The following is a 71876-nucleotide window of genomic DNA, read 5'->3' on the forward strand; positions in this document are numbered from 1 at the left end:
CCAATATCTCAGGGGCTGCCACAAAGAATAGAATAGAATAGAATAGAATAGAATAGAATAGAATAGAATAGAATAGAATAGAATAGAATAGAATAGAATAGAATAGAATAGAATAGAATTTTTTATTGGCCAAGTGTGATTGGACACACAAGGAATTTGTCTTGGTGCATAGGCTCTCAGTGTACATAAAAGAAAAGATACGTTCGTCAAGAATCACAGACGAAGGAGTCAAGCTCTCCAAAGGACCTGAATGCAGGACAAGAAGAAATGGATGGAAACTCATCAAGGGGAGAAGCAACCAAGAACTAAGGAGAAATTTCCTGACAGTGAGAACAATTAACCAGTAGAAGGACTTGCCTCTAGACTCAAGGATGTGGATACTCCAACACTGGAGGATTTTAAGAAGGTATTGGACAAGACTTATCTGGAATGGTATAGGGCCGTGATGGTGAACCTATGGCACACGTGCCACAGTTGGCACACATAGCCATATCAATGGGCACGCCAGCTCAGCTCTAGACTCCTAGAGGGGCTCTGGAGGCTTGGGACAGCAAAAAAGGTCACTTCCTGTCCAACCGGGAGTTGGGAAATGGGCCGTTTCAGGCCTCCGGAGGGCCTCCGAAGGAGTGGGGAAGGCTGTTTTTGCCCTCCCCAGATGCATAGAGAGGATCTGGAGCCAGTTGAGAAAGAAAAACAGGCCTACCGGGCCATCGCGTGCCAGGAGTGGGGGGGGGACGGGTGGCACATAGAATTATGGGTGTGGGCACGCGCATGGGCAAATCTCCCCTGACTCCCCCGGCACGTGATGGCAAAAAGGTTAGCCATCACAAGTCTAGGCAGTTGACTAGAAGACTTCCAAGGTCCCTTCCAACTCTGTTATTCTTAAGCAGTCCTTAATGAACCTTACTCATTGGTTCTTCATACATCTGGAAGATCAGTGTGTGTTATGATGCCAGGGGAATGTATTCAGATGTGTTTTAATTGTTGTTGTTGTTGTTGTTGTCATTGTTAAGCTTTTGTTTTACTTTCAACAGGGCTTCTAAGTGACTAGTCCGAATTGGCAAGTGTATTGCCTGTTTTACTGGTAGTCAGATGGTAGCAGAATACTTGGCTGTGAGTCCTTTAATTACTCACAGCTTATTTAGACTCCATGACTTCAGTTGGATTCCGGTTAAAGGGTGACAAGAGATAAAAAATGGTTGTGGGGATCGGAGAAGAGAAATCATTTCACATCGGAGACGAATTTCACTCCTTTCTCGTTCTAGAATTACATCCGCTCCTTCTCCCTTCCTGACGCGCTTCTGTTTGGATGGGATGGGATACTGTATTTTTCATAATGATGACCCTGGAAACGGACATTTTAAAGAGCACTCATCCAGCAGGGCAGGCAACAGTACAGGTGCCTTTGGGTAAAGAAGGTGCTCCCAAGAACCAGAGCAGACCAAGCTCCCGATCCGAATTTTGACAGAGCAAAATGAGAAGAAAATGAGGGAATAGAAGGGGAACCCATCCAATTTTCAGGTGACACTAAGCTGCCAGGAACAGCCAACACCCCAGAAGACTAACTCAGGATCCAAAATGATTTTGACAGACTTGAACAATGGGCCCTCTCCAACAACATGAAATTTAATGGGGAGAAAAGCAAGGTTTTACACTTGGGCAGGAAAAACCAAAGGTACAATCCTTGATTGTATAAAGAGAGGGAGAGGGAGGGAGGGAGAGAGAGGGAGGGAGGGAGGGAGGGGGAGGAAAGGAGAGGGAAAGGGAAAGGGAGAGCGAGAGGGAGAGCGAGAGAGCGAAACAGCGAGACAGAGGGAGGAAGAGAGGAAGAGGGAAGGAAAGGGAGAGGGAGAGAGAGAGGGAGGGAGATGGAGAGAGAGGGGGAAAGGGAGAGCGAGAGAGAGAGAGGGAGGGAGAGAGAGGGAAAGGGAGAGAGAGAGAGCAAGAGAGAGGGAGGGAGAGAAGGAGGAAGAGAGGGAGAGAGAGGGAAAGGGAGAGGGAGGGAGGGGGAGGGAGAGGGAAAGGGAGAGGGAGAGCGAGAGAGCGAAACAGCGAGACAGAGGGAGGAAGAGAGGAAGAGGGAAGGAAAGGGACAGGGAGAGAGAGGGAGGGAGGGAGAGGGAGAGAGAGGGGGAAAGGGAGAGCGAGAGAGAGAGAGAGGGAGGGAGAGAGAGGGAAAGGGAGAGAGAGGGAGGGAAAGGGAGAGTGACAGAGAGAGAGAGGGAAAGGGAGAGAGAGAGAGCAAGAGAGAGGGAGAGAGAGAAGGAGGAAGAGAGGGAGAGAGAGGGAAAGGGAGAGGGAGAGAGAGGGAGGGAGGGAGAGACAGGGGAAAGAGACAAAGAATCTCTCTCTCTCTCTCTCTCTCTTCCTTCCTCCCTCCCTCCCTCCCTCCCTATCTCTGTGTGTTTGCCTGTGCGCGCGCATGCTCCTGCACTCCATTTCTTTTGGCCTGCCAGTTGTCGTTTCTAAACAATGAAACTGCTCTTTTGAGTACCGACTCAAAAGTGAGATGCTAAGAAGTTATTTAAGGTTATGCAGCTAGCCTCTGGAAAAAACGATGTCTGTTAAGTTTCACAGGTCCCGGGACGATGCGTTCGTACCCAATTTTTATTGCATCCGTAAATAAATGTGCGCGTTAAAGGTACATAGTGGTAGCACCCCGTAATTGTTGGAAAGACAAACGCCACTAACTGCTAGGAAATGCAAATTTCAGGGTGCAGCCTTTAAGATGTGGTCGGAATAGGTGCGGTAAAGAGGCATTGAATCACTTCTTGTTTTGTGATTACTTATTGGGGGGGGGGGGGAAGTGCCACATTCCACCCCTTTCTGGCACATTTCATTCGTTGTAATTAGTCGAGCCACAGAATTATAGAAGATGTGTTAAGACTTGTTGGAAGAAAAATCTGGTCCGGTTCCAAGCTGGGAGAAAGACGCTGGAAATAAAACGGAGGCTGGCTGCAGGATAGAAGGCAGGGGTGAAATCCAGCAGGTTCTGACAGGTTCTGGAGAACCGGTAGCGGAAATTTTGAGCAGTTCAGAGAACCAGCAAATACCACCTCTGGCTGGCTCCAGAGTGGTGAGGGAATGGGGATTTTGCAGTATCCTTCCCAAGAAGTGGGGAGGGAATGGAGATTTTGCAATATCCTTCCCTTGGAGTGGGGAGGGAATGGGGATTTTGCAGTATTCTTCCCCTGGAGTGGGGAGGGAATGGGGATTTTGCAGTATCCTTCCCCTGGAGTGGGGAGGGAATGGGGATTTTGCAGTATCCTTCCCCTGGAGTGGGGTGGGAATGGGGATTTTGCAGTATCTTCCCCTGCCATGCCCACCAAGCCATGCCCACAGATCTGGTAGTAAAAAAAAAAATGATTTCACCACTGAGGCAAATAAAATAAAATAAAATAAAATAAAATAAAATAAAATAAAATAAAATAAAATAAAATAAAATAAAATCCTTATTTAAACTTAGCTAAATGAAGCATTATCTTTAGGTTGAGTTTGAAGCGAGGTTGCCTGCCTTCTGTCTGGAAAACCTACTGTTTGTTTGGTTTTTTTAAACTGATATTTTGAAATGATCGTATTTTGCTTCACCCGGGTAAATTAGAAAAAAAGGTTGGCAAACGTTCATGTTCCTTGGGGATGACTTTCTAATTTGTGGACTTTTCTGTCACATTCCTTGGCTCCTGAGGCCTACTTGTATACAGGTAGTCCTTGACTTAGAACAGTTTGTTTAGTGACTGTTTGGAGTTACCATGGCATGGAAAAAGTGATTTATGACCGTTTTCCACCCTTACGACCATTGCAGCATCCTCCTAAATTCAGACGCACGGCAACTGACTCATATTTATGACGGTTGTACTGTCCTGGCGTCTTGTGATTCCCCTGTGTGATCTTTGGATGATAAGCGAAGTCACGGAGAGGGCTTGCAACTTGGGCGTCCTCCTGGATTCACGGCTGTCTTTAGAAGAGCATTTGACGGCCGTGACCGGGAGGGTTTTTCATCAGGTTCGCCTGATTCGCCAGCTGCGTCCCTTTCTGGATCGGGACTCCTTACACACAGTCACTCATGCCCTCGTCATTTCCCGCCTGGACTATTGCAACGCTCTCTACATGGGGCTCCCCTTGAGGAGCACCCGGAGGTTCCAACTGGCGCAGAATGCGGTTGTGCGGGTGGTTATGGGAGCGACATGGCGCTCCCATGTAACACCTCTCCTGCGCGAGCTGCACTGGCTCCCGGTGGTCTGCTGGGTGCGCTTCAAGGTTTTGGTTACCACCTTTAGAGCGCTCCATGGCTTAGGACCTGGCTACTTACAGGATCGCCTACTACCATAAATAGCCTCCCACCGGCCGGTACGCTCTCATAGAGAGGGGCTCCTCTGGGTGCCGTCGGCCAAACAGTGTCGATTGGCGGCCCCCCGGGGGAGGGCCTTCTCTGTGGGGGCACCTACTATCTGGAACGAGCTACCCCCAGAGATCCGGAGGATCCCGGATCTGCACACTTTCCGCCACGCTCTAAAGACCTTCCTATTCCAGCAAGCTGGCCTGGCCTAACCTTTTCCCCCTTTTCTTTTAAATTGAAAATTTTAAATCTGTTTTTAAATAATCTCGGGCTAAATTGTTTAATCTGGTTTTATTTCTGCTTTTAAATTTTGTATTTATGTATTTTATTTTGTGCCTGTTCACCGCCCTGAGTCCTTCGGGAGTAGGGCGGCATATAAATCTAATAAAACAAACAAACAATGGGGGACGCCAGATTCATTTAACAAACACTAACTTAAAAGAACTGCAGTGAATCATTTAACCACTGTGGATAAGATAGGTTGTAAAATGGGGCAAGACTCACTTAATGCATGTCTCACTTAGCAGCAGAAATTGTAGGCTCAATCATGGTTGTAAATTGAGGATTAACTCTATGGAGTTGCTATATATGCTCCCTGCTACAGAGACATAGATGCCACAGAAAATTTAAAAATCAACTAAATAAGACCCAATTGGAAAATAAGCCCTAGCATGATTTTTCAGGATGCTCGTAATATAAGCCCTACCCCCAAAATAAGCCCCAGTTAAGTTCGTCAGCAGACGGAGGCATTTAGTACTGTATTCCCCCCAAAACAAGACCTAACCGGAAAATAAGCCATCATGCAAAAATTAATATAAGACCTGGTCTTATTTTGGGGGAAACACGGTAGTAGCTAATGTTGCTTGATGAGAAAAAGTTTCTTACGTTTTCTCATCTCTTTTCTGCCTTCCTTCTTCCTTCCCCACATATGACTGCCTGCTTAGTTTTCTAACTCAGATCTCTTAACATCTTGACTTGTGTTTCCTTCCCTCGTTGTTCTCCATGCATTCCATAAAGTTTTGCACAAATACAATGCACGTTTGGCAGCTGACAGGGAGAATTTCATCCACATCAAAGGGCTAAAGAGCGTACGGTCCGTTTCTTCCAAGCAGCACAGGTGCAGCGTGAGAAGATACCACCTGCCAGCACCTCCGTGGAGGGCGATTCATTTGTCCCTGGTTTTGGAACAGAATGTTAAAACCTTTCTAAAAAAGAAAGAAAAACAAATTTTAAATTTTGTATTGGTATGTGTTTTAGTTCCGGCTGTGCACCGCCCTGAGTCCACTAGGAGGAGGGCGGGATATAAATTGAATAAAATAAATGCAATAGAGGAATGGGGTAGGTGTAGATTTTTGCTACCGGTTCTCTGAACCACCTGCCGCCATCGCAGCCCAAGAGGAAAGCCATTAGCCACAATAATTGCCCAACACCCTTTCAGAACATTCATTACACAACCCTACCCCCTCCAGCAGCATTTCAGGACCTGTATAAAAATCCTGGCACTGATCTAGGTAGTAAGTTGTTCAGCTGCCCAGAATCACATGTGGTTGGTTGTTCTATTTCATCAATAAATAAATTTCTTTCCAATCAGCCTCCATCTTATCTTCAGTGCCTTTTTCCCGGCTTGGAACTGAACTAGATGGATTTTTCTTCTAACATTTTCTATCAATATTTCATTCATACATTCATTCATTCATTCATGCTAAAACATACAAAGAACAGTTGCAGGAATTGGGTATATCTAGAGCAGGGGTTCCCAACCTTTTCTATGCCCCGCACCCCTAGAATGCTTCTGATATATTCGCACACCCCTTAGTAAATAATTATATGCATATAATTATAATAGAATAGAATAGAATAGAATAGAATAGAATAGAATAGAATAGAATAGAATAGAACATTGGCCAAGTGTGATTGGACACACAAGGAATTTGTCTTGGTGCATACGCTCTCAGTGTACATAAAAGGAAAGATACATTCATCAAGAATCATAAGGTACAACACTTAATGATAATCATAGGGAAACAGTCAATATAAATCTTAAGGATACCAGCAACAAAATTACAGTCATACAGTCATAAGTGGGAGGAGATGGGTGATAGGAACGATGAGAAGATTAATAGTAGTGCATGATAGAACACTGCTCTTCCGGGTTTTGGCGCTCCCATGCGTGCGAAGACCAGCTGACTGGCACATGTGTGTGCACAGGAATGTGGAAGAGGAGCCAGCGAGGCCACACATTCCTCACAGGATGGTTCTGCATGCCGCTTCCGGCACTCGTTCCATAGGTTCGCCAACACGGGTTTCCTGCCTGAGCAAGGGGTTGGACTAGAAGACCTCCAAGGTCCCTTCCAGCTCTGTTCTGATTGATTGAGTGAATGATTGATTGAAATGGTTTAGGGCAGTGGGTCTCAACCTTCCTAATGCTGCGACCCTTTAATACAGTTCCTCATGTTGTGGTGACCCCCAACCATAAAATTATTCCTAAAATCATTGAAAATATGAGTTTTCGGATGGTCTTAGGCGGCCCCTGTGAAAGGGTCGTTCGACCCCCAAAGGGGTCCTGACCCACAGGTTGAGAACCACTGGTTTAGGGTCTCCTGTTTGAGCAGGGGGTTTGACTAGAAGACCTCCAAGGTCCCTTCCAGCTCCATTCTGATTGATTGAAAGAAATGATTTAGGGTCTCCTGCTTGAGCAAGGGGTTGGACTAGAAGACCTCCAAGATCCATTCCAACTCTGCTATTCAAGTTTTCATTTGAAAGTGAAAGTGAAAGCGAAAGTAAAAGGAGTGAGAGAAGAAAGAGCAAGGATCCATCTGCTGCAATCAATGGGCTGACTGGAGCTTTGCACCTTCAGCTTAATTGAGGGTCTCCAGCACAAATGAGACCACCACCACCTTCCACACACACACATAATTGACCCTCCCGGGCATGGGAGACACCATTGGATTTTTGTCGTAAGCAGAACAGGGAAATGTTGCCAGGTGTCCACTATTTGAGCGTACAGTCCGCTTTTTTCACCTTATGTTCACTATTTTTTTTCACAAAATAGTGGACATTTTTTTTTATTCAAAAGCTTTATGATGAAATTAAAATGTAATTTAATATTTTACATATTATATTTGATGTTTTGAATTTTAAGTAAAGTTTTGAAGTGATTATTTTAATACGTGTTAAAATGTTTGTAAGAAAATATATAATTGAATTGTAAATTTTTTTAAAAATTTTTTTACTACTTAACCCCCCCCCCCCCGCTTGTCCGCTATTTTTTGGAAGCAGACCTGGCAACCCAGGGACCCTCCCCACCCCCCGGACCCTTGGCTCAGGACACGCCTTCTAAAAGAGAGAGCCGGATTTGGGGAGCCGCAATTCAGTGACCGCAGCGGGGCCGAGGACACCCCTGCCCCACCCCGACCCAGCCAGAGAAAGACCCTCTCCCCCCACCCCACACACACACTTCGCGCGCAGCCCGGAACCCTCGCGCGGGGGGCGGAGCTTCCCCGCCGGACGAGTCTTGGGGACGGACCCGGCCCGCTCTTTCCCTCTTCCCCCGCCCCCCGCGCGCGGCGCTTCCGGTGGCCTCCGCGGCCTCCTTCCGGCCGCCATTTTAGCTGCTCGCTCGCTGGGTGAGGGCTGAGGGGAGACCCAGTTACACCGCAGGCCGGCCGAGGCGGGAAACTGCCCCGAAAAAGGAGGAGGAGGAGGAGGAGGAAAAGGAGGCCGGCCCTGCTTGGGGACGCTGGTTTCGTTCGGAGAGGCCGAGCTGGAGCTCCAGAGGCGGCTCAGCCACGGCTAAATTGGGGATGGGGGGGGAGGAGAAGGAGGAAAGAAGGCCTCTCTCCCCCTCTCCCTCCTGGGCTCGCTTTTGGCCCGCCTTTATACGATCATATCAGTCATAATATCTATCTTTCACTGCCAAGAGAAGAGACTATAGAAGAGAATGGAGATCAGAAGAGAATGAGTAGAATAGAATGATAATTAGAATGAAAAATAGAAGAGAATGATGAATAATTAGAACATAAAAGAATGAGGATTAGAAGAGCATAGAATAGAATAAATTAGAAAATAGAAGAGAATGAAGACTAGAATAGGAATAATTAGAATAAAATATAGAAGAGAAAAGGCTAGAATGAAAAATAGAAGACTGGAGAGGAGAATGAAGGTTAGAATATAAAAATTAATTAGAATAAAATATAGAATAGAATGAAGATTAGAATAGTAGAGTAGAATAATAATTGCAATGAAGACTAGAATAGAATAATAAATAGAATGAGAAATAGAATATAGAAGAGAATGAGTAGAAGAGTAGACTAGAACGACAATTAGAATGAAAAATAGAATATAGAATGAGTAGAATAGAATAGAATGATAATTAGAATGAAAAATAGAAGAGAATGGAGATTAGAATAGAATAGAATATAAAAGAATGAGGATTAGAACATAGAGTAGAATAAAATTAGACTAGAAGAGAATGAAGACTAGAATAGGAATAATTAGAATAAAATATAGGAGAATGAAGATTAGAATAGTAGAGTAGAATAGAATGAAAAATAGAAGAGAGTAGAGGAGAATGAAGGTTAGAATATAAAAATAATTAGAATAAAATAGAAGAGAATGAAGATTAGAATAGAGTAAAATAATTAAAATAGAATGAAGACTAGAATAGAATATAGAATAGAATGAAAAATAGAAGGGTGAAGAAGAGAATGAAGATTAGAATATAAAAATTAGAATAAAATATAGAAGTGAAGATTAGAATAGAGTAGAATAATTAGAATGAAAAATAGAGTGTAGAGAATGAAGATTAGAATATAAAAATAATTAGAATAAAATAAGAGAATGAAGATTAGAATAGTGTAGAATAATAATTAGAATGAAGAAGAGAAGAGAATAATTAGAATGAAGAAGAGAAGAGTGTAGAGAGAATGAAGATTAGAATAGTAGAGTAGAATAGAATAATTAGAATAGAATACAGTCAAAAATAATTAGGATAAAACAATATAGAAGAGAATGAAGATTAGAATAGAGTGTAGAGAAGAAGAATATAATAGAATATTGTCACAATGTATGCTGATCGCCATATATTAAAATGAAATTTTGTGTGTACAGCTACAAAAGTTGGTCTCGACATGCTGGAAGGGTTGCTATGCTGGCAAAGTATTTGAAGACTCCTTTCTATCAGAAGATGAGTCACAGTTTTAACTTGCACACTTAAAGTCCTGAATGTAGTAAGACCACAAAATATATATTTTTTTCTGTAGGGATTTGTAAATCAGGTAGTGAGGGCATTGATGTGGCATCCTTTCACAGCCTCCGTTGAAGGAATCAGTAATTAACGACTGTTTGGTATATTGCTCGAACTTGTTGAAAAGGAAGTTACCCTGTTAGTTTGTGTGAATAGAGCAAGATGAGAATGATTCTGGCTTCAGATATCTTTAAATTTTGGGGTGCGGTGGCTTCCCTGAAAGCAAAGAGTTTCTTTTTAAAAAAAAATACTTTGAAAGAGTGAGGCAATTGTGATAATGTACTATCTGGGTCTTTACCCTGGCCTTTGACGAGGGAAGTCCTCTTTAATTATTGTGTTTGCTATATTTCCTACATACATACTCCCATTAAATTTTGTTATAAGGTTCTTGGATTGTTAGGAGTCATCCAGAGTTGCTGAGAGCCTGGCAGCATGCAACTAATAAATTATTGACTGTTCACAACAATGTGAAATCACAGCTGCCAGTTCTTTAGTGTTGGCCTTTATAAACATTGACTTCTTCCAAATAGAATTTTTTATTGGCCAAGAGTGATTGGACACACAAGGGATTTGTCTGGGTGCATATGCTCTCAGTATACATAAAAGAAAAGATATGTTCATCAAGAATCATAAGGTACACCACTTAATGATAGTCATAGGGTACAAATAAGCAATCAGGAAAAAATATCAATATAAATCGTAAGGATCCAAGGAACAAAGTTACAGTCATAAAGTCATAAGTGGAAGGAGATGGGTAGTGGGAACGATGAGAAGATTAGTGCAGACTTAGTAAATAGTTTGACTGTGTTGAGGGAATTATTTGTTTAGCAGAGTGATGGCGTTCGGGAAAAAACTGTCCTTGTGTCTAGTTGTTCTGGTGTGCAGTGCTCTATAGCCTCGTTTTGAGGGTAAGAGTTGAAACAGTTTATGTCCAGGATGCGAGGGGTCTGTAGATATTTTCACAACCCTCTTTTTGATTCGTGCAGTAGACAGGTCCTCCATGGAGGGCAGGTTGGTAGCCTTTGTTTTTTTTGCAGTTCTAATGATCCTCTGAAGTCTCTGTCTGTGTTGTTGGGTTGCAGAACCAAACCAGACAGTTATGGAGGTGCACATGACAGACTCAATAATTCCTCTGTAAGAACTGGATCAGCAGCTCCTTGGGCAGTTTGAGCTTTCTGAGAATCTAGTGTATCATAATGTATCTGTGTAGTATATGTGTGGATCTAAGCAGTGTGGTCTTTTGCAATTGACAGATGGAAATCCCCCCCCCCCCAATTCCAATTCACTGTGAAATAGTTTGGAAGTAACCAGCATAAATAGCAAAAATGATCACCTTTAATTCATAACCCTGTGATATTCAAACTCCGTTCCCTGGGGCTCTGTAAAGATCATCCTTGACAGTTTCTGTGTACGTTGTATGAAATGTATTATAACCCTAATTATAACATTTTGCTCAAATAAAATATATTACATGAAATACACTGTTTCTGCGCTGATTTTTCACATTGAAAAGCATTCCTCTGGTGTCTCAAAATGTGAAAACTGCCACTGTAATCCAGAGGAGACACTTTGTTTTTTATATATGACTTTACACGTTCTTGTAAATAAGGGAACAAATGAAAATGGCTCAGACATAAATATTGGTACCTCTTCAGCAGTTAACAGACATTATGAATATTAGTGACCTTCCAAGCAGAAGAGTATTGCAACTGTCTTGAATCTCATTAGTCACTCAGCCTGTTGGAATAGAGAAAAATACTCCCGTAGATATTTTTTTCATTGTCTGTAGCACAGTGAATATGGAAAAGAGAAAGAAAGTCAGAGAATTGTCTGAGGAGGAAAGGAAGAAGGTAATAGCCAAGCATGACGATAGTAAAGGCTACAAAACCATCACCAAAGAGCTTGATTTTCCGATTGCCCCAGTTGTTAAAATACGTGACCATGGGGATATTGCAACGGTCATGAGTCATTTTTCCAGTGCCGTCGTCACTTTGAACGGTCACTAAATGAACTCAATTCAAATACCTGTATTTGAAAAGAGGAAAAATAGGAGAAACACCAGTCGAGGAGAGTCCAAAGCCATCACATGATTTGCATGGCTTACTTAGGGGTCCTGAATTCGCCAGGGTGCTTCCAAAACCACGTTTTGTAGTTTATACAGAATTTAACAAGAGTTGGAAGGGACCTTGGAGGTCTTCTAGTCCAACCCCTTGCTCAAGCAGGAGACTGTATCTGTCAAGTGGATGTCCAGTCTCTTCTTAGAAACTTCCAGTGTTGGAGCACCCGCAACTTCTGGAGGCAGTGATTAATTGTTCTCACTGACATAAAATTCCTCCTTTATTTCTAAGGTTGAATTTCTCCTTGATCAGTTGCTGCTTTTCTTGCCTTCAGGTAGAGAATTAAATGTTGGCCTCTTGTTTTATACACTGTTCAAGGGTAATTCACTTCCTGAGGGTCTGGTCCATCTACACATCCTTGGAGACAACATTTTTTTCCTTTGTCAGGAAATGCAGTAAAAGGGGAAGTCCTATAATAGGGAAATGTTTCCAAAGAAATGCATTGCTTTCTTTTTTCTTCAGCTGCTCCATGTCCTCATTCAGTTGCCATCTAAACATTGCGGGCTACACACCACCGATAGCACAAGATGAATAACAAGACGCCTAAATGAATTTCAGGCACATTCGTAGAGCTTTGATGCGATCCTGAGCAGCACCATATTGTGCTGGCATTTTTCTGGGTGAGCTAGATTCCCCAGGAGGAATTAAAAAAACCTCTCTCATCTCATGAGGTAAAGGAGTGGTGGCATTGGCGCACTACAGTAGTGGGCAAAATTGTGGAAAACTTGGGAAAAGTGTATATTCTAAAACTAGCTAATAACACCACCTTTTTTTGGAGTAGTGCCATAAAATTATATATCAATGGAAAGATAATTTAATCAAGAATGTCATGCAATAACTTTCATGAAGGATTTGCTATTAGAATAGCAGTTACAGTATAAGGAAGAAAAGTGAAAAACCACACCTAGAGTACTGCATCCAGTTTTGGTCACCACACTATAAAAAAGATGTTGAGACTAGAAAAAGTGCAGAGAAGAGCAACCAGGATGATGAGGGGACTGGAGGCTAAAACCTACGAAGAACGGTTGCAGGAACTGGGCATGGCTGGTCTAGTGAAGAGAAGGACCAGGGGAGACAGGATAGCAGTCTTCCAATATTTGAGGGGCTGCCACAGAGAGGAGGAAGGGGGTCAAGCTATTTTCCAAAGCACCTGAAGGCCAGACAAGGAATCATGGATGGAAACTGACCGAGGAGAGATTCAACTTAGAAATGAGGAGGAACTTCCTGACAGTGAGAACAATCAACCAATGGAACAGAAGTTGTGGGAGCTTCATCACTGGAGACTTTCAAGAAGAGATTGGACTGCCATTTATCAGAAATGGTGTAGGGTCTCCTACTTGGGTGGGGGGGTTGGACTAGATGACCTATAAGGTCCCTTCCGACTCTGTTAATCTGTTAAATCTGAACACGTAGAAAAAACAAGATACAAAAATGATCACCATAGAAAAAAATGAGATATACAAAAATGATCATGTCAGTTCATACTTCGTTGGGTAACCTTTAGCATGAATGACGGCCTTACAACGTCTTCCCATGGAGGGAACCAAGTCTTTTAGTTCTGCAGCTGTTCTCATGTGAAACCAAGATGGAATGATGGCTTCTATGAACTGGGTTTTATTGCTGGGTCGCTTCTAACTAACAAGTTTTTTTAGTCTAAAGACTTCTTTAATACAGTGGTCTAAAGCACCCTGTTATTAAGACCAGCTGCCTGCAATTACTGCAGGTTCGAATCTCCCCAGGCTCAAGGTTGACTCAGCCTTCCATCCTTTCTAAGGTAGGTAAATTGAGGACCCAGTTTGTGGGGGCGATAAGCTGACTTTGTATAAATATACAAAAGGATGAAGGCTATTGCTTAGCGCATTGTAAGCCGCCCTGAGTCTCCGGAGAAGGGCGGCATATAAATAAATAATAATAAAAAAAAGTCGGCTCCATAGATTTTCCATTGGGTGAAGAAGGTCTGGGCTATTCCCAGGCCATTCCAGCAATGGAATAGGATTCTCTTGAAACTACAAAAAAAAAAGTGGTACTATTAGCCATCAAACCTCCAAAATACACTTTTCCCAAAAGGTTTCCACAAGTTTGGCCACTACTGTAAATGAGCAGGTGGCCTGGAGAGGTGCTTCCCGACGCTGCCTCTCATAATCCTATGCGTCACAATAAACACTCGTGCATACTCTCCAATAGAAGCTTAGCTCCTTCTGCTCCTGAAAGGGGATTTAAGGAGTAATTTAAGAAAAAAAAACAAACCCTTCATTGAGTTGACAGGGAAAAAGGAGCAAGGGCGGGAGGAGAGGGGAAAAAGGAACCCAAAGCAGCCCGGAACCTTCGCGTGAGGTGAGGGTGGGGGTGGAAGTTCCCCATCCGGACGCGTTTTGGGGACGGACCCGGTCCGCTTCTTTTTTTTTTCCCCTCCCTCCCTTTCTCTCTCTTTCTCTCACACACGCAACCGCGCGCGGCGCTTCCGGTGGCGCCCGAGGCTTCCTTCCGGCCGCCATTTTAGCTGCTCGCTCGCTCTCCGGCTGGCAGGGTCGGCGTCCCCCGCCGCCATGTCCAAGCGCCACCGCCTCGACCTGGGCGACGACTACGCCTCCAGCAAGAAGCGCGCCGCCTCCGACGGGTGAGCTGGGGGGGGGCGGCGGGACCGAGGTGGGGGGGGGAAGACGGAGCGCCGCCTCTCGCGCGTGACCGCGTTTGTTTGTGTGCGCGGGGGGGGAGGGGAGGAGGGGGAAGCAGCGTCAGGGCCTCCTACGGACGGTGGGGGAGGGGCGGGGGAGGGGGCTGCCAAGGGGCTTTTGAGGCCTCCCCAGTGGAGGAGGAGGAAGAGGAAGGAGGGAGGAGGACGGGGAGGGGAGGGCCTTCTGGTCAAGGCTTCCCAGGCGGCGCACGTGGCTCCCCCGCGAGGATCCCGGCCCTTTTGAGTCTCCTTCCTTGGGTTTGAGAGGTCTTCTATAGGCCCCGATGGGAGCAAGTTTATCCTTCATGATGCCCTCGTAATGCCTTTATAATGTCTTTATATATTGTCTTCATATTGTTTTTAAAATGTCCTTATATAGTGGCTTTATGGTGTCTTTATAGTGCCTTTATATTTATAGTGCCTTTATACTTATAGTGCCTTTATATAGTGTCTTTGCAATGCCTTTATAATGTCTTTATAGTGTGTTTATAATGTCCTTACATAGTGGCTTTGTAATGCCCTTATAATGTCTTTATAGTGCCTTTATATTGTTTTTAAAATATCCTTATATAATGGCTTTGTAATGTCTTTATAGTGCCTTTATATAGTGTCTTTGCAATGCCTTTATAATGTCTTTATAGTGTCTTTATAATGTCCTTATATAGTGTCTTTTTAATGCCCTTGTAATGTCTTTATAATGTCCATATATAATGTCTTTGTAATGCCCTTGTAAGGCCCTTACAGTGCCTTTATATTGTCTTTATAATGTCCTTATATATTGTCTTTATAATGTCCTTATATAGCGGCTTTGTAATGTCTTTACAGTGCCTTTATACTGTCTTTATAGTGCCTTTATATAGTATCTTTGCAATGCCTTTATAATGTCCTTATAGTATATTTATAATGTCCTTATATAGTGTCTTTGTAATGCCCTTATAATGTCTTTATAGTGCCTTTATATCAGAGGTCTCCAAACTTGGGAACTTTAAGACTTGTGGACTGCAACTCCCAGAATTCTGGGAGTTGAAGTCCACAAGTCTTAAAGTTCCCAAGTTTTGGAGACCCCTGCTTTATATAGTGTCTTTGTAATGCCTTTATAATGTCTTCATGATGCCCTTATAATACCCTTATTGTGCCTTTATAATGTCCTTATAATAGCAACAGTTATATAGCGCTTCATAGTGCTTTATGGAAGGAAGAAAGGAAGGCAGGCATGTACTCATGCAGAGTTACAGTGGGTATGGAAGGAAGGAAGGAAAGAAAGAATGAGGGAAGAAGGGCATGAACTCATGCAGAGTTACAGTGGGTATGGAAGGAAGGAAGGAGAAATGATAGGGTAGGGAGGAGGAGGAAGAGGAAGGAGGGAGGAGGACGGGGAGGGGAGGGCCTTCTGGTCAAGGCTTCCCAGGCGGCGCACGTGGCTCCCCCGCGAGGATCCCGGCCCTTTTGAGTCTCCTTCCTTGGGTTTGAGAGGTCTTCTATAGGCCCCGATGGGAGCAAGTTTATCCTTCATGATGCCCTTGTAATGCCTTTATAATGTCTTTATATATTGTGTTCATATTGTTTTTAAAATGTCCTTATATAGTGGCTTTGTAATGTCTTTATAGTGCCTTTATATTTATAGTGTCTTTGCAATGCCTTTATAATGTCTTTATAGTGCCTTTATATCAGGCGTCTCCAAACTTGGAAACTTTAAGACTTGTGGACTTCGCTGGCTGGGGAATTCTGGGAGTTGAAGTCCACAAGTCTTAAAGTTCCCAAGTTTTGGAGACCCCTGCTTAATATAGTGTCTTTGTAATGCCTTTATAATGTCTTCATGATGCCCTTATAATACGTTTATTGTGCTTTATAATGCCCTTATAATAGCAAAGCACTTACAATTATATAGCGCTTCATAGTGCTTTATGGAAGGAAGGAAGGAACTCATGCAGAGTTACAGTGGGTATGGAAGGAAGGAAGGAAGGAAAGAAAGAATGAGGGAAGAACGGCATGAACTCATGCAGAGTTACAGTGGGTATGGAAGGAAGGAAGGAGAAATGATAGGGTAGGGAGAGAGGAGGAAAAAGAAGGGGAAGGAAGGGAGGAAAATAGCAATAGCATTTAGACTTCTATAGCTTCATGGTGCTTTTGCAGCCCTTTCTAAGCAAGTTTACTGAGTTGGCATCTTGTCCCCAACAATCTGGGTCCTCATTTTACCCACCTTGGAAGGACGGAAGGTTGAGTCAACCTTGAGCCGGTCATTGAACTCCTGGCAGTGCAGTGAGTTGGTCTACACTACTGCATTCTAACCACTGCGCCACCAGGGCTCTTACATACTTAGAATGCCCTTATAATGTCTTTATAAGGCTTTGGTTTGCCAGAGATGCAGAAATCCACGGCCCACAGCATGGACTGGCTTGGTAAAACCAGCCTTGGAATATTGCATCCAGATTTGGCCTCACCATATTATACAAAAGATGTTGAGACTCTGGAAAGAGTGCAGAGAAGAGTAGCAAGGATGATTATTGGGCTGGAGGCTAATACAAAGAACGGTTGCCAGATTTGGGTTTGGCCAGTCTACAGAAAAGAAGCACCAGGGGTGACATGATAGCAGTATTTGAGGGGCTGCCATAAAGAAGAGGGGGTCAAGCTATTCTCCAAAGCACCTGAAGGCAGGACAAGAAGCAATGGGTGGAAACTCATCAAGGAGAGAGAAGCAACCTGGAAATAAGAAATTTCCCAACATTGAGAAGTTTTTAAGAAGAGTTTGGACAGCCATATGTCTGAAATTGTATAGAGCAGGGGGTTGGTCTAGACGACCTCCAAGGTCCCTTCTAATTCTGTTATTCTGTTAGTCTTTAAAAACATTCTTTTGGGTAGGGGGTTAGTAGACCAGATGGAGAGAATTGATGCAGCAAAACCTTCGTGATCCTTGCAAAGGCTCTTGCTGGAGAGGATTAGAAGCTGTTGCTGTCTGAATCCAGTTTGTTTGGGGGGGGGGCACCACTTCCGCTATTGCTTTGTGTGAATAACTGGGGTGAGTTAATTCTAGTTTGAAAGAGAGAGGGAGTTGTGATGATATAACATTTGGATGAATGTCTGTGGAGATCCTCAGTCAACCAGGTCATAGTTATCCCAAAGATGCTTTTTTTCCAAAAGGCAACTGGACTTCCTTGTGGTTGTTTTTTTTCCTTTGAAAATGTTTGCCTTTTTGTTTCCAATTGAAGCTTCTTGAATGAGAAGTGGAATGTTTTCAAATGAAGAAAAAAAACCAAAGTCAAGTTTCGTTTTGGAAAAGGTACTATTTGACTTCATCACCTGCCATCTCATTTTATTGAAAGTTTTTTATTGTTGGAAACCACCCAGAGTCAACAAGAGTCAAGCAGCATACAAGTTCAATAAATTACTATTAACTACTATAAACCAAGGCCTACAAATTTGTACCAGTACATACCTGGTCATGCAAAGCTTCCTTCACATAAGGTTGATTGGCTTTCCATTGCGAACTGTCTTTCTTAAGGACTGTATACCATTAAATGTGGTAAACTCTAGAGTCGCATTGTGGTGGGATGGGCACCAAAAATAAATAAATAAACTCTGGACCTTGTTTGCAGCCATTGAGAGCTGTTTTCACCTTCCCAACTTTTTTCATTTAAAAGTTACTTTGTCCGGTGACAGTGATTTCCATACATGCTATTAGAGGGGTTTTTAAAAATGAGTTTCTCTGCCCTCCCTTCAATCTTCAATTATCTTAAAATTCTTTTATCAGCTGACCATTTTGGTGGATTTTTTTTTCTGCATTGCTCCTGGACACGTGATAAGCATTGCTGGGTAAATCTGCTTTAAAAGTGATTGCGCTTTGGTTATAGGAAAATACAGGCAGTCCTCAACTTATGGCCATAGTTGAACCTGAAATTAATGTTGCTAAGCGAGGCATTTGTTAAGTGAGTTTTGCCCCATTTTACGACCTTTCTTGACACAGTTGTTAAGTGAATCATGGCAGTTAAGTTAGAGTTATTAAGTGACACTGGTTTCCCCCCATTGACTTTGCGGTCACAAAAGGGGATCACATGATCCCAGGACACTGCAACCGTCATAAATGCAAGTCAGTTGCCAGCTGTCTGAATTTTTAATCACGTGACCCTGGGGAACGCTGCAACAACAGTTCTAAGTGTGAAAAATGGTCATCAGTCACATTTTTCATTGCTGTTGCAACCTTGAATGAACTGTTGTAAGTCGAGGACGAGCTGCAAAAGGAAAAAGTAGCTAGTATCCAGAGATTTGAATTCCCATGGTTTAAAGTTACAATTTGGTGATAACAATAAGATAACATTAATTTGGTCAAAGTTACTTTTGAAAATGTCAGGATAGTCCTGTTCCACAAGTGACTATAACATTCAGGCCCATTAAATCACTTGAAAGTCAGGTTTCCGAATTTTATTTTGTGTTCCAGGGAGTTGTGCTGCAGGGAGTTTTGTGTTTCAACACATTTCCACTTGCAGAGCTAGTTAAATTTCAGATCCTCAAAAAAGATTAGTTGTCAAGGAGCAGCTTGAGAAGTTTATGGCATCCATGATAACTTGTTGTCTTCTGCTTTTTATTCCTTCATACATTTGCAAAGAAAAGCGTAAATAATTTGTAATATTGGCAAATGTCAGCAGGATTTGTTCTGTTATTTCAGGGCCAATTTTCTAACTATTGGAATTCCCCAATGATATTCATTCATTATTTTTTCTTTTTTAAATGGAGAACATAAAAGCTGGTACTTGATTAAAACTTCAGTACTTTCAAAGGATAATGGCATCCTGTGCAGTACAAAACAGCTTTTGTTCTTGCATCAATTGTTATAATTTTGGTTTTAATTAGATTTAATTTTTATTCTTAACACTATTTAATTTAATTATTTTGCCTTTTGCATTCTTAAAGTTAATTTTTGTTAAGATGGATGTATCTTTTCCCAGTGCTGTAATGCACATTTTTAAAACATTCATCTGAAAACTCAGGTGAGGAAAATTAATGAATGTGTATCCTACCACTCTTAGGATATCTTCTTTGGATAGTGATTAGTGTAATATGCAGGTTTAATAAGAACCCTGACCTCATAAAACTATTGGGCATGGATGCTTGTACTAACACCAGAATTTGGGCAGCTTAATATTTTCTTCTTTATATGGTCCTTTTTTCCTGTCAAGAATTTCAAAAGCTGCTTGCTTTAAATTCTAGTGTGGCAGTCAATACAGATTTTGCGTGGTCATTTAATAATTTTAAAAATTAAGTCACTGAGGCATGAGCCACCCCATCCCCCGCTCCCAATATAACAAGTACAACCAGCATTTTAATTAAGGTAGAATATTACTCCCTTTCTGAAATTAGAGGCAACAATTGTGGATTGACTTTGCCCTTGGATTAACTTTTTTTTTTTTTGTAGGAGAAAAACTCCCTGCCCCAGAATCAAAAGATGAAGCAACACATTTTGTTATTTCTATTAACGGCCCTCAGTTACGCAATCAATTGTGATATTTGATGCTGGTGACGATACCGCCTTGTTTAGCAGTTCGTATCAGGATACATAAAGACGAGGGTTGTTCTGGGAATTAAACACTCTGAACCTGCCTGATACCAGAGGTTTAGTGTTGGGAGCAACTGGTTTTGCATTCTGTCCATTCTAGTTCTTGAACACCATAAGCGCTGAAAACATTGTCTATGGAGCTTCTCAGTCATCCAGATCACGCTTGTCCCAAAGGTGCTTTTTCAGGAGGCAACTGGACTTCCATGTTTTCCTTTGAAGACCTTTCGCTTCTCATCCCAGAAGCTTCTTCAGCTCTGACTGGATGGTGGGGAACGGAAGGATTGATACTCCTTGCAGACAGCTGGTCATTTGAGGCCACCTGCAAGTGGCCTCAAGAACTCTCTAAAAAGGATGCAAATGACCAGCTGTCTGCAAGGAATATAAATCCTTCCATTCCCCACCGTCCAGTCAGAGGTGAAGAAGCTTCTGGGATGAGAAGTGAAACGTCTTCAAAGAAAAACAAGGAAGTCCAGTTGCCTCCTGAAAAAAAAACATCTTTGGATTTGTTGATTTCTTCTCTAGTGTTTGAATTAGGCAGGGAACTGATACAGCTCATTCACTCCAAATGTTTACAGCTCATTCTAACATGCTTTTAAATACTATTCTATCATGGCCTGTTACTTTCTTATGGTTTAAAATTAAGCCTGTATTTGTAGAGTTCTGGGCATTTAAACTAGTGGTGATGAAATGGAAATAGGAAAAATTATATACCTAGCTTTTTAAAATTAAAACTCTTAAATGTTTTCCTCTTTGTGGTTGTGAATTCCATGCACATCCTTTCTTGTTTCAACTGTTTTTACTACTGAATGTAGTTTTATAGTCTTGAACCCACAAAATAAATTTTGCACATGCAGTTACATACCCTTTCTGGTTAGGGAAATAGTATTACCGTTATTATTCTATAATATTTTAGAGGTTAATCACTTCAGTTTTATCTACTTTTTGTTGTGCCCCATATTTATGTTTATACCAACACTTAAGGCAGATTACAATATTACTTTTATTGGTTCACCAATGACAATAAGATCATCAAGAGCCTTGGTGGCGCAGCAGATTAAAGTGCTGTTAAGTAACACCAGCTGCCTGCAATAACTGCAAGTTCGAATGTCACCAGGTTCAAGGTTGACTCAGCCTTCCATCCTTTCGAGGTAGGTAAAATGAGGACCCGGATTGTGGGGGCAATAAGCTGACTTTGTATTAAAAAAAAGAACACCGCTTAGGGGGGCCAAAAGCCCTACTAAGCAGGTATATACAAAAGTATGAAGGCTATTGCTTAATGCATTGTAAGCCACCCTGAGTCTCTGGAGAAGGGCGGCATATAAATGGAACCAATCAATCAATCAACACTAAGTGGGATTTTTTTTTTTATTTCAGAGGGGAAGTTTGGTTAAAGAAATCCCAATTAATTAAATCTCCATTAATTTAAATGTGAATAAAAATCAGAAGATGAACATATTCTTCAGTGCTTTATTTATACCTGTATGGCCACAAATCTGTGCAACGAAGCGGCATGGTGACCGTCATAAAATGAATCCTATTCTATTAAAGTACAAAAGCCAAGTTGAGGTTCCTATAAAAAATATCAGTTCTTCTCCTATAGCTTATATGTGCAATGGTAGAGCTTGCACAATTTAGCATTCTTGCTCCAAAGTATGATTGTTTAAAACTGTGTATTAATAATAAATCTTCAAATTACATATTAATATAAATACTTACAGAAAAGGAGGAAGATACATAAGCAATCTCCCTGTTTGAAAATAGGTTACATTTTTGGTCTGTTATATACAGTGATATTTTCACCATTGGAATTAATGGGAACATCTGTCAAATATGTTGTTCATGTTTGATATTTTGGACAGATTTATGTTCCTGGGGTACTTGGAAAATATCCCATCAATCTTCCCTTGTCAGAGCCAGCAGAAACATTACTTTCTCTATCATTTCCCCTGTTGTTTCATTTTACACAATTCAACTTGGGCTGGGAAAAAAATGCTGAAAGCATTTCTGGTGTGAGAAAAGCCACCAAGGAAGTACATTTGGGGAAAAAAGGAAGCTGCAGGACAGAAATATTTCCCCTGAGCAACATCTGTGTAGGATACTCAACGTATGTTTATTGTATATAATTGCATTTGCCTAGTTCCAGTAATGGTTGAATTTGCAGTTTGTTGAGGCTGATACTATGATTGCCTTGCCTTGGTTTGGCTTTGTATATTAAGTAAATTTAAACAGACCACAGACCTCATGGTCTGTGAACATAGCTTGTGATTTAAATGTGTAGAAGCATAGTTACCATCATTGCTTAAGCCAACACACTAGGATCTTCAGTATTTGTTTTGCAATCACCAAGTTTAACAAGGTTTGGTAAAGTTATATGTTGCATATAGAGGGAGAGTGACATAAAAAAATAATATTAATAGTAAAGTTGTTCCGTGTTCCATCAGTTGGATGCAGAAGTTAGTGCCTGCATGACCCAAGCTCTTCGCTTATGATTCCAGCCAATGCAAACATGGTGGCCAACTGATGATATTCTGTTAGAATAGCTTGTTTGGTTTGCATGCTCTTGCTAAATAAATCTCTGAATCAAAAAATTGGAAAGGTGATTTCAGTTGGAGGATCTCTTGACCCATAGGTCATTAACTAGAAGGTATACAGAAATAAATCGAGATTATATATAGCTAGTAGGAGTGGATAGTTGCATTGTCATCAGTTTGCCTTCTAGTAACTTGGAGTTTTGTGTTTCGCAGACATCCTGTGCAACTGTGTACAACATGTTCTCAAAATATCAAACTATTTAAAATAGCTAATACTGAGTGGAGGGAAAAAGCCCAAGAATATGTAGTTTTCCAATAAGTATATGGGAAAGTTACATCTCAGTCTTTCGTCAGCTTGTCTTCATTTAAAATTTGAACGCTTGATCGCCCATGGATCTATATTAGTTTGAAATCATGTATAACCCTAGGACTCGCATTTTGCTTTAGTATGTAGAAGAATGAAACATTAAAACAAAGGCAAACACACCAACCAAGCAAAATTACCACAATCAGTTTAAAGAGCAGAATGAATCCCGTAGTTGAGTGAAGCAAACCCTTTTCACCTTGTGTGAAATTGGGTAAGGACGCCCAGTCTTTCCATGCTTACGGTATGATCGCTGAGAAAAACTCCCTACTGTGCATTTCCTCTCATTTGACTTCCTGGGAAATCACCCTCTTAATCAGAGGTTCTCCTATAAGTTGCAGTCAAAAGTCCTTCAAGAACGTGCAGCTATCCAGATAGTTGCTGGGTAGTCCAGATGTGTCGAGCTTCAACCTCTGAGAGGTTTGACCTAGGAAGTCGTCCGAAGCGGTAGGGCCTATAAGAGAAGAGACCACTCTCAAAACAATCTCGCTGCAAGACCTAGTGAGATGGTTTGATAGTGTCTCTCTTGGAGGCCCAACCGCTTCAGATGGCTTCCTAGGTCAAACCTCTCAGAGGTTGAAGCTCGAAACATCTGGAATCAGGAAATATCCGAATCAGATATTTGCTGGTGCCACAAGATTTTTCCATAATCTGATTCTTCCGTAAGAAACAGGTATTTGCTGAATCTCATAAGAGTTTCAAAGGGCAAGGACATGGTGAAGACTTAAAGCAGTTCATTTAGTGACAGTTTGAAGTTACAACATCACTGAAAAAAGGGACTTAATGGTAATTTTTGACATGTGACCAAAATTGGCAACTGGTTCATATTTATGACGGTCGCAGTGTCCTGGGGTCATGGGATCTCCTTTTGCGACCTTCTAACAAGCAAAGTCGACGGGGAAGCCAGATCCACTTAACACCTGGGTAATTTACAATTGCAGTGATTTTCTTTTTTTTTTTTATTGAAAAAGTTTTTCAAATACAAATTTTCCCCCTTTTTTCCCCCCTCCTCCCTAACCCCCCTCACCCCCCGCTTCCCCTTTGACTTCTTCATAATAAAACCCAAATTCATAACAGATTATATCATACTTTGCTATCCACTTACTCCATCTCCATATACTGACCCTTTCTTTCTAATAAAATTATCATATCCCCCTTATACTATGCTGTAATATGCATTTCAAAGTGACATTCTATTATAACAATATCTAGTAACTCCTGATTTAACATAATGATATTATTATATCTCCCAATTTAACAATTTCCGCTCGTGATCTACCTTTTACTACCCCCCATACGATATAACATTTCAAAGCATACTTCCACTCTAAAACTTCAATAAATCCTAATTTAACACTTATTCAATTCAACTACCCATTTCCTTCCCCCACTTCATTACATACATTCACATCTAAACATAATATCCCTTTTCTTTAAACTAAACAATCCGTAACCTATCCTATCTCCACCCACTTTCCTACAAAATTACCATAATTATTCTTAATATCTTTATTCTTCTGCCCACTCCCCTAGAAGAATATTCCCTTATGTAAATAAAATCCTAAAAGAAAAAAAAACTTTTTGCTTGTAATCCATATAACATCTTCTGTAATATCCTTCAACTGGATGATAAATTCCATCACCCATGTTAGGGTAACATCGCATCCTTATTCCAACAGTATTTTCAGAATCTTCAATTACCATCTGCCCCCATCAGTAACAAACATCTTCATATTGGAAGAAAGAAACAAAAAAAGCCCCCAACAACCACCCGAGTGACTTTATAATTATATTCCGTATAATGTTTATGGAGGTGTCTTTTATCCAGATTATTAATTCCAACCATCGTAATAGGGTAACAACCAGATCTGCGTGCCCCAATCCAGTAAATCTCTTGCCATATAACTCGACATACACGTAATATATTTATCCGGAAATCCAAAAATCAAACAAGATGTTTCCAACCATTCAATTTAAGGCCTTTTTCACATCCCAAAATAATTCAGCACAATTGCAGTGATTTTCTTAACAACTGTGGCAGGCAAAGTCGTAAAACAGGGAGGGAAAACTCAACTTTGCAAGTGTCTCACTTAGCAACATAAATTTTGGGCTCAATTACGGTTGTAAGTGAAGAAATTGCAGCTACAGTTGTAACTGCGGCTCAAATTGTACCTTAAGACTGGTGTGATCTCCGCTCTAAATAGATGGAAATGTTATTGATAGTGATGGAACTGTTGGGTATAACTGGTATTTAGCATTTTGTAGCACTCCACCTATTATCCTGTGTCAATCCGTAACGTGACAAATTGGGCAAGAGGGAAATGAATTTCTGGGAAAATTCCTGGGTTCTTAGATAATTACCTTTGTTTTTTTTTTCTTCCTTTAATTCACTTTTGGTTTTTTTAAACAGCACGGAGCTTTCGTTTCTTTGAAAACTGTTTGTTTTTCTCCTGAAAATCATTTAGGAAGGATCGGGATCGTGACCGGGATCGTGATGATCGCTCCAAAGACCGGGACAGGGATCGAGACAGAGATAGAGAACGGGAAAGAGATAAGGAGAAGGATTTGCGCCCTTCGCCCAACTCGGCTCTCCTCACCGGAGTCGGGCTCCCCCCTTTGAAACCCACCGTATTTCCACAGAGTATCAACCCATTCACAAACCTGCCACACACACCTCGCTATTACGAAATCTTAAAGAAACGCCTGCAGCTCCCGGTGTGGGAATACAAAGATAGATTTACTGACATCCTCATCAGAAATCAATCCTTCGTGCTGGTTGGCGAGACGGGTTCTGGTAAAACCACACAGGTGAGTTTCGCTTCAGCCGTTCTTTTGCGCGGATTCGCACGTGGCGCATTTGCACAAAGTTTGAATGTCTCCGTGAAATTATTCCACCTGCTATTAGCAAAATTTCAGGGTCCTCAAAAGAAATCCATGGTGCGCTGACACATCACAAGACTTAGCCTTTTTGAGCAAGATCTGTTAAATGAACCTTTTAGTGGTTTAATGACTAGAAAATGATGCAGTGAGCTTTTGCTATCTCTCTCCCAACCTCCACTCCTCCCATCCCATCCCCTCACCCTCCAACTCTGGCATTTTGTCTGCATCTTCAGGGTCTGCTCCATTTTCATGAAAGGTTCAGTGAGATTTGAATTGCTCAACATAAACCTCTGTTAATCTATAAATATCTGCTGCTCTGGTTTTCTTGCAAAACTTAGACTGACGACATAGATGAAGACAAAGTGGGTTTGTTTTTTTTTGACGCGTACTGACTGGCTTAAAGCAAAAAATAAAACAGAATGCCATTACTCACATTCTTAAATCTAATTCCCTGAAAACACTAAATGTTGAATTGAATTCTTTATTATTATTTTTTTGGGTATAAAACTCTTGGATAAAGTCCTCAGAGCAGAATTAACGTTGCTGATAACGTTGCCCTGAAAAATCTCCGTATAAGAGATACGGGCATTCTGGGATTTTCAAAAGCAAAAGTAAAACACGGTGAATATTGTTCAGGGACAGATTATTATAGGCATGAAATATTGAAGTGCCTTTGCTAGTAGTACATATCTGACTGGTACCTCCTCATGACATCCGTTTTACTATCCTCAATCCCGCAGGTGTCAGAGGGATTGCTAAGTGCCATGTTTGGACCTTCCCTTAATGACTTTTTTTTTTTTGCATTATATGAAAAAAAAATCCTCTTTGGGAAAGGAAAGATTACAGCACAGTGAGTGGTGCGGTGGCGTAGAGCTAGGGCTCTCGCCTCACAATCAGGAAGCTGTGAGTTCGATCCTAAGTAGGGGCAGATATTTCTCTCTCTGGGCACAATGAGAATACATCTGCTGAACAAAACTCCGCACTGGCAACAGGAAGGGCATCCGGCCAGTAAACACTCAGCTCCAAACAGTTGCCTATGCTCCACCCCGCAAGGGATTATGGGGTCAGTAAAAAACAAACAAAAAAAGATTGCAGCACAGTAACATATCATTCCAAATGACAGTGAATTACTTGTATTTCCTTTAAGCCTAAAACAGGTTATCCTTGATTTAACTTGATTTAAGAGCCTTGGTGGCGCAGCGGACTAAAGTGCTGTTAAGTAGCACTTAGCTGCCAGCTGCCTGCAATTACTGCGAGTTCGAATCTCATCAGGCTCAAGGTTGACTCAGCCTTCCATCCTTCCGAGGTAGGTAAAATGAGGACCCGGATTGTGGGGGCAATAAGCTGACTTTGTATAAATATACAAAAGGATGAAGGCTATTGCTTAGCGCATTGTAAGCCGCCCTGAGTCTCCGGAGAAGGGTGGCATATAAATCGAACCAATAAATAAATAAATAAACTGTTTCATTTAGTGACCGTTCAAAGCTACAATGGCACTGAAAAAAGTGACTTGTGACCATTTTTCACACTTAACGACCGTTGCAGCACCCCTAGGGTCATGTGATCAAAATTCAGGTGCTTGGCAAGTGATTTTATCGTATTTATGACGGTCGCAGAGTCCTGGGGATCACACGATCACCCTTTTCGACCTTCTGACAAGCAAAGTTAACGTGGGAAGCCAGATTCATTTCACATCCAAATTCAACACCTGCAGTGATTCACTTAGCAACGGTGGCAAAAAAAAGGGCGTGAAATGGGGCAAAGCTCACTTAGCAACATAAATTTAGGGCTCAATTGTGGTCGTAGGTTGAGGACTACCCCTATTTAAGGTTTTTGGCTTTGAATTACATATTTTGGTTATATGTTGTTATAACCAAATTGTATGTTATATGTATACATACGTTGTATGTTATTGGCAAATGTTGCCTGGCCTTTTTGGATGGTTGTGTTACTCTATAAGGTGTGTTGTTTTTTTTTCAAGTTAATTTACAGTGGCTTTATAACATTTATTAAGGCTTTCTTTTTAAAGCAATCTATAGGCTAATGGAATTGCAAACTCTGGAGTGCTTTGTTACTCAGGCTCGGTGACCACAGCGCTTTGAACAATAACTATATGTGACAGCTTAAATATCTTTAGTTATTAAAGATGGGGGTTAAATGAATCGCTTCTAAACCTTTATTACAGTATATATTCATAGCCATCTTATTGGCATATCTTAATGTGCCTTTTAATTTGTCTTCTTCCTTCATTGCTTAGGCCTGTTGCTTTTAACTTACTAATAGTGTAAATAAAGCTGACTTCAGTTAATGTTTTCTGAAAGGTCTTTCTGTAGCACAGCCTTTGTTCTTCCCTTCCGTTGTTTGATTGGTGCAGATCTGTTTGCCTTTACTTCAAAGCCAGCTATAACATCTTCCTAAGTCTCTTTAATAACCGGGACTCCTTCTCCCCCCCCCCCCCCGTTAGATCCCTCAGTGGTGCGTTGACTACATGCGGTCGCTGCCAGGGCCAAAGAGAGGTGTGGCTTGTACACAGCCGAGGAGAGTAGCTGCGATGAGTGTGGCCCAGCGAGTTGCGGACGAAATGGATGTGATGTTGGGTCAAGAAGTCGGTTATTCTATTCGATTTGAAGACTGCAGCAGCGCCAAAACGATTTTGAAGTAAGTATATACCTGATGGGTATGGAGTGGCGCGGTGGCCTAGAGGGTGGAGCTCTCGCCTCACAATCAGGAGGCTGTGAGTTCGATCCTAGGTAGAGGCAGATATTTCTCTCTCTGGGCACAATGAGGATATATCTGCTGAACAAAACTCCGCTCTGGCAACAGGAAGGGCATCTGGCCATTAAAACACTTTGCTAGCTCCATTCAGTTGCCCTGACTCCATCCCGCAAGGAATTATGGGGTGGTTAAAAGGAGATGATGATGATATACCTTGATGTGTTTCTCCCAATCAAGTCCTCAATTTATCACAAGATCGGTCATTATTATTCCTTGGGCCCTGGTGTTGCATCTCACTCTCTCAGTTATGCTAGGTGATATTATATGAATAAAACCAGCCCTAGGCAGAACAGGAAAAAAGTGTAAAAGTGTATATGTATGCTTAGATATAGAAAGAAAAGGTTCGCAGGTACACATTTTTTATGGTAAATATTCAAATTTGCAAAGGGAATAGGAGCAGAGCTTACTCCCCAGTGCATAGAAATCATATGAGAATCATTCTCCACTCCGTTAAAGGGGTTGGCAGATACCAAATCTACGCGATTCAGAGGCACTAATCAAAACTAAAACCTTTGCTGGAATTCTTGTGATGTTGCTTTACCTTTCTTCCGAATAAATATTACAAATCAAAGTTTTAACGTTTTGTTTCCTGGATTAACTGTTCGCTGCCAGACCCAAGAGAAGGGCACCCTTTAACGCCCACAACCGTATCTGTTAACATTTTAAATGCTGCTTAGTAAGGTTAAGGTTATTTTATATATATATATATATATAAATGAAAAAAAAAAAATCCCAGAGAAGCAAAACTTAGTAGCTCTGGAATTCATCTACTGGTTTCCCACTCAAGGTATATGACGGATGGTATGTTGCTGCGTGAAGCGATGAATGACCCTTTGCTTGAACGTTACGGGGTAATCATTCTTGACGAGGCCCACGAAAGAACGCTGGCGACGGATATTTTGATGGGAGTTCTGAAGGAGGTGGTGAGGCAGAGATCGGATTTAAAGGTCAGTGGAATATATCAAGCCGGAGTGGGGGTGTTTGATGCAGAAGAAGAAAAAGAAGCAGCGAAATGGGTGATGTTTCGAGTCTGAAACAAGCTCTCGGGTTGGCTGAAACGCCTTAGATTACGCCTGGGTGATTCTGACTCCCAAGGCCATTTTAACAGAATTAACAGAGTGGGAAGGGGCCTTGGAGGTCTTCTAGCCCAACCAGGAAAACCCACACCATTTCAGACAAGTGGATGTCCAGACTCCTTCTTAAAAGCCTCCAGTGAGGGAGCACCCACAACTTTCTGGTGGCAAGCTGTTCCACTGGTGAACTGTCTCCACCGTTAGGAAGTTTCTCCTTAGTTTTAAGTTGCTTTCTCTCTGTAGAGATTCTCAGTTGTCCCAAAGGTGCTTGCAGTTTGTGACCTTATCAGCTGGCCTTCAAAAAGCAGACTCAATCAGAAAAGCCGGATTTGCTTAACGACTAAGGCCGTGATGGTGAACCTATGGCATGCTCTTCGGGCACGCCAGCCATCGCCCCAGTCCAGTTCCACCACGCATGCACACACGCCTCCCACTGGCCAGCTGGTTTTTGGGTCTCTGCTGTGCATACACGGTGGGCGGGGCACATATGGGGGACACACGCAGGCATGCACAGCGGGTGCTCGCATTGCATTTTGGGGGTTTGCAACCCCCCCTTGTTTTGGGCCTGGAAAGCTTCCTGCACCAACCTGGAAGCGAAAATGGGGCACGGGGGGACATGTGGGGGGTGGGGTGCACATGCGTGGCGGGCGGGATGCATGCATGGGGGCACTCGCATTGCATTTTGAGGGTTTGTGCATGCACGCATGCTTTGGCCACTTGGCACCAAAAAGGTTAACCATCACTGGAGTAGGGTGAAAATGGCCATAAGAATGGAGGCTCATTTAACAACTGCTTCTGTTAGTGACTGAAATTCCGGTCCTAGTTGGCAGTTGCAAGTCTACTACCGGCAGAAGCAGGTTTCATTTTGTTTTTAATGTTGTACTTTTGAAATTTAAGACTTGGTCCCACGAGGTCCAACTTTTCATTCTTCCTGTCTTTTTATTTTTGTTTTTTTAGGTGATAGTTATGAGCGCTACTCTAGATGCTGGCAAGTTTCAGATTTATTTCGATAACTGTCCTCTCCTCACAATTCCTGGTCGTACGCATCCGGTGGAGATCTTTTATACGCCAGAACCAGAAAGGGATTACCTCGAAGCGGCCATTCGTACAGTAATACAGATCCATATGTGTGAGGAAGAGGAAGGAGACCTCCTCCTATTTCTTACTGGACAAGAGGTATTTTACAATTTCGTGTGTCTCAAATTTTCCTCTGTGGTTTTGTTTTGCATTTTCTATGTTGGTTTGACTCTGCAGTTTAAAGTACCATAATATTTATCAAACCTGTATAGTTCCAACTTGCAAATGATGGTGATATTGATATTTGATAATCTGTGAATTAAAATGAAAAGCTTAAAAGTTATTACTTTCCCCACGTAGCAAAATCTGGTTGTCCGCTATCAAAAGTTTTAAGGCTTAATTGCCCTACTGGTTACTGATGAGTTAGAACCAGGGAGATTTTCATGAAAACAATTAAAATACTTGGCATTTTAGCTATATGACCAGCAATAAAAAGAAATATTCTATGGCAGCACGACAGAAAAATCCAAGAACCCTTTGAAGAATCAATCCTTTTGCAAAACGATGCCCAGAGCAGGGGTCTCCGACCTTGGCAACTTAAATCCTGGAGGACTTCAACTCCCAGAATTCCCCAGCCAGCAAAGAATTCTGGGAGTTGAAGTCCTCCAGGCTTAAAAGTTGCTAAAGTTGGAGACCCCCTAGCCTAGAGAATACATTGGGCATCCATTCTGTGCACTGTCCTTTGATAGGAATAATAAGAGAAATGGAAATACAGGTAGTGACCATTCAAAGTCACAACTGCACTTGTGACTTATGGCAGTTTTTCACACTGAACGTCCATTGCAGCAACCCCAGAAAAAATCAATTGCAACCAGCCTGCCTTCCATGGAGGGCCTGTATCCTGCACGAGTTAAAAAGAGGGCTGAGAAAATAGCTACAGACCCCTCGCATCCCGGACATAAAGTCTTTCAACTTCTACCCTCAGAATGACGCTATAGGGCATCGCAGGATAAAACAATTAGACAGTTTTTTCTCCTGCGCCATCCCTCTGTGAACATTTAATTACCACAGCACTCTCTCATTTCTCATTCCCCCCCCACCCTCATCCTCTCATCTTTCTTACTATCTTCTCCTATTGGTTTCTTACGATTTATCAGTTGTTGTTCGCAACTTTACGATAAATGATTGTAACTATGATTTATGACCTATCGCTTTGCTGTTTGTATATACACTGTGAGCTACTGCACCGGAGACAAATTCCTTATGTGTCCTATCACACTCGGCCAATAGAGAATTCTATTCTGTAAAGAATTCTATTCTGTTAACTGCTAGTATTAACACTTCTGCCATCAAAGATAGAATAGGATAGAATAGAATAGAAAATAGAATAGATTAGAAAATGGAATAGGAATAGGAATAGAAAATAGAATAGATTAGAAAATGGAATAGGAATAGGAATAGAATAGAATAGAATAGAATAGAATAGAAAATATGGAATAGAATAGAATAGAAAAAATGGAATAGAAAATATAGAATAGAATAGAAAAAATAGAATAGAAAATATGGAATAGAAAATATGGAATGGAATGGAATAGAATAGAATAGAAAATATGGAATAGAATAGAATAGAATAGAATAGAAAATATGGAATAGAAAATATGGAATAGAATAGAATATAATAGAAAATATGGAATAGAAAATATGGAATAGAATAGAATAGAATAGAATAGAAAATATGGAATGGAATGGAATAGAATAGAATAGAATAGAAAATATGGAATGGAATGGAATGGAATGGAATAGAATAGAATAGAATAGAATAGAATAGAATAGAATAGAATAGAATAGAATAGAATAGAATAGAATAGAATAGAAAATATGGAATAGAAAATATGGAATGGAATGGAATGGAATGGAATAGAATAGAATATTGAAATGAAGAGTAGAGGAGAGGCGAGGCGAGGAGAAGAGAAGAGAAGAGAAGAGAAGAGAGGAGAGGAGAGGAGAGGAGGAGAAGAGAAGAGAGGAGAAGAGAAGAAGAGAAGAAGAGAAGAGAAGAGAAGAGAAGAGAAGAGAAGAGAAGAGAAGAGAATATTGCAATGAAGAATGGAATGGAATGGAATGGAAAAGAATAGAATAGAATAACGGAGTTGGAAGGGACCTTGGAGGTCTTCTAGTCCAACCCCCTGCTTAGGCAGGAAACCTTATACCATTTCAGACAAATGGCTGTCCAATCTCTTCTTAAAAACTTCCAGTGTTGGAGCATTTACAACTCCTGGAGGCAGAAGTTGAAGAAGATGGCGATGGCCACCGTTTAGAAGGGCTTATAAAGAGGCTGGGATTTTGGAGGAAGAAATTATCTGTATGCCTTAAATACAACTTTGTAGGAAACAGGCTTTGCTTTTTTTTTTAGGCTGTGTGCGCGAGGTTTCTGAATGGCCTTGATTGGTATGACCAAGAATGATGACTTGAAAAGGCTTTTGACTATATGAAGTAATAATCTTTGTAGTAGTAATCTTTGGTAATAATAATAATAATATTTGCAGCACAGGAATTTAGATTTAATTTTCACTTGTCGAAGATTAGACCCATCCTTGAGTGCCAAAGCAAGACTTGGTGCCTGATCTAATAAGTGCTTCAATTCCGTCCTGGGTGATTGACAGTGATAAAATTGTCTGGTTCTTCTAAAACATATACTGGGATTAGGCTGGCATTCTCTGTGCTTTTATACCTTTAAATACAGAAAATGAATCTTGTATTAAAATTCCAAAAGTTGCATGAAGGGCTGCTCTTGGTTTGTCAACAAAATATTCTTCTATTGTCATAGTGATGGATTAGTTGATTAAAAACAGCCCTCTTCTGTTATTTTTTAGTGATTTATAAAATCCTGCTGTTGAGAATCTTATTTCACGTTTTTACAAAATCCGTCTTGTAGTGGTGGGTTTGATGCTAGGAAGGGAAGGTGTTTTTTAAATTTTTTTTTCAGTTTTCAAGGATTGCCTCCAGAAGTGGTTGGAAGAGATTGGACAGCAATCTGGAATGGTACAGGGTCATCTGCTTGAGCAGAGGGTTGGACTAGCAGATCTCCCAAGGTCCCTTCCAAATCTGTTATTCTATGATTCTGTAAGGATCTGCTTGAGCAAGGAATACTTCCAGTCCTAGTATTCTGTGATTCTGATTCCTTTTTTCTCCAGCTTAGTTGATTTTCTAAAGTTTGAATGTTTGGTCCATTGCCAGCTACAAGCAGAATACGTGAGATTGGCTATGGGCTTGCTTTGAGTGCATGAAACACCTTGAGGCTAGATCTACTTTCAGCACCTGTACAATTTCAAACATAGCTACTTGTAGGTTTGCTAGCGTTGCTTTCCGCCGCTGGCACACTGGGTGGAAAGTACAAAGCCACACACAGAGCGAGGAAATACAGCTAAGCCAAAATAGCTGCCTTCCATTCTCCTTCGGGAATGATGACTTCAGGTGTTCCCAGGGAAACAAACATTTCAAGTCCATCAGGGTTGCTAAGCAGCTGGAAGAGCTGAGTGACTCTTCTAGAGTTGCTTTGGTGGCTTGTGTGAAGTTACAACTAGCCATCAACTAACATCAGCAGTTTTCCTTCCTTACTCCTTCCTTCCCTCCCTCACTCCTCTCCTTCCTTCCTTCCTTCCTTCCTTCCTTCCTTCCTTCCTTCCTTCCTTCCTTCCTTCCTTCTCTCTTTCCTCCCTCCCTCCCTCAGTATTGTCATAAGTTTCGAGACAATTCTGTATAGAGAATGCTTCACAGTTCTTACCTCTGACTTCCTACCTTTATTTTTGTCTAATATAGATCTGTTCTACTGCTATTCGGCTAATTCATCCATTTAGTGTGGATTATTTGGAAATAGTACAAGAACCCTTGTTAATAGGTGAAACTACTTGTTGAAATTGTTTCTTGGGCTTCTTAAAAATAATTTTAAGTGGCAAAGTGTTTTGAGATTCCGATTACTTGGAGCACTTAACTTGGAAAGATGCATAATATTTTCCTGTGAAACTCAAAATGCGTGCTCTACGTCCTCTTGATTTAGATAGAGAGAGGCCTTCTTTTTGGAACAACTCTGTTTATACTGTGAAGGTGCATGTTCTCATTAGGTACAATAAAGCAAATTTCCCCTATAATTGCATTAGTGATACGTGACATTAAAGCTTAATTGGCTTATTTAAAAATATCGTGCACATTAATTTCCTTCAGATTGTGAAAATTGAAAAGGTCACGAGTGCAGTTTAATATTCCTGGGTGAGAGATTTCAATTTTAGTACAATTTGTAGAGAATTAATTAGGAAATATAACTAAAAGACAAAAAGGGCAATGAATACAAATAAGGTGGTTATGTTTCCTGATATAAAACCAGAAACCCCTTGGACTGTTGGAAATCCTATTGGAAATTCAACCAGTGTATAAAGAAGTTCTGAAGCATCCTGTTTTGCAAGAGGGCTGCTTTAAAAAAAAAAAGTACAGTAATTAATTTTTATTTTATTTTATTTTTTAATAATGTTTTCATGGACTTTTCTGTGCAGGAGATAGATGAAGCCTGCAAGAGGATAAAGCGTGAAATTGACGATCTGGGCCCTGAGGTCGGTGACATTAAGATCATTCCGTTATATTCCACGCTTCCTCCTCAACAACAGCAGAGGATTTTTGAGCCCCCACCTCCCAAAAAGCCAAACGGTGCAATAGGACGAAAGGTAAGTTCACTAAAGCTTTATTTTTGCATCCCTGATTTTAGCACTGCACTTCCATAAGACTTGGCAATAAAAAAATGCATAAAATGCGCTGTAAGATAGTTTCCGTCTTCACCTATGTCCCAAGGGTGCTTTTTTTCAAGAGGCAACTGGACTTTCTTGTTTTTTCTTTGAAGACGTTTCGCTTCTCATCCAAGAAGCTTCTTCAGCTCTTTTCGTTTCCGGGTTTTTTTTCCCCTCCATGTGTCAATTCGCTGCTATTTTAAGCTTAGGAGTTTTCTTTTCATAATCTTTTTGTTATTGCAAGTCATTAAAGTAAAAGTTGGTAAATATCTCACCCAATTTTAGTGTTCTGTCCATACACTGCTCCTGCACAATCTTCGTCCTCGATTGTCATGGCTTCGTGGCTGCCAGCAATGGCAGCCGTGCTTGCTGCCATTTGGGGAGAGCTTGCTTCGGACCTAACAAATTTGCGGATTCCTCATGGTCAGCGAAGCGCCTCTCCTTTCTTCACCGTCCTGACAAGACGGCTGTGACACCGAAGGGTCTCCTGGCAGCAGTTACTAGCTGGATTTTCTTGGGGCTCAGCAGAGCCCGCTATTTTCCAGCTGTGCTCGCCTAGGTTGCAACCGGAGGTCTAAGCTTCTTCAGTTCTGATTGGATGATGGGGAATGGAAGGATTTATACTCCTTGCAGACAGCTGGTCATTTACATTCTTTTAGAGAGTTGTTGAGGCCACTTGGAGGTTTATCTGTGTCCTCAGAGTCACCTGAGTGGTGCAAATGAGTGAAACTTCCTGGAACTGCTGAAAGGACTGTGTTGTAAACCGGAGATAGACAGATGGTGTCGTATCCCTCCTCCTCTGTTGAGAGAGGACTGTTCAATTTTGACATGGATGGCCTCTTTGACCCCTCTTCCAAACCAGCGGTCCTCTCTCCAAAATATGGAATTTGCTATCTTAAGAAGAGTGGCCTTCGTAGACTGCTGATGGGTTTGTTCTTTTATGTTGCGCCATCGGTTTGTCAAGTGGTTGTTTTGTTTCCCCAGCGTACAGTTCTGCACACGTCTCCTTGCATTGTACTGTCGCTGTAGAACCATGACCTGGATGACTGAGAATCTCCATAGACATTCCGGGCAAGGTTTATTCCTTAGCTATAACCCGCTGTGTGTGCGTTATGCTGATGACACCGTGTTCCAACAGAGTACATTGCTTTTTGCATCTAGGGAAATAAGCCTCTGTTATGTCATTGGATGGTTGGGCCTATATTTGAAGTTGACAAAGCTAGGGCAGTAGTAAGTTATCATTACCCTGTTATGAACTCGTGGTAGTTTTCCATTTTTTCCTCAAATTAGAAATGCTGGCGCTGTTTGATTCAGCATACGAACATTGGAGATTTCTAATGTAATAATAAACGCTTGTTGAGAGCTTGTTGGATGCCTTGGTGCTTTTCTGGAAAACATGAAGAGAGTGTTTATTTATTTATTTATTTATTTATTGGTTCGATTTATATGTTGCCCTTCTCCGGAGACTCAGGGCGGCTCACAATGCGTTAAGCAAGAGCCTTCATACTTTTGTATGTACTTGCTTAGTAGGGCTTTTGGCCCACCCTAAGCGGTGTTATTTTTTATACAAAGTCAGCTTATTGCCCCCACAATCCGGGTCCTCATTTTACCTACCTCGGAAGGATGGAAGGCTGAGTCAACCTTGAGCCTGGTGAGATTTGAACTCGCAGTAATTGCAGGCAGCTGGTGCTACTTAATAGCACTTTAGTCTGCTGCGCCACCAAGGCTCTTAAGGCTGTTGTTGTTTTCTTGTGATTGCAGATGCTTAGCAAGTACTTGCAAAATATAAGTAACTGACACCGTCCTAATGGATCCGCTGATGATTTAGCTTCCTCCTAATAGGAAGAAAATAACCCCCCAAAAGCTTTTATTTTTCAAGGTCCTGTGAATCCTGTAAGTTAGGCATTCTTTCCACCAGATACAATTGCGCTTGTGTTGAGTTTGTGTTGGGCTGTTTTGCAGCGTATCAAATTTAAGGTGTTTGCAGGCCTCCCATTACAGGGGAATTGGGTTAGATTAGATGAGAAGTGAAGCCGTGCTGTCTCTTGGTTTCGGAGGAGGGAATCATTTAATTCCATACCAGTACAGCATCATTCAGGGGGAGCCCAGGTGTCTTACAAGCCAGGCTCAAAAGTCTTTACATTGTCAAGCCCTGAAGTTGGGGAGGAAGTTAGCAAGAAAAAGAGGTTTCCCATCAGCCGCGCTTGACTGGCAATTTCAAGGTTGTTTGTTGAAATGCAGGTCTCATGGGACAACCTTAAAAATACTCCTAAAGTGCAGCTGGCCTGGAATATCTTCTCCCCAAACTACCCCCACCCCCAGGCAGGATTTACATTGAGATTTTCAATGCTGTAGGTTGAGTTTTTGGATACAATCTGGAATTTTGTAAGACTCTAGAACCACCACAGAGTTTGCCCCGAATTTTAGGATTAAAAAACTATGCCTGTGTATTGTTAGAGTCTGGTCAGTTTTATGGATGTCTTTTGACTTGCTGGGCATCTATGGAGCAGGACCAAAACTGAGGTCAGAAGCATTGGGAGGACGTGGCCTTTTTATTTTTTTATGTGCTAGCAATATTTAACGTTTCTGTGTAATGCGGGCAGCAGAAAACTCTCCTGTATTTTTCGACAGGTTGTTGTATCAACTAATATTGCCGAGACATCATTGACAATAGATGGTGTTGTTTTCGTCATTGATCCTGGCTTTGCGAAACAAAAGGTAAACAAAGATTTTATATTATATTATATTATATTATATTATATTATATTATATTATATTATATTATATTATATTATATTATATTATATTATATTATATTATATTATATTATATTATATTTATTATATTATATATTATATTATATTATACTATATTATGGTATGGTATGGTATGGTATGGTATGGTATTGTTAACCGATTCTAAGGTCGTCCCTCTCCTTTCCCTGGGTCTTCAACATGTCCCAGAGCAGGGGTCTCGAACCTTAGCAACTTTAAGACTTGTTGGATTTCAATTCCCAGAATTCTCCAGCGAAGCTGGCTGGGGAATTCTGGGAGTTGAAGTCCACCAGGATTAAAGTTGCCAAGGTTGGAGATCCCTGATCTAGAGTGTTGGAAGGAAAAATTCAAGAATACCCCATAAGCTGTAGCTTAACTCTTTTTAAAATGTCGTTATATTAAAGCAGAGAAGATTAGTAAATAAAAGGACAACATTTATTACATCTTTTATTTTAAGATGAGGCTCAACACATTTTCAGAGGGGGAAAAATGAGGGGTCCTCGATGCTCTCTGAGCTTGCTTGTTTTCTTTTAGACGTTTCATTATCCTAATTAGGTAACATCATCGGTGATATTCAGACTAGCACTGATGATGTTACCTAGTTGGGTCATGAAACGTCTACAAGAAAACAAGCAAGCTCAGAGAGTGCCAAGGAGCCCCCATTTCAACCCTGAGCTATAAATATTCTCCTTTCAGGGGGAAAAATACTCAGTGTGAACATTTTATCTATTATTTAATTTTGACTCTTCTACCCAATAGGTCTACAATCCGCGAATCAGGGTGGAATCTCTGTTGGTGACCGCGATCAGCAAAGCTTCCGCTCAGCAGAGAGCCGGCCGTGCAGGTCGTACTCGGCCCGGGAAATGTTTCCGGCTATACACAGAGAAGGCGTACAAAACCGAGATGCAGGTTCGTTAAAGTGGCAGTTCATTAGCTTTGGATCCTAAGCGATGTCGGGCGCTGAATTTGGGTCTGTGGAGATACAGGTAGCCCTCAACTTATAAGAGTTAATTTAGTGATTGTTCAAAGTTACAGTGGCGCAGAGAAAAGGGGACTTGGGAGCATTTTTCACACTTATGATCGTTGCAGCATCCCTACGGCCCTGTGATTTATATTTGGATGCTTGGCCACTGACTCATATTTATGATCGTTGCAGTGTCTCGGGGTCACATGATCCCCCTTCTGATGAGCTAAGTCAATGGGGAAGCCGGATTCACTTAACAAACATGATGAGAAAAGTCGTAAAATGGGGCAAAACTCCCTTAACAAATTTCTCACTTAACAAATAAGTAAATTTTAAAATAAATTTTGATTCTTGGTGAACATATCTTTTATTTTATGTACACTGAGAGCATATGCATCAAAGACAAATTCCTTGTGTGTCCAATCACACTTGGCCAATAAAGAATCCTATCCTTTCCTATCCACTCCACTCCATTCCATTCCATTCTATTCTATTCTATTCTATATCCTGTCCTTCCCTTCTCTTCTCTTCTCTTCTCTTCTCTTCTCTTCTCTTCTCTTCTCTTCTCTTCTATTCTATTCTATTCTATTCTATTCTATTCTATTCTATATTCTATCCTCTCCTCTCCTCCTCTGTTCTATCCTATCCTATCCTATCCTATCCTATCCTCCTCTCCTCTCCTCTCCTCTCCTCTCCTCTCCTCTCCTCTCCTCTCCTCTCCTCTCCTCTCCTCTCCTCTCCTCACTTGTGGTCGTAAATTGAAGATTACCTGTATATTTTCATTACTAGCCGTCATAATTTATTTTCTTGGCTAGGAAAGAGCGTGGCCCAATAAAAGAGCGAGCAGTTTAATATTCTGGATTTTAATATTCTTATTCATGTACCATGTTTGCTTCTCGGGTCATCCAAAAGATTTATTTGCTTTCACTTTGTTTTTTGTTTTTTTTTAATGGCGATGGTTTGCTTTCATTCTTGGTTCAAAATTGCAGAATTCTGAACAATTGTAGATATAAACATGTTGGCATTAAAATGGCTGCTACTGTTATCCAGCAGGGTAGCAGTTTTCAGGAAATAGCTGCTATTAAACATGAAACAGGCTTTTACAATTCCATTTGGGTTAACTGCTTCCTATTAGGCCTGTCCTTTTTTAATCAAAAAAATAACCAAAACAGAAACTGAATTAAGTTCTTCTAAATATATATAAAATATTCATTTCCAGGACAATACCTATCCTGAGATTCTGAGGTCAAACTTGGGTTCTGTGGTCTTACAGCTGAAGAAACTTGGCATAGATGATTTAGTTCACTTCGATTTTATGGATCCACCAGGTATATATATATATTTAAGAATCCCTAAAATTACATTTGTGGATGTAATATTAAGCATTGGCAAGATACATTTTTTCCTTTTCTTATCATGAGTTAAAATAAATGTGTGTTCCCTGAATGTGAACATAACCAATTCGTTGTAGTGTAAAAGCCATCAGTCAGTGCCAATTTTTTTTTAAAGGTACACTTTATTATTTAAAAAAAAAAAACCTTAGCTGCTATACACTTTGTATGCAGAGCTCTTTGATAGCAAAGTATGTTAAACACATTGAGCAGTTGCTACAAGAATAACAGCAATATATTTAATATGAAATAACTTTAATGGGTCTTCAACCAGTATGGGTCATAAGGCTGTTTTACAAACCAGTTTGGGTTTCTTTATTAGATGTGGATTTAATTTTTGTTCCTGGAATTTGAAACTGCAGGAAAAGGTTAGATCCAACAAGGACTAGTTTTCATACACTAAATTCTATTGATGAAAGTCCTTTTTCTCGTTACTCTGTGAAAAGATAACTGAAGACATTAAGTCTTTCGCATACAATAGTTTACATTTTTTCTAGCAGCCTTTCCCAGCGTAACGGCTTCTGACTAGAAATTTGGGGAAATCTGGGTAGATTGTCAGAATGCACCTGGAGGAGGACAAGCCTGTATTATATATTGAGGAAAACCATCTTTATCTTACTATACACTGTGCCAGTTGTGCTTCTAACATCTTTTGCTCAGTTACTTTATCTGTAGCCAGGAAAATTGATTAAGGTCAGAGTTATAAAACTACAGGGACTTTTTTTGGCAGTAAATTTTCAAATACGTTGAATAAATCCATAGGTTTACAACAGATTTAGTGTACTATGGGTGAAAATACACCTAGAGGGGAAAACAAATAAATAAAATGAAGGCGTCTGTCCAAGTCTTTGGACATGGTTTTCTGTTAAATTGCCAAACTTAACAGACGATTAGCCATGTTTTTTCCTCCCAAGCTTCTTGCTTTTTCTTTTTTTTAAAAAATGTAAATTTGTGTGCTTTAGTTGCCCAGTTAGAGTTGCAGAATTGACCTCTTCTCTTCCACTGCCAAAAATTCAGCCAGGTAGTGATGGAGATGATTTCATTTTCCTGTACTTCACTGCCCATAGGGAGGAATTAAAACTCTTTTAACGGGGCTACACATGGAGTATGTTTGTTTATGTTTATGTTTTATTAAATTTATATACCGCCCTACTCCCGAAGGACTCAGGGCGGTGAACAGGCACAGAATAAAATACATAAATACAAAAGTTAGAAACAATTTAAAACCAAATTAAATAATTTAGCCCAAGCAATTAAAAAACCCCATAATTTAAAACAAATTTAAAATTTCAGTGTAAAAAATTAAAAAGAAAGGGGAGAAAATTAGGCCAGGCCGGCTTGCTGGAATAGGAGGGTCTTAAGAGCACGGCGGAAAGTGCGCAGATCCGGGATCCTCCGTATCTCCGGGGGGAGCTCGTTCCAGAGTAAAGTTTGGGGTAGTCCCAAATGGCAAGAATTCAGCAAGAGGGGGAGGGGAGGGGGAGGGGAGGTCAGCCGACAGAATCCATACATCTCCATGTGCATCCAAAGGGTATACAGGTAGCCCTCGACCTACAACAGTTCATTTAGTGACTGTTTGAAATTACAGCGGCAATGAAAAAAAAGGGACTTACAACCATTTTTCACACTTAATGACCGTTGCAGCATCTTTACGGTCACATGATCAAAATTCAGACATTTAGAGGCCGGCTTATATTTATGACGGTCGCAGTGTTCTGGGGGGGGGGTGTTCACGTGACCCCCTTTTGCGACTTTCTGACGAGCACAGTCAAACAGGGAAGCCAGATTCGCTTAACAACCGGGTTGCTAGTTTCAACACCTGCAGTGAGTCGCTTAGCTATGGCAAGTGAGGTCATAAGATGGGGCAAAGCTCACTTAACAAATGTCTCGCCTAACAGCAGAACTTTTGGGCTCAGTGGTGGTTGTAAGTCCCGGGACTACTTGCAGGAGTGGATCCCAGAGTCAGCAAGCACTGGCAACTCAGCAGCTGGGGGCCTTGATACCTGAAAACAAGAGGAGAATAGACTGAAATAAAGAGCATATTTTGTATTAAAAAATAGAAGAAAAATGACAATCATGAAAAGCAACTGGGTATCTAGGACTCCTATAATAATGCCTTGCCATCATTTAATTTGGATGGTGGAGATAACACGACCAATACATTCAAAGTAGTAGCTCCAAGGGCTTGTAAATCTACTTCAGTGGTGTTCACTATAATATTTTAAAAATAATTAGAATGTTGAGAAGCCTGTCCCAAGCTAGGAAAATGTATTCATCTCAAATATAGCAGAATAAGTATTTTTTTATTTACAACCTGGAAGAAATCCCAAAGGTGCTTTTTCCAGAGGCAACTGGACTCCCTTGTTTTCTCTTCGAAGACGTTTCGCTTCTTATCCCAGAAGCTTCTTCAGTTCTGACTGAATAGTGGGGAATGGAAGGATTGATACTCCTTGCAGACAGCTGGTCATTTGCATCCTTTTAGAGAGTCGTTGAGGCCGCTCGGAGGTTTGATTGCATCTTCAGGGTCCAAGTGGCCTCAATGACCCTCTAAAAAGGATGCAAATGACCAGCTGTCTGCAAGACGTATCAATCCTTCCATTCCCCACCATCCAGTCAGAACTGAAGAAGATTCTTGGATGAGAAGCGAAACGTCTCCAAAGAAAAACCAGAAAGTCCAGTTGCCTCTTGGAAAAAAATCACCGTTAGGACAATTCTGACCTGGATGATTGAGAATCTCCATGGACATTAAGCTGGAAGAACCCCTGTAAACCTGTCAGTCTGCGGCCAACTCTCTGGATTGCGCACTACTCCAAAGCCAACTCCGTTTTAATTGCTACTTATCTCTGAATTAATTTGCGTGCCGTTCGTTTTGCATTTTGGCAGCTCGGAACTAGCATTGCTCACCAGCGATCTGCTTGTGTGTTTGTCCGTGTGTGTGTGTTTTTTTTTTTTGCAGCTCCAGAAACCTTGATGAGAGCCTTAGAGCTTCTGAATTACTTAGCCGCTTTAAACGATGACGGAGATTTGACTGAACTGGGCTCCATGATGGCGGAGTTTCCCCTTGACCCGCAGCTGGCTAAAATGGTTATTGCAAGTTGCGACTACAACTGTTCTAATGAGATTCTATCTATTACTGCCATGCTGTCAGGTAATAGCAGGGACAGAGATGCCAATCAAAACCCAGCTCTCCAATTAGGGGAAGCTTGTAATATTCCTGCAACAGGACTACTTACGGTCTTTAAAAAAAAAAAAAAAAAGCTTGATTTGTGCCGATCAGACGTACTCTGTAGTAGGCTTCACAGTGGAGTAAAAAAATTGCGTAAAAAGAAACCAACGTTGAAGCTACAGAAGTCATTGTGTGTGGAAAAGGGAAGCCTAACTCGTCTCACGTCCAGAAAAAAATTCCTTTTACCCATTAAGGATTGCAAAAATCGTAGGAAAAACACTTCTTATTCCTTAGAAACTGTAGTTCTTAAGCCCGTTTCTTGCTATACGAAAGTGAGCAATAGCAATAATAGGAACTGGCTTTTGTTTTTATGGTCCTGTAAATTTGCGATAGCCTGCTTCACGACTAGTGCATTATAAAGATACGAGAGAGAATCCTCACAAGGTTACACAAAGTTGGAAAAAAAAAACATTCATTGTTTAAAGGGCATGTTGGAAGGAAAGGCGGCAGCCTTAACATGATTATCACTGCATACTATATTTTTTTAAAAACTAAAAGTAGAAGCCAATACGATTGGGGTGTGTTGAGGGTGGGGTGGGAAATTGGTTTGAACAACAATCTTTGGTTATCATGGATGGTCTTTCCTAGCTAGCAGTGCCCAGTTGGTTCCTAGAGCCTGACCATGTGAATTTTAATTTTTTAAAATATATATTAAAAGAGCTTATATGCCGTGCACTGCTTTGAAAGCTGGGTTCCCAGGGAAGCTGCTATTTCAGACAGCCAAGCCCTAAACACCTGTTGATCACGGAGAATTAAACTGTGTTTTTTGGGGAGTCCTGGCCTAAACCTTTAATTGTCCCTTTCTGGAGAAAACCAGTTCAATACCAGGAAAAGCCAGGGGAAAATATGATGTGCTTAAAGCCTCCTTATCTAATTGAATATCATTTAAGTATTTGTGTGGGACGATGGGGATATTACCAGTTAAGGAGTGCCAGAGGGGGATATATTTTTGGGGTGGGGTGGGGGTCTCAAAATGTGCACGTTCGTAGTAGAGCATAAGATAAGGTGAAGGCTTTTTTTGGTGAGACAAGCCATCACGTTTATTGTTAGGGTATTCTTCCTTTTTGTTTTTTTCCTCTAAAAAAACTAACTACAATGTTTATTGCCGAATTTTGACACTTCAGACTCAGAGCAGCTGGGCAGGGCAGAATCTCATTGTCTTGAGTAAAATTGTCGCCTTATTTGCGGAGGTGGTGGTAGGTTGATACCTGCCTTTTCACGCCATCCTACTTATAGGAACTTGAATTCTTAAACGAAGTGGCTATGTGTTATTCCCTCTAATTGCATATGTGAGTATTTTGACTTTTAAAAAAAACAACAACCACCTTCTCAGTAAACTGGAAAATGTTTATACGCACATAACGTACATATGATGAATTTATGGTTCTTCAAACTAAGGATGTAGCATATAAATATACACACAGCGGAAAAGAAAATTGTGGGGTCATTATCTCCTTGGACATAGTTGAAGAACAGTTGTCTCTACACTGGTTTCCAGAAAATGCCACTGACTTCTCCCCACATACTACACACTACACACACACTAGTAAACACAATCAGATTGAACCAAAAGAATACGAGAGCCATCTAATAACAGGCTCAGAATATCGTCTTCCCAGAAGTAATCCATTAAATTGAGATCTTCACTGTGGGAAGAGTTGAGATGGCAATCTTGGAACGCTCTTAGGCCTAAACAATAGGTAGAAAATGTGAAAGAGAAGCAATAATTTGCTGACTAAAACTCTTAAATTGAAATAATCCCATTTCCACCCCCTAAACTAAGAGCTTCCACTAAATGGTAATAACAAATTAGTACTGCTCTTCGTTATTCAATTTGCAGTATAAACAGGATTTATGGATGTACTTAGGTAGTTTTTGTGCTTCAATATTGATGGTTTTCGGTAGCCTTAGTTCCACACAATTTCATGTTTTCAGTTTCTGGATGTTGACTTCAATGGGTTTTTTTTGCAGAAACGTTGCTCTTGACACTTCCACTTCTTAATTTAAAAAAAAAAAAGGTGCTATAAGCAGTAGGCCTTTTGCAATATTGCTGTTGGCATATTGGCAAGTTGTTCATAGTCTTCAATTTCTGTACTTATTTTTGCAGCCTTTTCCCAGCGTTCCTAAAAAAGGCCAATGTAGAAATTGTGCAAATGATTAACATTTGAGACAAAACGTCAAGTGGAAATGTTCGAATTTGGGTTCGGATCAAGATCAAAATTTCAAGGCATTTGAGGGACAGTGTTTTTTTTAAAACCTGTTCTCTGCAGGGGGATTAATTGTATTTAAACACCTATATAAAACTATATAAAATGGGGGGATTTTAACAGGATCTCTACCGAAATGATCCGTTTTTTTCCTACGTAAAAGTCATTTAAAAAAAACAAAACAGACTTTCAAAGTTTTGAACGAATTGGTTTGTGGGATATTGACCTACTCTATACCATGAAAGTACGGTTCCTGTACCTTCCAAATGATAAGCGCAGGGCACTAGATCAAAGAGAAGGCTCTGTGTAAAGAGGTTGAGCCTCGTCTCAGTCCACAAATACATTTCTTAACCTCCGATAAAGCTGTTGGGCGTCGACCTTCCACCACTGCCGCTGCGATCCTAGCCCTGGGCCGCCACGGCCCCCCCCTCTTGTTCACCCGTGCTTTTGTCCACCGGTGCTGATAGCGATGCTTGCTGCCGGCGACGGAGCTACAATGCAATGCCTTAATCACCCTTTTTTTGTCAGTAGAGGGGATGTTTGCCTAAACGTTTTTAATGGGCTCATTTTCTCGAACGCCCTCCTTTTCCCCCCCAAAGGTTGCTCTTGACTCATGGATTATTTCCCTGGGGATGCTTGGTCTCCACAGCGTACGGCAGAGCTATCAGCATTCGGTTCCTTGCCATGGTTCACACCCCTCTTCCAGGTTGATGGCCTTCAGGATAGACTCTTTATTTTATTTTTTTATTTTTTTATTATTTTTTTCCGTTTCGGATGCCTACTTCTAGTCCAAATAATCAGGCCTTCTGTAGCTTTGAAACCCCTCTTGTCTTGCAGATGTGGTTAGGTGTTGATGTCCCAAATCAAGGTAGTAGGCAGCCCAAGATGCAGTTGGAGGCCATCCTGCCCTGCCCTATGCTCTGTGAACTGACATAGCTAGGCCTTGTACCTCTGTCTGTGAATGCGTGACTCATCGATATGGGCGTTTGTGTTGGGCCCATACCAACCTTGTTTAGTCCCACAGTGTTTTGTTCGCCCCACGGAAGCCAAGAAAGCCGCAGACGAGGCCAAGATGAGATTCGCCCACATAGACGGAGATCATTTGACGTTGCTGAACGTCTACCACGCTTTCAAACAGAGTGAGTAGAAGTCCTCGGCGCCAGTTGGGTTGGCCGTCAGAATTCCAGCCGGAGGAATTGTTTCCCCCTGGAGCCGGCCGCCTGCCTTTCACGGCAATTTTCACGGGCTTTTATGTCTCGGGGGTTTTTTTTCGTACGTGTTGTCTAGTTTTAGGTAGCTTATAACCGAGGTTCACAGTTTGCAGTTAACTTTTATTTGTGGTCTTGACTCTTTAGCTGTGCTGCTATATTTAGTTTTAAGACCACGACTACTCTGGTCCAGAAAAACACACACACACACACACACACACACACACACACCAAAAAACATTCTTACTTGCTATCAGGATTGGGAATCTGTAATGGAAATGGGGAAAATACCACCTTTAGAAATACCATTCAGGAAGAATGTTCCTAAGATATCGGTAAATGCTGGCTAAAAAGGAAAAGGCAGTCTTATTTGCAGATTAATATGGAAACAAAATCAATCAGAATAGAGCTGGAAGGGACCTTGGAGGTCTTCTAGTCCAACCCCCTGCTCAAGCAGGACAACCTATACCATTTCAGATAGGTGGCTGTCCAGTATCTTAAAAACCTCCAGTGATGGAGCTCCCACAAGTTCTGAAGGCAATTTCTGTTCCACTGATTGATTGTCCTCACTGTTAGGAAGTTTCTCCTTAATTCCAGGAGGGTTGCTTCTCTCCTTGATTAGTTTCCATCCATGGTTTCTTGCCGTGCCTTCAAGAGCTTTGGAAAATAAGTTGACCCCCTCCTCTTTTTGGCAGCCCCTCAAATACTGGGAAGACTGCTATCATGTCCCCCCTAGTCCTTCTTTTCTCTAGACCCTAGAAATAATTCAGTCTGATTAAATGTATAGTTATATATTGCTGAATGGATTTTGCATTTGCATGCAATAAAATACTGATTAGTCACCAAAGGAAACTAGGTTATATAGATTCTTCATATTCTTATAAGAACATTGTTTTGGGGAGGGGGGAATTGACACCGGGTCTGTGAAGTCCACAGAACCCCCTGCTGTTTAGTTGGCTAAGCCTTGTGGGACTTTACAGAATGCATAAGGCAGATTTTATTTTATATACCAACCCATAATCATTTCCTTCGGTTTACTTGATTCCCCCTTGTTGCTTCCTATTGTCCCGGCTTCCTTGGGAAAAAAAAAAGAAATTAAACAATTTGGGGTTTATTTCCTTGGCGCTGCAGCAAATGTCGCTTTTTATTTTTACTTAAAAAAAAAGAAAAGAAAAGAACGTATCACTGAAAAGATCGTAATTCAAGAGTTTAATTGGTTGACTTGATTTGGCCATCCGGCTGGTTTTCTGATTGTGTATTTGTTTTAATTCGGTATAAAATGCTCAGTTTTAGATGATTCATGCCTTTCTTTCTTTTTTTTTTAAACGTTGCAGATCATGAATCGGTTCAGTGGTGCTATGACAACTTCATTAACTACAGGTCCTTGATGTCAGCGGACAACGTACGCCAACAGCTGTCACGAATCATGGACAGGTTTAATTTGCCGCGTAGAAGCACAGACTTCACAAGCAGGGACTATTACATCAATATACGAAAAGCATTGGTTACCGGGTACTTCATGCAGGTATGTCCCCAAAATAAAGGAAGGAAGTCTCTGTATAATTTTCTGTTTCTTAAATCTTTTGTTGCTGTTAAATACAGTCTTAAGTTACTGCTAATTTTACAGCATAAATTAATCTTGCTAATTTCAGGGCGGAAAGCAGAAATGGGCCTGTCCTATCCCATGTTTCCTCCTGAAGGGATACCTGAGAATACAAACTCTGAAGAATTTTAGTCATCTTGAATTTGTAGCTCTGCTAGCTTTTGTTAATCCCCTTAATGAAATATTTCTGATATGCATATACTACCTACCTCTATTTACTGTATTTTTTTGGTCTATAAGACACTCTGGACCATAAGACGCACATTAGCTTTTGAGGAGGAAAACAAGAAAAAAAAAATCAGCCTCTGCTTCCCAGCATCCATCTGGTATTCATCTACTGCCAGGGAATGCTGGAGCCTTTGCTGCTGAAGCAGCTGATTGGTGGTTGCATCGGCCTCCCAGAATACTGCCGATTAGCTGTTCCAGATGGGGATTGCTGCCGCTGTTCGCTGCCATTCGGTGGTGGCAATCGCCAGTGGTGGTGATAGGCGGTGGCGATGATCCCCGCCGTCTAGAACAGCTGATCAATGGTATTCTGGGAGTCCGATCCAACCGCCAATCAGCTGCTCAGCAGCAAAGGCTCCAGCATTCACCGGTGGCGGCAAACGGCGGCGGTGATGACAGGCAGTGGCGGCATGTGCCACCGCACCAACCCCCTCCCCCTGCCACAATATTTGCTCTATAAGACACACAGACATTTCCACCCACTTTTGGGCGGGTGGGTGGGGGAGAGTGCGTCTCATAGACCGAAAAATACGGTATTTATTTATTCAGCTTGCAGGGCTGCCCAGCTCACAGATGGTTTGCATACAATTTTGGAAGTTGTCATAGCTCCAAAGCTTGACAACCAAGGACCCTAGTCGATATACCTCAATAGATTTAATATTCTTGCCTAGCTCCATGGGATCAGCCAGGTCTTCAGTTCCTCACCAAAGACCGCTGGGTTGGAGGCGTCTACATTTTAGAAAAGGCGAGCAAGAGACGGCCCTGGTTCTGATCAGATATTTGATTGAAGAGACTCCCTTGCACGAAAACAGCTGCCCGTGTCCAGAATTAAATTCAAACCGTGTAAAATGGAAAGTCCTTGCGGTCCAGCGAGGGTTAGAGACATAAGAAAGGATACTTGCACATCGTAGCGTTCTGGTTGGGAGGGGGGCAGGCAGAAAATCACATTCTCAGATTTTGGGTTTTCATTTCCTGCTGACAGATTTTCCTACCGCCAGAGACTTCTAGGAGCAGAGAAATCATGCGTAAGTCTAACTGACCGCTGTTACTGCGTACCTTGGCTTGAGAGAGTGACCTGTCATCTCCTTCTCGTAGGTGGCACATTTGGAGCGGACGGGACATTATTTGACAGTGAAGGATAACCAGGTGGTGCAGCTGCATCCCTCAACAGTTCTCGATCACAAACCGGAATGGGTGCTTTACAATGAATTCGTTCTTACCACAAAGAACTACATTCGCACTTGTACAGACATCAAGCCAGAATGGTAAGCCTGTTTTGTCTTCAAAGCTGGGTTGTTGGTTTTTTTAACACAATCCCCAGTTGACAGGGAAGTGCCTACATTTGGGCGAAAGTCGTTGGCCTTTTTGTCTCCCGAGCACTAAAAGCCACGTTCTCTTTATAAACTCTAGGAGACTTGGAACAGGAATTAGATTTGCCTAATCGCAGTTGTTTTTCCTTTTGATTCGAACACGTGTTGTTTGTGGATAAAGCCACGGGGGAAGACGGGATCGCCTGAATAGCCGTAAAGAGAAATTGGGCTCCGTCTTCTCCGTAAGCAGAGAGAATAAATTTAAAACGCCAGCTGTTATTAATAGCAAAGTTTTAAAAGAACATTGCTGTTTTCAGTAATATTTGGGTTCTTTTGCGAAGCCGGATTTTAAGAAGTAGAAGAATTCAGGCTGAAGTCTTAAAACGAGGGATCGTAACTGAAAATGTATTGTCTTCTTAGATAATAATTGTATTTTTGTTATTTGGAGCATGCATGCTGATGGCTCAAAGATTTTATGGGCATTTTCCTTCATAGCTACCCAATTTCCCAATCTTGTCTGATTTTTTCTTCCTTTATTTCGAATGCTTTTAGGTCTTCTTTAAAAAAAAAAAAAATGAAATACATGCCACCAAGCAGCATTTTCTAATACTACCTTTAAGAATACCTCTATGCAGACATGGAACGTGGGCTAATTTTCTAGCTAATGTGCCCGCTGTTGCCCAATCCATGGCAGCCATCTTGTGACCGCACCCACAACAGAATTCCAAGCACAAGCCCAGAAGTTTGGCTGCTTTTGATTAACTTGGCTTTCTTGGGGGGGGTCTTCTAAAAATATCCTTGGTAACTTTCTTTAGACTGGAAATACCTTAGTAGCTTTTTTCTTCTACTTAGAGAGTAGCACCAAAGAGTTTGGATTATACCCAGGAGTGATAGTGGTGGGGATTTGAGTGCCCCCCCTCCCCGCCCCCCGGGTCTTCGTGTCTTTCTGGTTTTCCTTCACCTCTGAACTGTGCAAATCATCGTTTTCTTCTAGGGAAGAATTTAAAATCAAAATCCTGGAATTTATAATTTAAGCCTGAATTTCAATTAGGTTCCAAAGGAGAAATATTGGATATATTAGATGATTAATTTACAGGGGATAGTCCTTGATTTACAACAGTTGGTTTAGTGATCATTCAGTTACGATGTCACTAAAAAAAAGGTGACTTATGACTATTTTTCACACTTATGACCACTGCAGCATCGTGATAGAAATCTAGATGCTTGGCAACTGACTCGTTGCAATGTCTGGGGGGATGGGTGGGGGTGTCACGCAACCCCTTTTGGGGACCTTTCGACAAGCAATAGGGCAGCTGGATTCACTTAACAACTGTGTCTCCAATTTAACCACCGCAGCGATTCACTTAACAACAGTGGCAAGAAAGGTGGTAAAATGAGGCAAATTCGCTTATAAAAGTTTCACTTAGCAAACATCAGTTTTGGGCTCAGTTGTGGCCATAACTCGAGGACTACCTATATACTATAGAGAATTCTTTGGCTTTGGGTGGGATAGTAGAAACACAATATCAACACAATAACAGTAGCAAATGGTTTTCCTACAGTACTGTAAAAAATAATATAACTGAGGGGAGATAAAATAGGGGGAAGGAGTATTTGTTTCTGTAAAGGCCATTTGATAAACTATGAAATCTAAACTGTAGTACCTGAGGGCAGGACAAGAAGCAATGGATAGAAACCAATCAAGGAAAGAAGCAACCCAGAACTAAGGAGAAATTTCCTGACGGTGAAAACAATTAACCAGTGGAACAGCTTGCCACCAGAAATTGTAAATGCTCCAACACTGGAAGTTTTTAAGAAGAGATTGGGCAAAGATTTGTCCAGAATGATATAGGGTCTCCTGCTTGGGGAATGGGGTTGGACTAGAAGACCTCCAAGGCCCCTTCCAACTCTATTATGATTATTGATTAACCTAACTACCTGCCCCTAATTCATGAGGAAGCAACCAACAGTAGCATATTTGTCATAGGGCTTCGTTTGCTTCTGCTTCTATCTGCTGTTTTACCCATCACCATGTAAAAGAAAGCATCTTTTCATGCCTACTAATATTGCACAAACGTATTTGGCCAGTGAATTAGTCAAAAGTTCTTTGAAATCCCAACTAGAATTTTGAGCTCGTTGGATTCCACCAAACCATCCTTTTATTTTTTTATATTTAGTTTGTTATTTGGTATTCTGTAGGAATCGTTAACCTTTGGTTTAACTTCTACCACTTGAATATTAGTTTTCCAGATGAACGCATAAAAAATATAGTGTCTTTGCATTACATAGGAGGAATCAAAACTCCCTGGATTATCTGGTTACCCTTTACTATGAGACATTCCTACTACTAGCCAAGCCATTGCTATGTAGCTGTGTTACATTCGACTGTTTTGTGTACGTGACAGACTCTTCCCTTTCTTTGGCAGGTTGGTGAAAATTGCTCCCCAATATTATGACATGAGTAACTTCCCACAATGCGAAGCAAAGAGGCAGCTGGACCGCATCATCGCCAAACTCCAGTCCAAGGAATACTCGCAATACTGATAATTTGCCTTTTTTTTTTTTTTTTTGAGTCGAACTTGTTCAGAGAAACAGCTGAAAACGACAAACGGAGTTTCCTCAGTTCCAGGTTGTGCTCTTTTGCCTTTATTCGGGAGCTTTTTAATTTTCCTTTACAGTAAATATTCCATTTTGATTTCATACATTAAAAAAAAAAAATGTATGCCTCTTTTTATTGTGTTCACACTGTAACTCATAACGACGGGGGCAAACGCTGATCAATGTTTTGCAGTTTATTAAAAGTAGTTTTCTCTCTCTCTCTATAACAATGTTGTAAGCATTTCTTTAGAAATGGTTGAAAAAAATGCTTCTGAAATGTGATTTATCGACCATGGCATGCATGATCGTTGTAATTGTTGACATTCCTTTTAGAAGTTGTGAAATGTTACAACGTGCTTATGTAGACGCGACCTTCAGCTTCACTACAGAAGTGTACTGACTTCAATAAAGTCTATTTATACTAAAATCTTGGCAGTTTATTGCTTCTGCTCCCTTAATCGAGAAGTAACCATGGGCTAAGTTAACCTGATGTCTTAATTGGATTGCCTGCAGCATTTCTGCTTATGTGTTCAGATGTTTGGATAATGTTGGGTAAAGATTAGACCGGCGTCGTGAATTAATGCTTATTCAGGACTGTATTATAGGCATCGCATCACGATTATTTGAAAAAGAATAGATTCCCATCTTCATGTATATTGGAGAAACCTTCTACAGCCGAGAAAATGCATGTTTTAAATCCATTGTAAGAAAGTATTTTTATTTTAGCTCTCATCACGGAAAGCTCTACCTGGTGTATCTAGGTTTAATCGAACAGTTTAAACCTACTGCTTAATAATACCAGAAGAATCCCATTCGTTCACTTATGCCAAGCCTTATACAGGTTAATTCTCGACTTACAACAGTTCGTTTAGTGACCATTCAAAGTTACTGCGGCACTGAGAATCGTGACTTACGACCGTTTTTCACGGTTAATGATCTTTGAAGCATCCCCATGGTCATGCGAAAATTCAAAATTCAGCAACTGACGCATATTTATGATGGTCGCTGTGTCCTGGGCTCACGTGATCCCCTTCTGAGAAGCAAAGTCCGTGGGGAAGCCATATTCACTTAACAACTGTGGCGAGAAAAGTCATAAAGGGGGGGGGCAAAGCTCGCTTAACAAATGTCTCACTTAACAACAGAAACTTTGGGCTCCATTGTGGTCATAGGTCAAGGACTACCTGCATAGTCTATCCAGCAATTAATTTTGGGGCCCTTGAGATGTCATATACCTTACTGAATTTTGCAACAGAAAAAACTGCCTAAGAGTTTTTGTGTATTTGCTTTGCCAAAGGGCTTTTTACCTTTTCTATTTTCAAATGAGACCGGTTTGGATAGATATTGTTTATTTCCATTATTTTATAGACTATAGATAGTGACACTTGGCTGTGTTTCTTTTAGAGGGGAATTTTCCCTGTGCTGGTTTACCATTGAAAATTATCTTGCTCAGAAATAACAAAACATTTTAGGCATTTGCTCTCATTAGACTTCATGCTAGAAAAAATACTTTTCTGTGTGCTTCAACCACATTTTTGGCAAATCACATTTTTTCAGCTGAATGGATAATTTCTCACTTTATACTGATACATACTTTATTATTTTCCACGGAAACGTAAACCATTTTTTTTTCAGTATCAATATTCATGTAGTCTGAAGTGCCACAACTTTTTAAGTTTTAAGAAAACAACAACAACAACAATAACAAAACCAGCCTTTGGATGTTAAACGTTTGGGGCAGAGTATTTTCTGGCATGTTAAAATCTCTTGCCAAAATTAATACACTTACCCTAGTTATTTTTAGATAGTTGTCACAAAGCTTAATGAGGAAGGCTTAATGGAATTGTATAGAGGACTATCTTAGTCAGCAACTATGACCTAAAAAAAAACCTTTGCCAGTGTTGGAAATTGTTTTGTAGAAAAGAAAAATAAATAAAGTATGAAGAAAAAGGATTCAGCCCCTATTTTTCTGATTACCAAACAGCTAGTCCTTGTTTAGCGAGAGTTTGCAAAAAGTGATGATGATGAAAAAGTAACTTGACCCCAAGCCCTTCTGTTTACAACCTTTGCAGACTTGTAAAACGAAGGAAAGCTGCAATAAGATCATTGTGTCACTTAGCAACCGCATTGCTTAACGATGGAGTCGTCCTTCCCAATAGTGCTCAGTAAAGTTATCGGTGACGTTAGAAGAAATTTCCACTGCTGTGACTCTGTTGATTTTAACATTATAGGAAAATATAACTAAGAATAAATGTTAATGTGCCCCGTAAGTAGATTGGGGATTTGGGAAAATATCTTTGTTTTCATATCTGTAATTCTCTACATGAAAAATTGGAGAGTGGTGTCTATGGAGATTCTCAAGGTCATGGTTGTCCCAAAGATGCTTTTTTTCAAGAGGCAACTGAACTTTCTTGTTTTTCATTTAAGACATTTCACTTCTCATCCAAGAAGCTTCTTCAGTTCTGGCTGGATGGTGGGGAATAGAAGGATTTAATATTCCTTGCAGACAACTGGTCATTTGCATCCTTTTTAGAGAGTCGTTTAGGCCACTTTGACATTTGCCTGACCCATCATGATCCCCTGAATGGGGCAAATGGGTGTGGAGAGTGGTAACTTCAAGTTATAATAAATTTAAAGCCCTTTCCATCTCCCCCAGTCAATAAAATGTTTTATAAAAGTCTGCATGATGTTGCAAAATACATCTCACTGATGTTTTTTTTATCATCCCTTAAAAGTTGAAGAATAACTACAATCTTCTAATAAAACAACTTGCCCCATGATTTCAAAGGGCCACCCGCAGCCTGTCCGTTCTCTTGTAATTTTTAATCTTGCATTGGTGACTCTTCGTATTACGCTATTTGCTTAAATGCCTTTACAAATGAAGTACGACAATTTATTGGCGAGGCTTCTGTAAAAATAAGCTATACGCTCCGAATCCAGGTAAACTCATATTATTGCAACCCTCGACAAACTTGTCGCTTCTGAGCAGTAAGACAATCTCTCCTGCTGAATAAAGGGACGTTAAGTGTTAGTGCAAACTTGAAAATCAACGTTTTTAAATTTAAAATATGGCTGGACTGGAGCTAAACTGACAATCTGAAATAAAAGGCAGCGTTACAACTGAACTTGCTGGCATATATAAAAGTTTTTTAAGTCTCCTTCAAGATCAGCTTGACCCCCTCTGACTTAAGAGTGATAAAGTTATGGTGTTTCCTTGGCACGAATGCAGAACTATTTGCTGCTGCCAACTCCTGCAACTTTTTTTTTTTTTTTGACTTTCTAGATTACAGTCCTAAAATTTTCTGGTAGACTTCCTTTCCAAGTATTAATCAGGCTTGAGTTTCCAAGCTCAAACAAGGTCAATCAGGTGCTGTTGCTGGCAGGAAATCGTTCTAATTCATTAGGTAGGTAATATTTGTATGAATTTCTGACACCTCATGAATGTTCACAAATCACGTTTTGATTCCCCCCCCCCAAGCCGAAGCGAGAGCTTATAGGTACTTTTATAGCCTCTTGAGTTGTTTATGGAGTTGTCGATATTTTTTCTAAAGGAGAGAGTTACTAGTAAACCATGAATCCAAGGGTGGGGGTGGGGCTTAGAATCTCAAAAACATCCAAGGCATTTTGAGAAAAGCCAGAGTAAATACAATTAGCTCTTTCTATCCATGGGAAGGGGGTAGATTTAACCTAAGCTACATTGAAGAAGCTGTCCGTGGATTTTCCGACTCAACTTTCCCACGGCCTGCACAGTGCGTCCGGATCGTCTGCCTCCCCCCCCCAGTACCTCTGCCTCTAATGCTTGGACAGGTAATCAACTCACCTGCGTTGCCCAGACCCAGACTGCACTGACCAAGGGACCATACTGTTGGTCCCCCTGCGTTTGCCACTTCTTCTGCGCCTGTCGGGGTGGTGGAGTGCCCAGCTGGGCTGATCACCCTGAAATCATGTTTCCCAGAAAATAAGCCCTAGTGCTTATTTGCCTAAAAATATAAGACCGGGTCTTATTTTTGGGGAAATGCACTACTTGGCCAAGACTGCAGACAAACTGTTTCTGGACCCAGAACATCAGTCTTTCAAATGCTCATACATCTCTTCTGGAGAAAGCTTTTCTGTGTTTAGGATCCCACGTAAAGTCCTTGATTTACCAGTTTGTTTAGTGACAATTTGAACTTACAATGGCACTGAAGAAAGTGAGTTATGACCATTTTTCACTTACACGCACATATTCAAAATTCGGATGCTTGGCAACTGGCATGTACTTGGTCTACCCAATGCAAAGAGGAAACATGCCAGCAGTTTGGGGAGTGGTATCAAGCTGGCCACGCCCACCCAGTCAGCCATGGCAGTGAGTGGCATCAAGCTGGCCACGCCCACCCACTTGGCCACACTCACCCAGTCGGCCATGCCTGCCCCCCCCCCCCCCGAGGTAAACCACAGCCCTGATGCGGCCCTCAATGAAATTGAAATTGACAGCCCTGCTCTAATCAAATGGCCAAAGGCCGATCAAATCTGAGAAACTAGCACCAATGTCCACAGTGAACAGAACTGACAAATAGCTCCTGGCCCACAGATTTGCTTGGAGAGGTAGGGGATGAAGAAAGTTTGAGGTTTCAGGAATAAAGTAGACAGACCGATGTTAAATAGAGACAGACGGACGTATCAGCAGGAGGCAGTAAATGACTGGTTTCATTTTATGTGGGACTCTTCAGATGTAGAAGTTTGTCCATCTTATTGAAGATACCAGTCTAAAGAGAGAGCTGACAGCAGCACCTGGACAGCTCCTAAACCTACTGCATGATCTAAAGTCATCTGAAAAGCACAACGGTCCTTAATTCCATTTTTGGTAGAGAGTTTGAATCCCAAGGTAAGATCTAATATATATATCTTGCATAGAGAAAATCTCACCCGCTTCCCAGAGTAACAGTGGAAGTTATATAAAACTCTGTAAATGGGGGTATGATGTAACACAACATCTGTCTGAGAGCTTAAGGGGAGCCAGGGCTTCTCAACCTCAACGATTTTAAGACCCCAGGACTTCAACTCCCAGAATTCCCCAGCCAACATGACGATTGCAAGAAGCAAAACAATTAAGTGTGTTTTATGTCTCCTTATGGGAAAATTAAAAGGGGTATATCCAATTTAAGAGAATGAGGCAGATGGATTGTTATTTTTTCCAAAGACTTCATTAATGTTTAAGGCCTTCGTCAGATCTTCCACAAGCAAATCCCTAACTGTATAAATACAGGTAGTCCTCGACTTACAACCACAACCGATCCCAACATTTCTGTTGCTAAGCGAGATAGGTGTTGAGTTTTGCCCCATTTTACGACCTTTCTTGCCACAGATGTTAAGTGACTCCCTATGAATGACACGGTTGTTAAGCGAATCTGGTTTTCCCGTTGACTTATCTTGGCTGAAGGTCGCTAAAGGAGATGGCCTGATCCCAGGGCACTGTCAGTTGCCAAGCGTCCGAATTTTGATCACAGGAATGCTGTCACGATCTGAAAAACGGTCATGTCGCTTTTTCCAGTGCTTGTTGTAATTTTGAACGATCATTAAGCAAACTTGTTGTAACTTGTACCAACAAATTTATGTATCTTGACATCATTGATGATTTTGTAAAGTAATACACATTTTGTGACGCCATTATTTACATGCAAACCGAAGAGTATTATCCCAAGTTAAATCGTGTACAAAATCTCGAATTCTAAGAAGGAAACGTTTTCACGTCTTCATGCCATGAGCTGCAACCGTCCCAGATTTTACCGCATCTGCATTTTGATCACATGACCATGAAGATGCTGCCATGGGGATAAGTGAGATATCTATCTATCTATCTGTCTGTCTGTCTGTCTGCATCATCTCTCTCCATCATCTACCTACCTATCATCCATCTATCTATCATCTACCTTATCTATCTATCTATCCATCTACCTACCTACCTATTATATCTATAACTATCTACCTACCCACCTACCTAATCTATCTATCTATCTATCTATCTATCTATCTATCTATCTATCTATCTGCTCTGCTTTTTCTTTCCTCCTTGTCTCTTTTCCCCTCTTTTCTCTCTTCTCTTCTTTCTTCTCATTTCTTTTTTCTTTTCTTTTCTCCCTTTTTTTTCTTCTCTCTTCTCTATGCCTTTTTTGTTTTCTGTTCTTCTCTTTTTTTTCTCTTCTCACTTTTCTTTTTTCTCTTCTTTCTCTTCTCTTCTCTCTTTTTTCTCTTCTCTATTCTATTTTGTTTTTCTCTCTTCTCTTCTCTTCTTTGTCTTCTGTTTTCTATCTTCTCTCTCTTTTCTTTTTTCTCTTCTTTCTTTCTTCTCTTTTCTCTCTCCTTTTTTCTCTTCTCTTTTTTCTCTCTCTTCTCTATTTCTTTTCTCTCTCTTCTCTTCTTTTCTCTCTCCTCTCTTTTCTCTTCTCTCCTCTTTTGTTCTTTTCTCTATTTCTTTTCTTTTTTCTGTTTTCTCTCTCATCCCTTTTCTTTTTTCTCTTTTCTATCTTCTTTTTTCTCTTCTCTCTTTTCTTTTCTCTATTTCTTTTCTCTCTCTTCTGTTTTCTTTTCTCCCTTCTCTTTTCTCTCTTCTGCCTTTCCCTTTTTGTCTTCTCTTTCTCCTTCTGTGTCTGAGAAGCCTCCCTTTTGGCTAAGGGTGTGTGTGTGGGGGGGAGGCTGCCTGCTCTTCCAGCTTGCCTCCACCCCCCCCTTCCCGCTCCTCTCAGGGCGGCAACCACCTCAGGCCGGCCGGCGGGCGCCTGGCACTCTGTGCATGCTCAAGGGCGGGAGGCGAGGCGGAGGCGGCGGCGGGAGCGGCGGGCCGGTCGGTCGGGAGCGCGCCCACGTGATGCCGGCGGGGCTGCCGGCCGAGCGAGCGAGCGAGCGAGCGGAGGAGCCGGCGGCAGTGTCGGCAGCGGCATGGCCGGCTGCGGCCGCTCTGAAGACGCCCCCGCCGCCTGCCCCGGCCCCTGCGGCCGCCCCTGGGAAGCCCCGCCCGCCCGCCAGGTAAGGCGCCGCGCGCAGGACGTCCCGCGCTCCCGCCAACCGCCTTTCCCGCCCTTTTGCCTCAGCCGCCGCCTCAGAGGGAGGGAGGGAGGGAGGGAGGGAGGGGGGCTGAGGCTGAGGGAGGGGGGGGGAAGGGAGATGGGAAAGAAGGGAGGGAGGAAAAATGAGGAAGGGAGAAAAGGAGATGGAAGGAGAGAAGGAAGGAAGAATAAGGAAGGGAGGGAGAGAGGAAGGAAGGAGCTGGGAAAGAAGGAAGGAAGGAGAGGAGGAAGGAAGAATGAGGACGGAAAGAAGGGAGGAGAGAGAAGGGAGGAACGAAGGAAGGAAGGAGATGGGAAAGAAGAGAGGGAGGGAGGGGAGAGAAGGAAGGCAATGGGAAAGAAGGGAGGGAGGAAAAATGAGGGAGGAAGGAAGGAGGGAAGGAAGGAAGAATAAGGGAGGGTGGGAGGGAGGGAGGAAGGAGAGAAAAAAGGAAGAATGAGGAAGGAAAGAAGGGAGGAGAGAGAAGGAAGGAACGAAGGAAAAGATGGGAAAGAAGGGAGGGAGGGAGGAGAGAGAAGGAAGGCAATGGGAAAGAAGGGAGGGAGGAAAAATGAGGGAGGAAGGAAGGAGATGGGAACGAAGGGAGGAAGAAAGGAAGGAGAGAGAAGGAGAGAAAGAAGGAAGAATGAGGAAGGAAAGAAGGGAGGGGAGAGAAGGAAGGAACGAAGGAAAAGATGGGAAAGAAGGGAGGGAGGGAGGAGAGAGAAGGAAGGCAATGGGAAAGAAGGGAGGGAGGAAAAATGAGGGAGGAAGGAAGGAGATGGGAAAGAAGGGAGGAAGAAAGGAAGGAGATGGAAGGAGAGAAGGAAGGAAGAATGAGGAAGAAAAGAGAAGGAAGGAACGAAGAAAGATGGGAAAGAAGGGAGGGAGGAGAGAGAAGGAAGCAGATAGGAAAGAAGGGAGGGAGGGAGGCAGGAAGGAGAGAGAGAAAGGAAGGAGGGAAGGAAGGGAGGGGGGAAAGAAGGAAGGAAGGGAGGAGAATGGGAGGAAGGAAGGAGAGAAGGAACAAATGAGATGGGTGGCAGGAAGGGCAGAGAAGGAAGGAGAGAGAAGGAAGGAAGAAGGTAGTGAGGAAAGAAAGGTAATGGAAGGAAGGAGATGGGAGGAACTAAAGAAGGAGGGAGATTGGAGGAAGGAGGGACAGATGGGAGGAAGAGAGAAGGAAAGAGAGGGAGGGATGAGGAGGAATGGAGGAAGATGAAATAGAAGGAAGGAGCCACTGCCTCAAGCTTAGAGGCCAATAGGTTGGGAAAAGGGGCATAAAATGAGGAAAGGACCCTCCAGTTTGACTTTGAGAAAGAGCCAGCACCTCCCACCTTCAAATATGAGTCTGAGGGGAATGAGAGGCACCTGAGGGAGGGAGGAGCCTCCATTCTTCAGGTATCTCAGCTTCCCAACCTTCCCTTCTGGAGGGAAGAAACTCCCTCTTGGCTTCTGCAGGGTTGCATTTTCCACCCGGTCTTTTTTCTTCAGAGCAGTGTGACCCCCAGCCCCAGATTGCTCTCGTGATTTCACCACTCTGGTTAAAATATGTCCAAAAGGCTCGTCCAGGCAGCCTCCCCCCCTTCCCATCCCTCCTTCCCAAATTCCTGAGGATTTACTTTTCGGTGGGTACAGTTGGATGTTTGTGTGTCAAGTCACCTGTCTTCCTTCTCTTTAAGATGCCTCCTTAACTTTGTTGCTTGTGCAATGCAGCACGTGCATTCCCGGATCCCCATCAAAACCCTTTTTATTTTTTTCTATTTTTTAAAAAAATCTTCAGGTATCTGAAAAGAGTTTTCTTAAGCAAAGAGGTAGAGAAAGTGCAAATCAGATTTGGGTGGTGTTTGATGTTGAAGAGGGTGGGGTGAGCTCTCCAAACACCTTTGGGACAGAATGGCGAATATCGCAGTGGGCTTTTGCTGCCCCCACTGCTTACTTGGGGAAACTCTACAAGCGGTCGGAAAAAGCTGGTAACGGTTTGGTTTGCTTTGAGAGATTGTGCGGGCTTGTCTCCTGCAGGAAAAAGAGAAGTTGGTGGTGGAATAACGGTGCGATGAAGAAGGTGAGATGCTCCAGCTGGCAGAATTGGCAAATTGACTTCAGAGGAAGAGGAGGAGAGGGAGAGAAGGAGGAAGAGAAAAAGAAGGATGGGAAGGAGAGGAGAGGAGAAAGAGAAAAAAAAGGATGGGAAGGAGAGGAGAAGAAAGGAGGAGGAGAAAAAAGAAGAGAGGAGAAAGAGAAGGAGAAAGAAAAAAGGATGGGAAGGAGAGGAGAGGAGAAAAGGATGGGAAGAAAGAAGGAGAGGGAGAGGGAGAGGGAGAGAAGGAGAAAGAAAAAGGATGGGAAGGAGAGGAGGAGGAGAGAGAAAAGAAAAGGATGAGAAGGAGGAGGTGAAATAGAAAAAGAAGGATGGGAAGGAGAGAAGAAGAAAGAAAAGAGGGAGAGAAGGAAAAAGAAGGATGGCAAGGAGGAGGAGAAAGAAGTAGAAAGAAAAAGAATAGGCATGGAGAGGAGAAGAAAGGAGTAGAGGGAGAGAAGGAGAAAAAGAAAAAGATGGATGGGAGGAGAGAAGAAAAGAGAAAAAAGGATGGGAAGGGAAGGTGAAGAGAGGGAGAGAAGGAGAAAAAAAGAAAAAGAATGCTCAGAGGGAGAGGAGAAGAAGGAGAAAGAGAAAAAAAGGATGGGAAGCAGAGGAGAGGAGAGGAGGAAGAGGAGGAGGAGGAGGAGGAAGAAGAAAGTGTGACAGGCAAGTCCTCCAGTTTCTCCTTCCTCGCTTCTCTGGAGCGCAGAGCACTGCTGAGCTCATGGAAAAACATGCCTTCTGTAGCTCCTGTTTCCAGGAAACTAAGCTCCCCCAAACTAGCAGTTGCCAGTTTAAGGTTACACCTCCCTCCCAGCTGGGGATCAAGATGCCACCCGCCTCCTCCTCCTCCTCCTCCTTACTCCTTCCCTCCCTCCAGGAGTTGTTTTTACAGCAGGAAGATCACTGGATGTTAACAGCAAGAGAAAGGAAGAGGGAGAGAGAGAGAGAGAGAGAGAGAGACTATCTGGAGACCTTTGGGGCACAGAGCATTATTGATGATGCCTGGTAGAGCCCTGACAACTATGTTAGTTGCACCTCCCGCCTAAGTATCGAACTCTTCAGAGTGTCTCTGGCTCGGAGGAAATATTTATTAGCACCCAGTGAAGAAGGTGGCTTGGGTGTCGAGTCAGCGTGATGGATGACTTGGCAAATCTAGGGCTGGGCAGTGAAGTAATGGTCTAGTTAAGAGATGGGGAAGCCATCCTCTTCTGATGCCAGTTTGCTCTTTTTATCTTCTCCTACATCTGGCTAACATGAAAAGAAAACACATTCAACGTACATTGCAATCTAGCTGATTTTATAATAATAGCTTTAGGAAAGACGGCAGCATGTTTTTTCATGGCAAACATAAAAAAGAAGCAAGGTGGGACAAACAATCTGGACGAAAGTGGAGAAAATAATTCCCGTACGCAATAAGGAGAAGACAATTCCTAATTTCCCCCCACCCCCCTCATCTATGCAGCAACTTCTGTACTGTCCGATGAATCTTTTCACCCACTGATTTATGTTTAACAATATCAAGTTTAAATCAGATTCTTTTAATTAAAAGATTAATTAATTAATTAATTAAAAACTCTTTGGTAAATAATTTTGAACTTTGGTACTGCTGCACGTAATATAGTTTTGCAAATAATCTTTCGATAGTAAAATTGTATTCTAATTGGGAAAATGATCAACCTGCCCGCTTCCTTGTCAACCTGTTTTATTTCTATCGAGAGTCAAAATGACAGCCTAGAAGGATGTTCTATTTTTAGCAGGTCTATAAGCCTTTGAAAAGTTTACATTTTCCTTAAATAAGTGCAGGAGGTTAATGTTAGGTAGAAAAAAAGGGAATGTATTAGCACAAGAAATGCAAGCTTCTTTGTTTTTCCTTTTCATAAACTATCCCAATTATCTTTTTTTTTTTTTAGAAGCAGGCTTTCATAGCAGCTCACACAATCTAAAAACAGGCATTAAAATAATAAGTTTTCTTAATTAGAACACAATTTCCCAACTGAAAAGCGTTGTCAGAATAAAAGAACCAACTTAATTATCAATAAATTAAAGCAAGTATTTTCAAACAGTTGTTTACATAAACTTGTTTTCGTTTGCTGCGAAGGTTAGTCCTCGCATGTTTAACAGTAAACAACCTGTTTGTAGATCAATCCAGATGAAATCCCCCAAAAGGGATTTGCTTCTGCATTACATGGTTATGTAGAGTGGGAAGGGGGAAAGGTGCAAGAAATTTAAACCGTGTTTGTTATGGAGCTTCCATTTGATACAAGACCAGTCAACTGGAATTCTTTAGTAATGGTTTCTGAGTTTTTCCACAATAAATTTACAATGTTTGTTGATTCTTGTGTGCCTATTTATGCAGTCTGTTGAGTTAAGCTTGACACATTAGTTACTACAAATTGAGACAACTGTATCCATTTAAAATGGTAACATTTCTTTCTTATAAAGGTTTTGTGTTCCTTCTTAACCTTAGGCTTCAGAATATACTGTGCTATTTTTGATGATGCATAGGTTGCAATATCTTATGTTAGTATCCTGCTTGAATTAATAATCTATAACTGTGGAGAAAGTCATTTCGCATATAATGATTAATCAAGTCCTTTGCATAGATCCGAGATGGTATATCTTCTGATCTTAAAGATAAGCAGATCCACATGGCAGGAGGTGATTCCTCAAGCCATTCTGTCCCAACCTCTTAAGGTCATCATCATAATCTGCTTTTTAATTGCATCTGTAGATCATGCAGGCAGTGCAATGATACAGGAAAAGAATCATATAATCCCCAAACTTTGCACCAGTCAGAATTTTTACTGGCAAGATTCTGGACTATTTAATTTTATCAGCTATAGCCTTTGAAAACCATATTACAGATGGCCAAGCCTAAGCTACATTTGTAAATGAAAACAAAAATGTATAGAAGAGATACATTCTAAATTTGCTGGTCTTACTACCATGTTAGAAAATAGCAATTTAATGCTCATTACTTATTTGCAATTAGAAATGAAATAATTGCTGTTATTAAGTGATGTTTTAGCATAATCTAGCCCTGGCTTAAGTTTGAGATAGGTTGCATTATTTTATTTTGCTTGTTGCAATTCCGGAAACTTACGTCTAAATATAGAAAAAAAGCATTTGCTACAAGTAGCAATGCAATTTGTTTTAAAGGAGGGAATCCTCACATTTCAATATATCACACAAAGGCTTATAAAAGGGTCTGGAAAATAAGGTTTTTCTTCCTTAATCAATACAAGTACTCTGTGAACATCTAATACCATATAAATGCAGCCTTTTTAAATATCAATAGAAGTTCAGATAGAGCTTGCTAAATATTTCCTGGCAGAGCAAGGAACACAATAATATTGTATATAAACAAACAAAACACCATAATACAACATAAGACTTGCAAATTCATTAGCAGAATTTTTCCCCTTCCCTAAATTTGAGTATAGCAGTAATTCGAGACCAGAATTTCTAGAGTCATAGGGTGACTTTCATTGCTTAGTGATGGTAAGCCCAGCATTCATTTTAGCTATCATTAATCAAGGGTCAGGTGGCTTCCAAGCAGGCTGGCAGGCAGGTAAAGGTGAGAACACAAATAATTTATCACCATTGTAACTTTGAACGGTGCTGAATTAGTGGTCATTAAACGAGGACTGCCAGTGCTACTTTAAATGGGCTCAGTCAGATTCCTTGAACAGAGAGATAGGGGTGTCCCAAGTCATCTGAACACTTAGAACTCAGATTTGCAGTTTAGCAACACATAGCTCTGCATGCAGATAATCCCAATTTTCATACTGTCCCAAATAGCAATTTTGTTCTATGTCAGAAAACTCACACACACTTGTTGCGGTCTTGAAAATTCTGCACAAACCCAATTTTCCTCAATTCTCATAGTTTATATTGGAGGTGGTGACCCTTTGAGAGCTGTATGCACCAAAATGTCATTTTAATCTATGCCGATTACTATACATTCAAAATAACAAAGTTATTCTATTCTATTCTATTCTATTCTATTCTATTCTATTCTATTCTATTCTATTCTATTCTAGGAGGTCTCATTGGCTTTACTGTTACTTTATTGTAGGCAGAAAAAAACCCCATGTTTTTTAAAAATTTGGCTTTTATTTCTATGCTTTTTAAAGGTTCGGAAGCCATCTGAATTCCTTTCATAATTTTTCAATTTTTTTTAGATACTACTTTTGTGTTCCGATACTGCTTTTTGGATGGTATGTAATCTATAAAGGCAATTCCTATGTACCAGTACTTCAATGCATATATTAATAAATTTCTTTAGTGGCTGTCTCTCATTCCTGGTATTTTATCTCTGACCAGAAAATTCTTTTCAAGAATTTATAAAGGCTTTAAAAGTGATAGGATGCAAACTTGCCTAGATAATAGAAATTTTATAGAGAGGGTTTTTTTTGTTTGTTCTGCGCCTCCATTAAAAGCTCTTTCGCAATGTTGCTTTTTGTTGACATTTGCAGTCTTGTGTTTTGTTTTGTTTTGCTTTTTTGTTTATTTTAATATAGGCCCTTATGTTCTTACAGCTTTATTAGCCTGCCTATCTGGAGTTATCTGTTTTTCTCCCATAGCAGATCAATAGCTGAGGAAGGTAGAAATAGTTTGCAAAAAGCTTTTGTGGCTAATAGCTCAAGCATGCTTCTTATTTTCTCAGAAAAGTAGCTATTTACACTCACTGCATATCATTTAAACTATCCATTATTTAGTGCTCGGGCTTGATACGGAAAACAGGCCCAGAAGAAAGAAAAACAAAGGGATACAGTGCAAAGTTATTTCAGTTCAAAACCAAAGCTTCAAAGAACGAGTGAAAACAGCCCGTTCACCATCAATATAGGAATGTAGCAATAGCACTTAGCATTTAGACTTTATATACCGCTTTACAGTGCTTTACCTTCTTTTAATAAGAACATTCAAGCTAGCCTATAATGGTCCATAATGATATCAACATATATAGGTAGTCCTCAACTTACGACCATAATGAGCTTACACACCGGCAACAAATTCCTTGTGTGTCCAATCACACTCGACCAATAAAGAATTCTATGATTATAATTGAGCTCAAAATTTATGTTGCTCAGTGAGACATTTCTTAAGTGAGTTTTGCCCCATTTTACGACCTTTCTTGCCACAGTTGTTAAGTGAATCACAGCAGTCGTTAAGTTAGCAACAGAGTTGTTAAGTGAATCTGGCTTCCCCGTTGACTTTGCTTGACAGAAGGTCGCAAAAGACGAACACCGTCATAAATATAAGTCACTTGTCAAGCGTCTGAATTCTGATCGAGTCACCGTGGGGATGTTGCAATGGTCGTAAGGGTGAAAAATGGTCACACATCACTTTTTTCAGTGATGTGACTTTGAATGGTCACTAAACGAATGATGTAACTCAAGGAATAGCGGGAATCATTGTTTGATGTGATGGAAACCAGCATTCAAGATAGAAGAGAAGGAAGGACATCTGAAGTTTCAGAAATGTGTGTAGACGGTAGAGACTCCACGCCTGGGTTACCTGCTTAGGTAGATTAGCCGAAATGTGGAAGTGTGGGGGAGGGGGGGAATCAGTGCAGTGAGAATGGGGTCAGCCACCTTTTGTTCTTCCTCATCACTAGTGTACAGAACTTTATTCTCGCATGACCATAGGAAATCGATGAATACACTTGGCTAGCGTTCCACTGATTAATTGTTCTCGCTGCCAGGAAATTTCTCCTTATTTCTAGGTTGATTCTCTCCTTGATTAGTTTCCATCCATTGCTTCTTGTCCTGCCTTCTGGTGCTTTGCAGGACAGGTCGCCCCCCCTCTTCTTTGGGGCAGCCCCTCAAATAGGACTTAGACTTATATACCGCTTCACAGTGCTTTTACAGCCCTCTCTAAGCGGTTTACAGAGTCAGCCTCTTGCCCCCAACAATATGGGTCCTCATTTTACCCACCTCGGAAGGACGGGAAGCTGAGTCAACCTTGAGCCTGGTGAGATTTGAACTGCCAAATTGCAGGCAGCCGGCAGTCAGCAGAAGTAGCCTGCAGTACTGCACTCTAACCACTGAGCCACCAGAGCTTTTTGGAAGATTGCTATCACGTCCCGCCTAAGAGTACCACCTCAGAATATTTCTCTTTCTTTTGCATGTGGTCCACCTTCATCCAGCTCCAGTTATTCTTGACTCTTTTAAATGCAATACATGCTTTTCTATACAACACGCCTTTGCTGCATTCAGTGCCCAAAGTGGGAAGAAGCATGGACAGTATGCGCAAACATTTCTATTCCTTTGCAAGGGACGGTGGCCCAGACGCTGTCCCTCTAACACTCACATGCCTCGAACATTTTCTCCATCTTCCAGGGTTTAATAAACTTTAAAAAGGTAAAGGTTCCCCTCGCACATACGTGGTAGTTGTTCCTGACTCTAGGGGGCGCTGCTCCTCTCCGTTTCAAAGCCGAAGAGCCAGCGCTGTCCGAAGACGTCTCCGTGGTCATGTGGCCGGCAGGACTCAACGCCAAAGGCGCACGGAACGCTGTTACCTTCCCACCAAAGGTGGTCCCTATTTTTCTACTTCCATTTTTTACCTGCTTTCGAACTGCTAGGTTGGCAGAAGCTGGGACAAGTCATGGGAGCTCTCCCCGTTACGCGGCACTCGGGATTCGAACCACTGAACTGCCGACCTTTCCATCGACAAGCTCAGCGTCTTAGCCACTGAGCCACCGGCGTCCCTTAATAAACTTTACTATTCACCTAATTTGCTTTCTTTCTTCGACATTCATGGGCAACTTGCACCGTTGACTTCATTTCCCTTGTCGACCCAACTCCCTTGCTCACAGATACGTTAATCTTCATATCCGTCATACCCCACCGTCTTCCATTTCCTGTAAATTATTTGCGTCCACAGCTAACGTAAAATTGTAGAGTGGGGAAGGATTTGGAAGACTTCCAGTTCCGAGCCCCCCCTGGCCATGGCAGGAATCCTCAGGCCTTCCCACACAAGTTTTGTTCGAAAACCTCCAGTGATGGAGCATTGACAACTCTAGGAGGCAGCCTTGTTGCATTGCTTAGTAGCTCCCATCGTCCAGAATTTCCAGAAATGCAATTCTTAGTTTCAAGATTGAATTCCTCCTGTAAAACGGCTGCCTGTTAGTGCTTGCCCTACCCTCCGGCACTAAGGAAGATAAACCCTTTTTCCCTGCGACAATCCTTCAGGTATTAAAAGACCGCTATGCTGGTATCACCTGCGAATAATAGCATGCAGGCATTCGCCTCCCCAAATAAAACCCATCTGGTATAACCAGAATCCTTCGTTTTTTTATTTATTCACAAATAGTTTAACTCATTCTAACCGTATTACCTATCCTGGCCTCACTGTCTCCTCTGCTCCGTGTTGACCCGCCCTTCGCTGGGGGGAGGGGTTTACATTTATTTATTTCCATTAGTTTCCTAGTATGATTTGATTGCTTATTTAGTATCCTATGACTATCGCTAAGTGTTGTATCTTATGATTCTTGATGAATGTATTTTTTTATGTACACTCAGAGCTTCTGCACCGAAGACAAATTCCTTGTGTGTCCAATCACACTTGACCAATAAAGAATTCTATTCTGTTCTGTTCTGTTCTGTTCTGTTCTGTTCTGTTCTGTTCTGTTCTGTTCCACTCCACTCCACTCCACTCCACTCCACTCCACTCCACTCCACTCTACTCTACTCTGTTCTTTATTCCAATATTCTATTCTATTCTATTCTATTCTATTCTATTCTATTCTATTCTATTCTATTCTATTCTATTCTATTCTATTCTATTCTATTCTATTCTATTCTTCATTCCATTATTCTATTCTATTCTATTCTATTCTATTCTATTCTATTCTATTCTATTCTATTCTATATTCCATTCTCTTCTCTTCTCTTCTCTTCTCTTCTCCTCTCCTCTCCTCTCCTCTCCTCTCCTCTCCTCTCCTCTCCTCTCCTCTCCTCTCCTCTCCTCTACTCTACTCTACTCTACTCTACTCTACTCTACTCTATTCTATTCTATTCTATTCTATTCTATTCTATTCTATTCCTTATTCTATTCTACTTTACTTCTATTCTACTCTATGCTATCTACTCTACTCTACTTCTATTCTACTCTGTTCTACTCTACTCTTCTCTACTGTACTTCTACTCTACTCTACTCTACTCTACCCTACCCTACCCTACCCTACCCTACCCTATCCTATCTTATTCTATCCTATTTTTTGGGTTTATCTCATTCACCAAACAACCTTTGACTCTATGTCATGCAAATTTAAATCGATCAATGTATGCTTGTTATCCTATGCTTTCTCAAAATCAACCCAACATACACGAAGCTTCCTGCATTTTTGAATGTGTAAGGAATGCACAATGATTATACTCCAAAATAGTTAAGTATTATATATCCAATTTATGGATGTTAATTTTTGTCATTATAAAAATTGACTATATATGCAAGGAGTCACCATTTCATTTAAACTGAGCATTGATATTAAGTACTGTATGGAGGTTCCCCCCCCCCTCCCCAAATTCTCCACTTTCGTTTGATCAGGTTTGAAAGCTATAGAATGGCTACAGATGAAAAGAAAATTGCAGTTTTTAGCGCAATTTAGAGGAAGGAGACACCAGTTCTCTGAAATAGAAAGATATTATCCATGGTTTACAGGCAAAACTGAAGTGCAGTGATCTATGATTTTGCTACTACACATAATAGGAGACTGTTATTGGTTTTCATTATTGCAGCTAAAGAGACGAAAAATAGCGTTTCTAGAAACAGGATCTGCTTCATGGTCCAAAATCTATATTTGATGCTAAAGGCACAGAGTTACCCCAAGGGGAGAAGGAAGAGATATACAGTAAATCATAAATACTTGGCTATAGTTAAAAATTCAGGAATGAAAAGTAGGCTTGCAAATTGCAAGTTTCCTCTCTATCCCCATCAAAAGAGTTTTTGCTGAAGGATGAATGGAACCCAGGGATCCATGAAAAATCTGACTCTACACCAGATTCTTTTCTGGGTCTCCAACATCTATCTCGTCTGCAAGATTATAGCTGAAATAAAGAGTGCCAGGAGGTATCTAGGGAGATTTTCAGTCATCCAAGTCATGGTTGTGTCCTATGACTATCATTAAGTGTTGTACCTTATGATTCTTGACGAATGTCTCTTTTCTTTTATGTACTCAGAGAGCATATGCACTAAAGACAAATTCCTTGTGTGTCCAATCACACCTGGCCAATAAAGAATTCTGTTCTATTCTATTCTATTCTATTCTACTCTACTCTACTCTACTCTACTCTACTCTACTCTACTCTACTCTACTCTACTCTACTCTACTCTACTCTAAAGGCGCTTTTTCAAAAGGCAACTGGACTTTCCTGGTTTTTCCTTGAAGATGTTCCAGATGACTGCAAGGAATATGAATTCTTCCATCCTCCACCATTCAGTCGGAATTGAAGAAGCTTTTTGGCTGAGAAGCGAAACATCTTCAAGGAAAAATAAAGTCCAGTTACCTTTTGAAAAATCACCTTTGGGACGAATTCCAGCAGGGTTGCCACACCTGAATGGGGCAATACCTCACTTCATCTGACACTTGGATAGTGCAGAAGTTGCTTCTTCCACAGGAGTAAGGGGCTCCTTTCTTTCTTTCTTTCTTTCTTTCTTTCTTTCTTTCTTTCTTTCTTTCTTTCTCTTTCTTTCTTTCTTTCTTTTCCTTCCTTCCTTCCTTCCTTCCTCTTTCTTTCTTCCTTCCTTCCTTCCTTCCTTCCTTCCTTCCTCTTTCTTTCTTTCTTTCTTTCTTTCTTTCTTTCTTTCTCTTTCTTTCTTTCTTTCTTTTCCTTCCTTCCTTCCTTCCTTCCTTCCTTCCTTCCCCTTCCTTCCTTCCTTCCTTCCTTCCTTCCTTCCTTCCTCTTTCTTTCTTTCTTTCTTTC

At 41.3% G+C, this 71876-nt stretch overlaps 2 protein-coding genes across 3 annotated transcripts in view; both read left to right on the forward strand.

Moving 5' to 3' along the window:
- Window positions 1-13947: 13947 nt before the first annotated feature.
- On the forward strand, window positions 13948-53268 carry DHX15 (DEAH-box helicase 15). 2 transcript variants are annotated; one of them, XM_034426281.3, is made up of 14 exons: window positions 13948-14315; window positions 25281-25623; window positions 28160-28353; window positions 29258-29417; window positions 30501-30719; window positions 35108-35275; window positions 37967-38053; window positions 38869-39018; window positions 40293-40401; window positions 43421-43612; window positions 46914-47036; window positions 48440-48630; window positions 50029-50198; window positions 52670-53268. In XM_034426281.3, the coding sequence occupies exons 1-14, from the start codon at window positions 14245-14247 to the stop codon at window positions 52785-52787; spliced, it is 2295 nt and encodes a 764-aa protein (XP_034282172.3). In that variant the 5' UTR covers window positions 13948-14244; the 3' UTR covers window positions 52788-53268. The 2 variants fall into 2 exon arrangements, with proteins under 2 accessions (XP_034282172.3, XP_087731672.1); XM_087875546.1 differs by lacking the exon at window positions 13948-14315 and adding an exon at window positions 14382-14688.
- A 2834-nt stretch (window positions 53269-56102) lies between these two features.
- PPARGC1A (PPARG coactivator 1 alpha) overlaps window positions 56103-71876 on the forward strand; it is a 523380-nt gene continuing 507606 nt past the window's right edge. Inside the window, exon 1 of the mRNA XM_087875545.1 lies at window positions 56103-59840. Within this exon, the coding sequence (XP_087731671.1) occupies window positions 59754-59840 (87 nt within the window). The 5' untranslated portion in view covers window positions 56103-59753. The remainder of the gene's footprint in view (window positions 59841-71876) is intronic.

This window comes from Pantherophis guttatus, chromosome 8 (genome assembly GCF_059756535.1).
Source record: "Pantherophis guttatus breed Tessera chromosome 8, ASM5975653v1, whole genome shotgun sequence".
In the NCBI taxonomy this organism is placed as follows: Eukaryota; Metazoa; Chordata; class Lepidosauria; order Squamata; family Colubridae; genus Pantherophis; species Pantherophis guttatus.

Excerpts from the sequence above, each read along its gene's own strand:
- DHX15 (XM_034426281.3), top strand. The coding sequence starts at position 14,245 with ATGTCCAAGCGCCACCGCCTCGACCTGGGCGACGACTACGCCTCCAGC. Across the intron at positions 28,354-29,257 it reads AGCGCCAAAACGATTTTGAA|GTATATGACGGATGGTATGT; the intron begins GTAAGTATATAC and ends TTCCCACTCAAG. Across the intron at positions 38,054-38,868 it reads CTGGCTTTGCGAAACAAAAG|GTCTACAATCCGCGAATCAG; the intron begins GTAAACAAAGAT and ends TCTACCCAATAG.